This window comes from Euphorbia lathyris, chromosome 3 (genome assembly GCF_963576675.1).
Source record: "Euphorbia lathyris chromosome 3, ddEupLath1.1, whole genome shotgun sequence".
Lineage (NCBI taxonomy): Eukaryota > Viridiplantae > Streptophyta > Magnoliopsida > Malpighiales > Euphorbiaceae > Euphorbia > Euphorbia lathyris.
The window spans coordinates 49019650-49091738 of NC_088912.1; the positions used below are offsets into that span (position 1 = coordinate 49019650).

At 32.9% G+C, this 72089-nt stretch overlaps 3 protein-coding genes and 1 non-coding gene across 12 annotated transcripts; 2 read left to right on the top strand and 2 right to left on the bottom strand.

The window, feature by feature from the left end:
* Nucleotides 1–2992: 2992 nt before the first annotated feature.
* LOC136224211 (transcription factor ABORTED MICROSPORES) lies at nt 2993–5533 on the bottom strand. Of its 2 annotated transcripts, none has more exons than XM_066012483.1 (9): nt 5389–5533; nt 5155–5265; nt 4908–5081; nt 4695–4773; nt 4547–4615; nt 4130–4457; nt 3797–4038; nt 3425–3703; nt 2993–3352 (listed from the first exon to the last, which is right to left on the bottom strand). In XM_066012483.1, exons 2-9 carry the CDS (start codon nt 5250–5252, stop codon nt 3035–3037), a joined length of 1587 nt encoding a protein of 528 aa, XP_065868555.1. In that variant the 5' UTR covers nt 5253–5265; nt 5389–5533; the 3' UTR covers nt 2993–3034. The 2 variants fall into 2 exon arrangements, with proteins under 2 accessions (XP_065868555.1, XP_065868553.1); XM_066012481.1 differs by having other exon boundaries at nt 3797–4041.
* An 18553-nt stretch (nt 5534–24086) lies between these two features.
* On the top strand, nt 24087–28251 carry LOC136222154 (uncharacterized). Of its 4 annotated transcripts, none has more exons than XM_066009656.1 (5): nt 24087–24304; nt 24844–24993; nt 26155–26316; nt 26774–27129; nt 27217–28251. In XM_066009656.1, the coding sequence occupies exons 2-5, from the start codon at nt 24867–24869 to the stop codon at nt 28024–28026; spliced, it is 1455 nt and encodes a 484-aa protein (XP_065865728.1). In that variant the 5' UTR covers nt 24087–24304; nt 24844–24866; the 3' UTR covers nt 28027–28251. The 4 variants fall into 4 exon arrangements, with proteins under 4 accessions (XP_065865728.1, XP_065865730.1, XP_065865731.1 ...); XM_066009658.1 differs by having other exon boundaries at nt 24087–24300; XM_066009657.1 differs by lacking the exon at nt 24087–24304 and adding an exon at nt 24317–24442.
* Nucleotides 28252–29040: 789 nt separating this feature from the next.
* On the top strand, nt 29041–29113 carry TRNAE-CUC (transfer RNA glutamic acid (anticodon CUC)). Its single transcript has one exon. It is a non-coding gene; the product is annotated as a tRNA-Glu (tRNA).
* Nucleotides 29114–51627: 22514 nt separating this feature from the next.
* On the bottom strand, nt 51628–60017 carry LOC136224033 (probable ubiquitin-conjugating enzyme E2 23). 5 transcript variants are annotated; one of them, XM_066012250.1, is made up of 9 exons: nt 59779–60017; nt 56824–58881; nt 56245–56388; nt 55356–55853; nt 54943–55012; nt 54718–54857; nt 54172–54483; nt 52372–52672; nt 51628–51895 (listed from the first exon to the last, which is right to left on the bottom strand). In XM_066012250.1, exons 2-8 carry the CDS (start codon nt 58879–58881, stop codon nt 52421–52423), a joined length of 3474 nt encoding a protein of 1157 aa, XP_065868322.1. In that variant the 5' UTR covers nt 59779–60017; the 3' UTR covers nt 51628–51895; nt 52372–52420. The 5 variants fall into 5 exon arrangements, with proteins under 5 accessions (XP_065868322.1, XP_065868321.1, XP_065868320.1 ...); XM_066012249.1 differs by having other exon boundaries at nt 51628–51908; XM_066012248.1 differs by having other exon boundaries at nt 51628–52044.
* Nucleotides 60018–72089: the final 12072 nt, after the last annotated feature.

A 72089-nucleotide genomic window follows, 5' to 3' on the forward strand; every position in this document is an offset into this window, starting at 1 on the left:
AGATGAAGTCAAACTTAGTCAACAAAAGAAGTATTGGTTCCTATGCAATATTGCCTCGCTGGAATGAGGTTTGTTGTTGATGTTCAAACTTCTATTAATTCTACTTCCATTTCCATTATCATCTGAAACTTTTCATTTCTTTCACGGATGCCCTTTTTCTGTTTTTGCTTATGGATTCTTTTTCATATTTTTTTTTTTTTTTTTTAAAGAAGGGAAGAAAAAAAAAACAAACAAACAAAAACCTAATCCGGGATCAGTCTAGGAAGACTGACCCCAATCCTATCCTCAAGAAGAGAAGGTAACAGAAAAGAAGGAGGAACGGAAAGGGTAGAAACACCTAACATCCCCCATGCCCAGCAGCTGCCAAGCGATCCGCCACGCGGTTTTGCTCCCTATAAATATTGGAGAAGGTAAGAGAATCGAAGACAGGACGAAGCCTCAAGATGACTTTAATGAGATTCTGACTCTTAAGACAAACAGCCTGTCTATCCGAAATCCTGTTGATAGCCTCCAAATTGTCAGACTCCATCGAAAGTCTTTTAACACCCATGCGAATGGCGAGTTTAATGCCAGACAAGATCCCCCAGAGCTCCGCAGTAAAGGAAGAGCTCATACCTAAGTTATGGGTAAACCCAGCCAGCCAGGCGCCACCAGCATCCCGAAGAACTCCACCAGCAGCAATTCTGCCATTACTAAGGCAGGAGCCATCCGTATTCAACTTGACAACCCCTTCCCTGGGCTTCCTCCAACCAACTAACTGGACCTCTTTAACCGGGGAGGGGTGAACCAGGGGCTCTCCTTCAAAACTCTTTGTAATAACAGAGAGTTTTTTTGAGAAGTAAAACCGGAGGTCAGGAATAAAGACAGTCTTCTCAGCAAATAACTCTTCATTCCTCCATTTCCACATTTGGTGACAAATAATAGCGAAGAGAATAGCCCCGTGCTCCATACTGGCCAACAAATTCCCATTAACGCCTTCAGAGAACCAGTCAATATCAGAGAACCCCATAAAGGAAGGAAGGATGTGGTGAGGAAGGACCCCTTCCCAAACCTTTCTACTATTCGGGCAATCCCTCAAAGCATGGCACAAGGTTTCCACATGGCCGCTACATCTGCTACAGGCACCAGATACAGCCAAGTGCCTTCTGTGTCTATCTGCATTCGTGAGGAGCCTGTCTTTGACTCCCAGCCATAGGAAACTCCTAATGCGGTAGGGGACTTTGAGGGCCCAAATGGACTTCCAAATTTCTAAGGGAGGATCAGCCCTATTAGGGGTAAAAGCTTCATAGGCCGATTTGCAAGAATAAGAACCATTATTAGTCAAGGCCCAGCAGTGTCTGTCCTTATCCTCCTCCTGATTACTAATCTTCACACCTCTAATATTAAGGAGGGTCTCCAGGCTAAGAAATGAGTCGAACTTAGACCAGATCCAGTCTCCCTCCGAGTCCACCACATCAGCAATTCTCCAGGAGAGGAGATCATTCGGCGGAGGGGCGATGCACACCTCAATCAACGGTTTGTCACCAATCCAGGTGTCATACCAGAAACTAATGGATCTCCCATTACCCACCTCCAAGCCAATCCCCGTACAGAACTCAGAAAATGCCCATCATTTTGTGCTTTTTTACTAAATGGTACCTGTAGTGTTTCTGCTTTTCTTTTTTTTAAATAAACCAAATTTTCGAGCATGTTAGAGATTGTTATATCAATATATCTAAATCGGTGATGAGAATAACTATTGAGTAGTATGTAAAATTAGGTGAGTGGTAGGAATGAATGAACGAATTTTTGGTACTGTTTGTAACGACCGGTCCGGAGTGGGTGGCGCTGGGGTAGAAGGCCTGAGCAAGGAGCGGCCCTAAGGGATGACGATGGGGGCAGGAATGAACTGAATCCGAATCCCACATCAGAAATGGAGAGGGAGTGATTGGGGCTTATTAGTAAGATGTGAATCCAATACATGTAGACGCGTTTTAAAACCGTGAGGTCCAATGTGTTGGAATTGGGCCGGAGCGGACAATATCTACATGGTATTGGAACAAGGTGTTACACTGTTTATCTTGAATTTATAGAAAATCTAAGTTGTACCTCTTCAATGTGAGTTAATGGTTATGTGACATTCATTTAATGGTGAGGTCAATAACTATCGCAATAGCTACACTTGCAATTTTGCCGTTAGATGAGGGTTAAAATGTGTGTGACATTAAAACCTTTTTTTATTAGTCCATGTGGTTCCGAAAATTACTATTGAGAGAGGAGATATTTTATTGGTCCACGTGTATATTTATGATGAATAACGTGATATCATCATCTAAGGATCCTCATGTTTATTTTAAATTCGTACAAATACATCTAATTTAACTCAAAACAAACCGCATTAATTCTTAATCTTTTGCTATAGTGTTATTTATTTTTATTTTATTTTTTTACAAATAGATCTCTACAATCAATATTAGTGATCTCTACAATAAATATTTATAATTTCTAAAGTTCTCTGATCCAACCTATAACCCGAGCATTTCTCAATATGATTAACAAAAGTGGAAGATTATGAATTCGAATTGATCCTATTACAAAAATGATCATTTTTCAAAGTCTAACATTAGATCACTCTCATTTAGATCGAACCTAGTAGCTATAGTTGAGATGCTAACTAGCCCGAACTTTGCAAAATTATTGCTAGATATATAATAGAGACGCATGTACACACCAAGACAAAACGCACCGAATAATTTTGAGATTAAAGATGTAAGCATCTGCATCTCAGTCAGAATTATAAAATTGATGTACGAAATAATGAGTTGTTTTCATTTTTCAAAGCAAAAATAGGAAAATATATTTTGAAATTCTTTTTATTCTTTGCCTCCTAACTATCCACAATTAATACGTCTCTAACCGGAGTTGAAGCTCATTTGTATACCAAAATTAAAGTTGAAAAGGGCTCAATGAAAAACAGAAAAGCATTTATATAATTAAGATTAAGATAGAGTAAATGTAGCAACAACACCAATTATATAATGAAACAGAAACTTGTTTAGATATGGTCCATTGTGAAGGTTGATTTGGGATCTGAAGGTGGTTTTCCCATTTCATGCCATCCTTTTGGAGGGTCTCTTGTTAGCTCAAGCAGAAACTCTCTCACGTAATCTGCTTGTACCATTTCGTTGTCCTTTTTCTCTACTTTGAATATATTGGATACAAGTCCTAAACAACTTGTTACATTTACATTTTTCACTTCTAAACCAAGTGAATCCAATGCTTCCATTAATCTCACAAATCCTCCTGCCTTGTGCTCACTAAATACATTTACATAGAACTCATTTCCATTTATTTGTGCCACTTCCACTTGGACCTACATTCATCCATATATATTCATCAAATACTTCAAATAAGAAATACTCCTAATTCATTTATTAATTTATACCTCCATTTGTTGTCCCTTGTTGTGATCATGATGATGAGTCGTAGCTTCTGTTTTGTGATTTAGTTTAGAGTAGCTAGCCACTTCTGATGAACCTACATGGAACCCATTACCTCCATGATCTTGATTCAGAATAATGTCTTGTGGGATCTTGTTCATGTTTCCATTTTCACAATCTTCACCATCTGAGTTCTCTTGAAGCTCAGCTTCTAGTTCTTTAAATGTCTGCTTCAACTCATTCACAAAATCAATTGCATCTCCAAGTATGGCTGCCTTGTTTAGCTGTTCATCAACAAATTTATCTATATTATTTATTATTCAATTCACTAATATAATAACCATATATACATTGAAAATTGGTAAGCATAAAATTACACTTGTAATTTTGGGAACCAATGCTCTAAGATCATACAGCCTTCCATTAAGCCTTTTTCTTCTATTCCTCTCAGCAACAAGATTTTTAGCTCCATGTACTTTTCCATTATTCCTTCTTCTATTATTCCCATTTCCATCATTCTCATCATCAATCTGATCACTACAATCAGAAATATAATCTGATTTTCCATTCTCCTGCTTGATTGAATCTAAACAATCATTTTCTTGCTTTTCCTTGTTTCCTGCTGAAAATTCCATAGTATTAATTATTCATTGACTTATGTTAGGGATAAATAAAGGCTAATTAATTTATGATTAAAATAACAGAAGTACCTTCAAAGAAGATATGATCATGATCATGGTTTTTAGCTAAGTGTTCCTCACTGTAATTGAATTGGTGGAGGAAGTTCATTGAAGAAGCTGAGATATCATGTGAAAGGTTCAGGCTCTCTAATGCTGCTACTGCTGGAGAAATTGGTGGCTGCTGAAATTCATTGCTTTTGTTATTATTAATCATCATCTGATTATCCTTATCTTCATTCTCATGATCATTTACAGAGAAATTAGCATCCATGTTGTTTGAGTTTATGATTGCTTCTTGCTCCATCAAAATACTGCATTGAGATGTTACATAATCTATAATGTTTTGATCCTCAGATACCTGCACAAATAAATCATAAAATCATAATGATAAATATTTGCAGACTAAAATTTATCCTGAAAAAGCCAATAATTAAGGTAAGTTCATACTTGTTTAGCAACAAATAGCTCAATTAGTCCTCCTGGTACTGGTATTAAAGCCCTAGTTCCAACCGTGCCCTGAGAATTAAAGTAATTAAGATATAAATCAAACTTAATTATAAAGATGATCATACGAAATTAAATCAAATCAACTCACTTCATTAACACTTAAATCTGGGGCATTAGAAAAATTGAACCATCTGGGTTGGTTTGACAGCAATGTCTGTGCATGAATTCTGTTCATAATTAAACTCAAATTAGTAATGATAAAAGAAAATACGTCTCAAAATGGAAACGGAAACAAACACTAATCACAGAACCGGTAGTTAAGAGAGTTTCAGTGCAACATATAGGTGAATTAAATTTATACCCAGAATCAAGAGGCATTGAAGAAGGCAAATGAGCAAGAAGTTCACAAGATTTAGTTCTTTGGTGCTGAAACATGACATCTCTGCAAGGAGAAACCTGAAACTGAATTTGATCTCCACCATTCATTTCTGAAGTATCAGTTCCACCACAGCAACAATCCATCCACTCAATGTATCTGCAAAAACTTTTTAGCTATAAAGATGGTAACATAAAATGAAGTAAATTTCACTGATTAATTAATTAAGTACCTTTGATCGTCACTTAATATCCAAAGAACACAATAATCCCATCCTTTTACACCCACAAGAGTCCTGAGTCTCTCCATGAGTTTCTGAATCAAGTTCATCCTTTGATTATACCTACAATTAGTGAATTAATGATGCAATTAAACCCATATATAATTAGGAAGTTATAGAATCAGAAACAACAAAGAGATATATATATATATATATATACCAATACCAAAAGAACCAAGGAAAGACCTGAAATGGGTTTTTTCACTAGACAAAAGAAGAAAGGAAAAGGAAAACTTCAAATGATAGCAATGGATAACTGCACCATCTCAAAAGCCATATCTCAGCAAATGAAGATTTTTATTTAAAGAAAAAAGGTTTGTGTTCCTAAAATAATATAACAATAAAAAGGAAGGCCTTTATATATTTATTATCCTAAAATGTTTCTCTTTTATATCTGAAGATTTAGGTAGGTGAAGTGCAGAGTTTGCATGAGGAGGAAATATACATTGTTATCATTAACTTCATTTCTTTAATTAAACAAACAAGGAGGAATGCTAATGGAACAGTAAGTAGATGTAACAAGAGATTTGAGGCCATTAGATGAAGATTAATCAAGGATTAGAAAAAATGAGTTTAAAAAAAAGGGCATATATGACGGGAGGAGCAGAATGCATGAGCTAAGATGGCGTACAAATCCCTAACTAACTATATAAAGTCTTTGAATCGTTTTGGTTAAGTATACTTTCATGTCTCAACTACTCTACAACATTGAACCAAAAATGAATATTATGCATCATCAAACTTAAGTTTACATATTTTTAATTATTTGATTTGATTTCTTTGTCTCCTATTTTGATGATATTCTAACTATTCATTCTTTTTTCTTTCTAATGCATACGTAATTTAGATTCTATGTCACTCCTATTTTAGGATATATACCATCTTCTAATTATTATCAATTAATTCTCAAACACCTTATATCTAACTTTCAAATAGGTAACTTCCTATGCCTTCACCTCAAAATTTTCTCTATTTGAACTTCCCCTTCTAACTTGTATATAATTCATATTTCGTCTTATGTTTTATCAAATCTCGAAAATGAAATTGAGATTTCACCAAGAAAGCGAGAAGCGTTTACACGGAAAAATAGAGAGAGTAAAGGAATAATAGAAAAGTTAATTAACTAACATCTTCTCTCTCTTCTTTATTTATACCCAAAACTAACTAATCCTCAAACTAGCTGTTATACAAAACTTTTCGCTTTGTGGCTTTCTCCTAAATAGCAAAACTATGTATTTTGTTTAGCTTATATCCTAATACCCCTCAAACTGGAGTATATATATATTTAGAAAGCTTGCTTAAAACTGATTCAAAAAGCTTTGGCGGTAATGTCTTGGTGAAGATATTTGCAGATTGATGAGCTGAAAGATAATGGGAATGGTCTAATTAACCTAGCCTGTAATTTTTCTCGAACAAAGTGATAATTGAGTTTGATGTGTTTTGTTCTTTCATGAAATATTGAATTGGTGATGAGATACAATGCTGATTTATTATCACATAATAATGAAATTTGTTTCTTGTGATATATCTTTAATGCTTCTAGTAGGTATGTCAGTCATTGAACTTCTGTTGTGACTATGGACATAGCTCGATACTCTGGTTACATTTGGCATTTATGTCACATGTTCAGCTATAAGAATGTTCATTATTTCCTGCATGGATCTCATATTATAAATGAGCTTCTTGTTAATCTCATTCATAAACTTCCTCTGTTCGGGCTCCAACAAGCCAAACATTCTTACATTCAATGATCTAAGTCCATGCAAAAATTTGATTGGATTTCCACTCGTGTCACCAAGAGTTCTGGACCTTTGCGGAGGGTTTGATGGTGAAGGGATCAAGACATTGTTTATCTAAGTCATGATTACGTTTCTTCATCCAAACTCATCACACCAATTTGATGTGTGATAATTTAAGATGAGCTTTCTAAAGTCCTTAATTATAGTGTCTTGAGATATGATAGAAAAATAATCAAGGACGATTTATGGACCAGGAGACCCCACTCTCATGCTTAAATCAGCAAAGTTAAAGGAGAAAGATACTGAAGAGTTTGTAATCTAAGTATGCACTAAGAATGTTCCATTTTCCTACACTATGTACATTTCTATTTGTAGAGTAAAAAGATGTACGCCCTAGAGGAGCATGTATCCACATGTCAGAGGTATGTTGTCAACTGAAACGTTGTGCCAATCATAACTGCTATAGTTATTCTAGATATAAAATCGAGATTGAATTTGTACGCCCCGATAGTCCTCTTTTACTGGTCCACATGGCATTACAGTTAGTTCTTTAAGAGTCATAGGAGGAGTCATTCTTATTGGGCCACATGGTCGAGTTGATTGCTAGGGATTCGAATGCCATGTTCTCTTTTTTTCATACATTCATATCAATACTTGTTTATTAGTTGAAGGTGCGAAAGTTCAAGCTATCTTCAATGCATTAATATGCCAAGGAAATGTTGTTTTACTATTATTTATATTCAATGAGATGCAAAAGCCATATGCCTTTGTCCCCATTGCATTATCATTATATGGATATAGTTAATCTACGCTCTCTCTAAGGTCGGTCATGAGATCAGGGATAAAAACAGGATATAGTCATGGGGGCCAATATTTTAATACTTTTTTTTATCACATCTAATCAAGAAAAAAAATATATTATATTATTAATTAATAATGTATCAAAACAAAGACGGTCATTTTTTCAAGTCGCAAAAATCATCAATAATTGAATTTATATTAAAACTATCAGCGATCTCTCTCTCAATATACAACATCAAACAATCTGAGAGATAATCATTTTCATTCACTTCGATTCTTGGAGATTTTCCAGCATGACTTTCAGAATTCAAATGATTGGAATCAATATTAAGAAGATTGGAGTCTCGACTAAATAACAATTTGAAAATAAGAGGTAGAATCTCAACTTCACTTGTTCAAAAATCGTTTGCCTGTTGATTTTGGGAGGAGTTGAGAGAAAGGGTTGTTAATTTCAAAATAAGAGGTAAAATATAATGTAAGGGTGGCAAGGTGCAAGGATTCCCGAAAACCGCGGGGATTCGCATCGACTAGGTGAGGAATCACAGAATTATTTAGGGGCGGGAGTAAAAACGGAGGAAATTTTACCTCCGAATGCTAAATTTGAGTGGGGCTGGAGGTTAATATCCCAAACCATAGAGATCCTCGAAAAATCCCCGCGAAATCCCCAAAATTATATAATTAAAATTATATATGTTTATAAATATTATGAAACTATAATTAAATATAAAAATTATATATATTATATTATAAAAGTATAATATTAAAAGTATACATCACCCTTGACTGCAATTGTTTCAGTTTCGTCTGTTGGCCTATCCAACATCGTCTAAATAATAAATAATGACCATAACCTCCAGTTTTCCAATATCAAATTTTGGAGCTTTCAAAATCTTCATCTTTCTATTTCTACGAAGACATTTTGTAAATGGTAAATGCATATGATTGCCTTCTCAATTTGTTTGCCAATTATCTCAAGCTGATATTGTTGTGTCTTTACTCATGTCAAATGTTGTTTTGTCAAGTTCAATATATAAAAGGTACCTCTGTCTTTACTCATGTCTTAATTCTTCACTCGCAATACTTAATTACACACTAAACAATCATTTCTATCCAAATTAATATATTGTAATGGAAATGCCAGACCTTTTGGGATGAGAAGAGCATGTGCTTTCAAATTTTTAGACTTTGTTTTGACTTCGGTTGTTACCCCTTGTTCGCGTGCTTATGTGGGAGTCCGCTTCTGCGCAGGAGGTATCCAATGTCCTATTTCATCAAAATACCTTGAAGATTGCCTTAAGTTCGCCTTACAGCTCCTTACCTTGGTAGGTCGCACCCTTTCTCAAAAAATAGGGAGGGCGGTGAATTCGTTACATCAATTCCCAATATGGATTTGCTCTACAAGTCAGACTGGTATTCCAATAGGGCAGTTTTTTGGGGGGGTAAGAAGGTAAGGCATCTTCAGATAGTCATTCTTTTTCCCCTGCACCTACTTCGAGAGCTTGCTTTACCGAGAACTAGGCTTTTGCTTCGCTTCATCAGATGGGCGAGACCACGTATGTAATTGTCTGCCTTAGAAGATAGACCTTCTGTCTCTGCCGCATAATATGATTTAGTTGAGTAGTTTCATCTAAAGTGGACGATTGAGCAAGAGAAAGCAGTTCGGCGGCGGAATAGGTTTTTGCATCTCCTGCAGACTCCGCGGCACCTAATGTTCAAGCTTTAAAAAGGTACTCTGGGAAAGATCTGTATTACTTGCCTACAGTTACTCTGTAGTTTTGTATGGGCGTTACCTCGACCAAAAAAGGTGACAACCAGTTCCGGGATAGCGGACTCTCTTTTTCTATCCAAAGATCCAACTTCAAAGAAGGCAGACTTTTTTTCATTGGAGATTTAGGAGATAGAAGTCCAGACCTTTTGGGATGGACGTGTCCCACGGTGCACACCAAGATTACTCATCCGCTTCAAAATTGGTACCAGATTATTGGCACAATATCTCCTAACTAACCATTTCAGGAGTGAATGTGTCAATCTTGAGAGAAGTTCATCCCTATACAAGAAGGAAAGTTATCTCCCATGCAGCCCAGTACGCCGCCTTTCAGAAAGGGATGTTACGTATTCAACCACCTTCAGAAAAAATTAATCGTGTTAGGCAGCGAAAAAGACGATTTTGGCTTCGCGAAATGAAGATTAGCGAAGCATGCGAATGTAAATGTGCAGGGAAAGAGGTGATTTTACTTCGCTAATCAATTTTTTCGCGAGGTATGCGAGGTCTGAAACGTGATGATCTACGTCGCATATCGATGCTTTCGCGAAGTCTGTGAGGTCTGAAACGTGACGATCTATTCGCAGACTTCGCGAGGTAGATCCACACGTTTCAGACTCTTTCTCTTCGCAGATCTTCGCGAAATCATCGATTCACGAAGTAGATTGTCACTTTCCAGGCTCTTTCTCTTCGCAAACCTTCGCGAAACCATCGATTCACGAAGTGTATTCATGAAAAAACGCAGAAAAAACAACAGATACTTACATTTTTCGCCCATTTCACCCCCAAAAGCGACAATAACAATATGATAACATGGGAAAAACGAAGGAAATAACGTAGAATAACCATTTCTAACATGGTAACAAGAAGAAAGAAACCAAGTAACGAACAGGAAGATGAAGAACCATGGCTTCGTTTTCTAGGGTTATGAAGTTGCAGAATCAATAGATGAAGAGAGGAAAAAGAGAAATTCATTGTGATTTGGCGAAATTGTGCAGATTTCGTACAATTTAAAGGAAGAAAGGAAGATCAAAAGTCTTGAAATCATTAATGTAGGAGCCAACTTTTCGCGTAACCAATAAGATAGGGGGAAGCGACCGTTCGCGAGTGGTGGGAAGTGGGAAGGTTGGGGGTATTATGGAAAAGTCACACAAAATCAGTCTAGATATGTAGTATGTTGAGTAAATGAGTTAAATATGTAAATGGGCCTCCAATTTGACCCAGTTTTGTAAATTTCCCTACTTTTATTGATACCAAAGTCTTCTATTACTATTTTCAACTATCACTACCAACTCACCTTTTATCTTGAAACTTTTTGAAATTTTTGTTTTTTTTAAAGCTAACTATCCCACAAACTCATTTAAAAAAAAACTTTTATCACATTCATATATTTTTTATTTTAATTTTTAAATTATAATTTTTCATGTAGAATTTGAAATTATTTTTGTTTTAATGACTTGATTGCAAAGTTTGCCTCTAAAAAAATTAGCACATTATTTATGTTTTTTTTAAATGAGTTTATATATATATATATATATATATATATATATAAAATCATCTCATTCAACCAATCCAAGTTAATTGGTTGAATTCATTGATTTCTAACCAAGTTATTTATATGGTTCGACTTCCGATCCGATTTTTAAAACATTGATAATCACCATAAGTATGTTAAAATAAAAATATTATGAGAAGATACTATTAGATTTGAAAAATTAAAAAAAAAAACTGTTGGACTAAACTGTGGGACCAATTGAGAATTTTTAGAGGGCTTAAAAATATATATCTATCATACTAATATGAACTTTTGAACGGACTGATAGGACCCATGCCCTTAACCATAGTGTGGATCAGTCCATTTGCCAAAACCGATTATCGTTCATTGGTGTCCGCCGCCGTCGGGATGGATGAAGGTTAATACCGATGGTGCGGCGGATGGTGCCCCTGGAAACACTGGAGCTGGCGGTATTTTCAGAAATACCTGAGGCTTTGTTCATGGTTGTTTTGCATTTAACATAACTAGCTCCTACGCTCATATTGCCGAGTTGACGGCTATCATTTTCGCGGTCGAATCGGCTTGGGAAAGGGGGTGGCACAATCTTTGGATTGAATCTGATTCATCCTATGCGGTTACGATGTTATACGGCAAGTCTGCAGCGGTCCCTTGGAAAATTAGACAAGATTGACTACAGTGTCTATCTCGATGTTCGGAAATGAACTGCATAATCACTCATATCTACGGGGAGGGTAACCAGGCGGCGGACCGGGTAGCCTATTTTGGAAAGTCTGCTTCCGCTCTTACTTGGTGGCAAACGGCTCCACACTTTTGTCAGTCGCTTATTTTTGATGATTTTTGTAACGTTGCACATGTTCGCTTTCTTTAATTTTTCTTTCCTTTGTCTTTATTTTATTTTTCTTTTCTCCTTCCTTTGTAATTTTCCTTTTTTTATCAGTAATACTTCGGATTGATTTTGTGTGTTAGAGGTGTCAACCTAGTTGGAATGTCTTGCCATTTAATCGCATCATAATCTTTCATTCAAAAAGTAAAGTGCTTGTCTAGTGAAATAAAATATACAATATTTTAGAATTTAATTATAGAAAATAAAGTAAGAATAGTTCTTGAAATCGTTCAATAAATTTTTAACTGTTGAAACAAATATTTAGTATAATATCATGAAAATCTATAAGTTTTGAAGGCTACACTCTGTGGGCCGGGCTAGTTCTCTCTTAATGGGCCAAGGATTTTAATACTCCAATCATTGGTATGGGGAACTGTCAAATGTTTCTGTTTCTGGCTTTTCTACGCATACTTACTTGGAATTTATTTATTCAAAAGAGTACTAATTTAAGGATCACCTTCATTTTAAATGAATAATAATAATTCAATCCAATGTATGTATGGCGGTTTGTAGAAGTTTCGGGCGCTGGAATTTATGATTACGTCTGTACATACAAAGATGTAGGACTGCAGCAGCTTCTAGAATCTCCCCTTTCAATATTCTATTTACTTTGACTTTTCTAAATTAATACTATTATATTCATTATCTATCTATATTTTCCATATTTCAATTCTATTCATAAATTCGCATAACCACCTACTTTAATAGGAGGTAACTAAGACCCGTTTCGTTTATGTTTGGGCTAAATTACACCTATGGCCACTGAACTTTATCCATTTTAATATAATAAACACTAAACTTCAATTATTAACGGTATCATCACTAAACTTTACACTTTTTAACATTGATAGTCATTCAATTTTAACTAACTCCTCAAAATGATCGTTAACGATCTTAAAATGAAAATATTCAAAAAATAAAGTTGTTCAAAATGACATTTACCATGAAATTATATTTTTTAATTTCCAAAATCTTGTTTTTTTAGAGTTTTCTTTCTTTAAAAAATCATTTTCTCTCTCATAACCAAGCAACACTTAAATGATCTCAAAACGAAAATTTTCAAGAATTAAAGTTCTTTAGAATATAATTAACTTTTTCAATTTTTTATTTTGAGGTCATCAACGGCCGTTTTGACGCTTTGAATGGCCACCGGTGTTAAAAAGTGTAAAGTTCAGTGGTCATATCATTAAAAATTGAAGTTTAATGGCCACAATATTAAATGAGTGAAGTTCAGTGGCTATGAGTGTAATTTACCCTTTACGTTTATGGTTGTTCGTTTACTATTACAATTTATTATTGCTTGGTATTTGCAAAAACCTAAAAAACAGTGTTTATTTACCCTTTATGTTTATGGTTGTTCGTTATTCCTAACATTTAAACTGATGTAATTTTACTTTTAGGTGCCGTTTGGTAAGATGTAATGACCTTCGTAATGGAATGACCATTACATTGAATGTTCATTACTATGTTTGGTTGCATGTTACAATTTCATTGTAATGGAATGAGAAAACGTTGAATTAAATTTTGTTAAAGAAATCTTGTAATCCTCATTACATAGAAAAATGTCTTGAATTCTCATTACATTGTCATCTAACCTCTCATTTCTCAAATCTCATCTCTCAATCTTACCTCTCATTCTTGTAGAAAACGCAAAAAGTAGAAAAATATAAAAATTGAAAACGAGAAAAATGAAAAAAAAAACGAAAAACCGAAAAATGCGAAAAATGAAAAACCGGAAAAATGAAAAAATAGAAAAACGGTGAAAAATGTTGAAAATGGAAATCAAAAGAAACAAGAAAAATATAAAAAAATGATAAAGCGAAAAACTATATACTAATTTATTGATTTCGGTTAATCTAATTTTGTATTTGATTTCGATTCGATTTTTCACATTTTTCATGTTTTTCGTTGATTTTAATTATGTCAATAAAATTTTATGATTGCATTTAATTAGGAACATATAAGTATTGTAATGGTTATTACATTACATTATAATTGTCAACCAAACATGGTAATAGAATGACCATTCCATTCCATTACATTACAACTTTGATTACATTACGATATTGATTACATTACATTGCATTACGGTATACCAAACGGACCCTTAATGTTTGAAGCCAAAAATAATTTTATCTCTAAGGTTAGTAAGTTGGGTCAATTTTAGATATTATTATAAATACACATATAATGTTCCTTGTTCTGCACCAAATTGCGTATCAGTTTATTTTTAAAAAAAATCATATTTTCTATAATTTAATAATAATTGGAGTTTAATATTTATTAGTTCAGTGAATTATTTTGAATTTTTTTTGTCCAGCTCGTAAAAATAGACAGTATATTTCTTAATTTTTTTCACGTCTAATCATATGTTTATGACCTGTCACTAATGAGTGATAAAATGACTCACATGTTAAGTGTAGATGACAAGATTCATAACCGAGAAGACAATTTGATGAATTATTTTTAAAACTGACTCAACTTGATAACATTAGGGGTACAATTGCTTTTAGCTGCCAACATTAGGGGTAAAATTGCATTATTTTGGACATTATGAGTAAAATTGCTCATGACTATATTAGAATATTTTTGCACCTTATCCCAAAAACAAACTATTTTTCATATATAAAAGAGAAACAAATGAGTAAACAAATACCTCTAAAAAATTATTTATCAACTTATACAATGTCTTAACCGCTTCTTAAAGTGATATATTGATTTCTTAATTTATTAAATGTTATTTTTGGTCTGATGGTCTTAGTTAAAGTGATACGTCGCAATATGAATTTATTTTAATCAAATTAAAAAGGCTAACAAACAAAATTTATAAATTCGGAGAGATAAGCAATTTTCTAAACCATAAATTTATATGACAAAATATATATAAAAGTTCATATTATATAGTAAATATATGTATTAGATATCTTCCATTTAAGATGGAAATATAGTGTTTCTAATAATTTTTTCAAAGACTATATTGAGATAGGCTGTCAAGAACGTAAAGAATGTAATTAAGATAAGCAGTTAGACAGATCTAGTATGAATTGTACATGGATGATAGTTGAAATCAACGGTTCTCCCTCTTCTGGGATCCCTGTGGAAGAGAATCAAGTTGCCCCTTGGAAACAGCTTGATGCACTGTCTCTGCTTTCAACCTTTTAGCAAAAATGTGGCAAAATATGGAAAATCCATGGACCAAACCAGACAATTTTCTAAACCATGATAAATGAGGCTAATATGTTAAGCGGTACATATCCAATTCTTATTTTATTTTATTTTTATGGGCAAACGATTAAATTATTATATTTCCAAAATTGTGTAATAAGTTAGTATAAGAGACTGTCTGGAAGTATTTTGTTGTTGGGCATGGAAATGGATTAATTTGCTTTTCCATATTGAAGACTTCATTTTGTTGTCTTTATTTGGATTGGATTATTTTGATTTCCTTTCTTTCATTACTAAAACCGGCAGTCAATATCAAACTTATTCAAACACAAACTTTCCATAAAATATCTTATCATACATGATCATATCTTCAACTTGTAAACAAAAAAACACTTATTGGCACCTTAAACTTTGGATATTTCTTATTTATGCCCTTACTCCTAAATAAAGCGGCATATTGATCCTTTATACCATGTTTATGAAAAAAATTGTTCAAACAGAAGTATAACTTTTCAAAGTCAATATTCATTTATATGATTAACTTGAAATTAATTTACTTTTAAATTCAGATGCAATTTTAGGGGTCCTTTTAAGTTGACGAATTACTAATGATTCTTTATTTTGGATCCATTCTAAATGAGGAGAGTATTTGATGAAATCTAGATATAAAGTGGCTTGGAGTTGCGCATTTTCATTCTAATATGGCTTCTTCTTTGGGTCTTAATATTTTCTAGACTTCTCTGTGGAAGGTAAAAGTTCCCGCAAAATTTAGGGTTAAATGTGGCAGGTCATTGTTGTTTTTGTGAGTTTACTATTGAATTGTTAATTCATCTTTCTAAAAATTGTCCGAATACGAGACCATATTGGAGATAAGCAAATCTGTTATATTATGTTTATAAGCTACCAGGGTTGGATTGTTTTGAATGGTTTTTGTTGTGATGCGTATACTATCTAGGATGGAGTTCGCAATTTTTTGTGGTTTGATTAGTTTTATATAGTTCGAAAGAAATCAAATCATTCGTAGAAAAAGGCGAATTGGTGAGATTAATTCTGTCGCAACAGTTCGAGAATTGGTAGAAGGTTTTCCTTATAGTCCTTGGTCTCGGGGAACATTTGGAGTTCAAAATCGATAGGATGGGTTGGGAAGTGTGCTCAGTGTGATGAGGCGGTGGTGAATCAAGTTGATTTAGTGATGCAAAGTAGTTGGGGAAATGGATTGGCTGGTCCGGTATTTGATGGAATAAGTCTGAAGGTCAGGAGCAGCTGTTTTTTCTAATTGTTTTGTTGATACAGGTTTTTGAAATGTGGTTTCTAATTTGCAGCTTGTTGATGATGATGAAGTTTGGAGTTCAAGCAATGGACCTGCGAACTTTAATTTACAACATGATGAATCTGCTTCTAATTTTTAGAATGGTGCTGATGTATTTAGTTCTCAATTTGGTGATGCTAACTATATTCCACGAAGTATTGATGCTGCTCTAAATTTGCAATGTGAAGCTGATGCTTTAAATGATCAAAATGGACTTGTTGCTACTACGCCATGGTTAATTTGAATGAGCCTTTACGGGTTGCGGATGTTTCTCAATGTTATTTTTAGTTGCCTCCTCCAATTAACATTTATAAATTAAACTGCGATGCTTCATTCACAGTTAAATTATTTGAAGGTTCTTTTAGGATGTTAGTTAGAGATTTTAATGATTTAGTATCAATGTTCGGTGGCGGACCGATTGGAAAAGCTATGTCAGTTTTACATGCTGAGCTATTAGCGATTTTTAATTCGTTGTGTGTGGTACATGATTGTGGTTATCGGAAAATTTTGGTTGCACCAGATTCCGCTTCATCAATTCATTTGGTAAAAAGTGAACAACAATTGACAAATTGGCTCAGGATTATTGTTGGTCTTGACTGCCTAAAAGTGGATTATTATTGCTCTTGACCGTCTATGTTAGCGGTAAAATTGCACCATTTTAGACATTGGAGATAAAATTGCTCCTGATTGTAAACATTAAAGGTATGTTTGCACCTTATCCTATTTTTTATTATACATCGTTTTAAATTTTTAATTTTATTCATTATCAATCCACTTTTGGTAATATATTCTTAAATTTACAGTTATCTTTTTTTATCTTTTTATAAATTAAATATTTGATATTAATATAAATAATCTTAAACTAAAATTTTTTTTTAAAAAAGAGAATTTATCTGGAAAGTGGATGTTTAAGAAAAAAAGCAGTGAAGATAAATTAATTATTCTAATAGTCTATTATGTTGTTCCATTATATAAATCATTTTAGAAAGTAATTTTTTTCCAAAATATAGTTATTTTAGTTTTTAAAGATTTCTAGTTTGATTTTTCGGTACAATCATTGAATTTTTCGGTACAATCATTGAATTTTTTTTCTTAGTTTTTAATATATCTATATGTTTTTTAACATTCTAAGGTCCCAATCATTACATGAGAGCCCAGGTGACGACCCACAAAGAGAGCCTGTTAAGAACAGATTCTCGAGTGAAATCTTTAGCTCCCTTCATCAATTCCTAGAAATCCTTTGGTCGAGCAGTGATAATGCTTTGCTGAAGGGCCCGACTTCGGTAATTGCTTGCTAGGGCATCGATAGCTCTGAATGGCCATGGCTTGGAATTTCTCGATGAAACGAGCCAAAGATTTCCCTCGTGTTGGATTGCTCGATTGCGGTCCAGCATGGTCTTTTCCTCCGGTATTGAGGTGATAAAATGGTCTATGAAGGACTCTGCCATCTGATTGAAGTTACAAATGGACTCGAGCGGGAGTTGCTCATACCAAAAGGTTGCTGACTCATTCAAAGTTGTGGGGAAAATATGGCATAAGACATTGTCAGTAGCCATAGTTACTTCCATGATTCGTCAAAAGTTTTTGACATAGATAACAGGGTCACCTATTCCTCCATATTGTACAAAGGTTGGGACCGAAATCCCCAAGGCATAGGCTATCTTTGAATCTCTTTCGATATAGGTGTGTTGGCCTCTATTAAGTTCGAATATCCATATCGGGAACAGAACTTTTACGAAGAGTTCTTCTTTAGGAGGTCCAATATATCTTCCTTGTTGAGGGGTGCGCTCTTTTTATTTTTCGTCCGTTCCGATTCAGACCTTCGGTGATTGTGGTTTCATTGGGGAATGGTGTTTTCTTTGCTCATAGGGTTTTTCGTCACCCCTCAACTTCCTTCTCACTGTATGGTGCTTGCGATGGCCCATTGATCTGGAATACCTTCATCGATGGGCTTTGGAAAAAGGCCCTAGGGGATCTAGAGGATTCCCCACCTGATTCTACCTTCCGGGCAGGCTTTTCTTGCTCACCTTCTTTTGCTTTTCGCAATTATCGCCGCAGATCGTCCATCTCTAACTCATGAGTGGCTTTCATGTTATCTATCTTTTTTTGCATGACCGTTAAATTCTGGGCGAATACGCGGGATACTTCCCCCACCAAGAGCTGATATTGAAGGTCTAATCAAGATTGGGGCTCCGCACGCTGATCAACCTCTTCATCATTACTTCGGTGGATCTCTGAATGAACTCAAACAGATTGAGCCATCACTAAATATTCTGACAGATGGTGGATAATCTAGATCCATACTCACTGCACCAATGATAACTTGTTACCCAATTTTGGTCATGTGTCTTGACCGTGGTGATGATCTGACGTTGTACTCAAAGCTATGAAACAATAAACTAGTCAGGCAGGGTCGAAGTTCGGCAAACCTGCTCTGTTTCCTAAATCAGTTTATGATTTAGGACCGAATGGAATGGTATGGACTAGTTTAGAGATAGTAGTTAATATATCGAACCTTATGCCTATACCTGTGTATTTATAATGTATGATTAAATTTAAGGTTGTCACCTCCTTAGGAATCCTTATAAGCTTATAATTCTGTTTTCCTCACGGATTCTGAATCTTGGGACGAATCCTTTATCTAGTAGGATTCTAGAAGGTTCTTTAAGGTGTTAAAGCTTGGGCGTTCGGTGATGGGTCGTCGCTCGTTAGGCTTGGGCCGCATCAATCGTTTCCGTCCTGCTAGAGTCGTCTTGGATGCGTTTGGGCCTTTGTTATGCTTAGGCCTAGGCTGTAACGAGGGTAGTGATGGTGTCACACACATGATATCATTTAGCCTGATATCAAGACCAAATTTAACTTTAGTGAATCAATTGAGTTTTGAAATTTATAAGATTTAATAAATTAGTTGAATAGTTTTAATTTTTTATGTCCATAATTCAACCATATGCTTCCGTCGCTGCCAAACTTGAGCCCGCAGCTCCTATCATCGGCGCTGGTACCGCCGGACAATGAGCCTCTACATAACACTAGAAGGGATGGTCCCCCTTCAAAACCCACCTAGAGAGATTTGTTGGCTCCGAATACCGCACTTAGACAAAACCGTGTGTGGGAGAATTATCGAGAAGTAGGTAAAGTTCATATAGATTTTTCTGATGACAATTTTCTGGAACCAATCATAATGATTGACCTGAACTTAATACGAAACACGATGTGTCCCTGGTAATTTGCCTTGATCATCAAGTTATTGGGTAGGAAGTTAGGTTATATTGCACTTGAGAGAAGAATTTTGGAGTTATGGAAACCAATTGGAGAAGTCAAGATTATGGACCTTGGGCATGGGTTTCATATAGTGAATTTGACAATGACCTAGACAGGGATCACATCATCTGAGATGGCTCGTGGATGATTCAAGGACACTATCTTACAATCTGAACCTGGTGCGCTAACTTTTCTCCATCTGAGACCCTTTTTAATACTACAATGGTTTGGATACGACTTCCTGAGCTGCCACTATGGTATTATGACGAAGACTTATTAATGGATGTGGCTGAAGTAGTGGGTAAACTGGTCAGGGTGGATGAAAATATTGCGAAGGCCCTACGGGGAAAATTTGCTAAGGTATGTGTGGAGATTGATTTGCGAAAACCTTTGATCTCCAGATTATCTCTTGAAGGCTCTAAACAAAGGGTAGAATATGGAGGTTTATATACGGCTTGCACAAAATACGGGAGATATGGTCATCTGAAGCAGGTTTGTTTCCGGAGAGTATCTTCCATGTGAAACAACCAGCTGGGGATCATCCTATGAAGAATGTTTTCGGAGTATCTAGTTGAGCCCCCCAATCGGAAACAAGCCAGGAATATGGCCCCTGGATGATTGTCCTCCGATGAAAGTTTACTGCTCAATCTTGATTGCCTCAACAGGCCCCCAAGAGATCCATTCGACATCGCTCAATATGGTACCAAATCAGCCGTCACCCCGACTTTAGAAAGTACTGGGTTTGAATTTCAAGCTGCACAAACCGATAAGGTGGGTAGTGGGTCAGCAAACAGTAATGGCAGTGACTAGAATGGTAGTCTTATGGAATAGGGAGAAGACTGATTGTTTTAAGTCTTCAAGGGGTCTAAGGCAATGGGATCCACTCTTTCCGTATCTGTTTGTGCTATATATTGAACACTTAAGCCACCTCATTCTAGATGCAGTCAACACTTCCTCGTGGAAGCCTATATATATATCATGGGGGACCTAGTCTTTCTCACATCTTATTTTTCGATGGTATCATCCTACTTGGGGAAGCTTCTATCTGCTAAGCTCGGGTGATTAAGAGTACTCTGGATAGGTTTTATGAGAGTTCAGGACAATGAATTAGTTTTTTCCAAATCGTGCATCTTTTTCTCTACGAATTTTGATGGGGAGGGGGGTCAACCAGGCCATATGCTCTGAACTAGGCGCCCAATCCACAACTGAGATAGGGAATTACCTAGGTATCCATAATCATCGACGTATGGTGATGAAGAACCACTTTCAATTTATCCTGGATCGCGTGCATCAGTGGCTCATGGGCTGGAAGGCGAAGTGCCTGTCAATGGCGAGGAGGGTGACTCTTATAAAGGTTGTTCTTTCATCTCTCCCGACATACTTTATGCATACCTCTTTGCTTCCGGTTAGTGTTTGTTCTCGTTTACATATGCTTAACCGAAGGTTTGTGTGGGGCGGTTCAGACCAGAGTCGTAAATTTTATCTAGTTGATTGAAATACCCTCTGTTCATTAAAAGATAAAGGTGGGCTTTGTCTTCGCTCAATTCAGGAGTTCAATCAAGCCTTCCTAGTGAAACTGAGTTGGTGGGTCTTTTTGGAAACAAATACTTTATGGATTCAGATTATTAAGCACAACTAAGCGCGCAGGAAGTCGGGATTGGAGATCTTCACTTTTAAAGTTGGTCAAAGTAGCGTGTGGAAATGGATTGTTTTTGGTGCAGAGTTGCTATGGTTAGGCATTGGGAAACTTGTTTTAAATGAAAAGGATACGAAATTCTGGTTGGATACTTAGATAAGAGACTCTCCCTTGGCGGAATATGTGTCTAATGCACCTTTGACGGATCTATCAAGGTCTGTTGCTGATTTTTGGTCGGCGAGATCAGGCCGGCAATGAGAGCGGTTGTCTACTATTCTTCACATGCCTAAAACTCGAGGAGGAAGACACATGGTTCTGACGGGAGACCAGTTTTGGGAATTTTAGTGTTGCTTTGGCCTATCAGATGCGGGTGCGATTTGCGGTTACATTGGATCCATGCGATATCTGGACCTCCATTTGGCAACTTCCAGTCTCGGAGAAGATTCGCAATTTTATTTGGCTCATGATGCACGATGCAGTTCTCAATCATGGGAACCAAGTTATCCACCCTCTATCCATTACTGCTGCTTGCGGCTTGTGTTTTACGCACGAATCCACCCTTCATATAGTTCGGGACTGTAGATTCGCTTGTTCTATTTGGAGTCTTTTCCTTTGATAGATCGACCAGGTTCCGTTCTATGGAGGCAAAATAGCAAGCTGGAGCAAATACAATGTGCGAAGAACTGAGTAAGACCATGGCTTATCGTGGAACAACATGTTTATGATGATTTTCTGGTGGCTTTGGAGATGGCGCTGTCAGCAGGTATTCGATCCAAATAGGACCCTCCCCCTTGAGAAATATGGTTTCTTGCAGTCACAAGTAGTGGAATTCTTGAACGCTTTTTCGATGGTCCGACAACTTGATGCCAGCTCGGTCCAAAAGATCCTTGTCTGTTGGAAGCCGCCGGATTTGGGGTGGGTTAAGGTGAATTGTTGCGGTGCGTGTCAAGGGAATCCAGGGCCATCGGCAACAATAGGACTTCTACGGGATCACGCCAGAGGATGGCTACACGGATTTGCTTTGAATATTGGAACGTGCTTATCTACACTGGTAGAACTGTGGGGGATTGTACCATGACCTAAAACTTGCTTGGGCGAAAGGCTTCCGAAGGGTCGTTGTTGAGCTGGATTCTGAATTCATTGTTCAACTGGTCTCCAAGAGTTCAAAGCCACGAAATTAGATGCATGACCTTATGGAGATGAGTCGGGTGATACTCGCATAGGATTGGTAGGTTACGGTTTATCATACGTATAGAGAAAGGAACCGTGTAGCGGATTGGAAGGCAAACTTCGCAGGACAATAGTCTTTGGACTATCGCGAGTGTGATGTGCCTCTTACAGGCATTCATGATTTGTTAGTTGCTGACTCGGGAGGCCTGTCTATCTTGTACCGTTCGATCTTAGCCTCTGCTAAATTAGTTTAATTTTACTATTTCTTTCTCGACCGAGGTTTTCCTCTCCGTGTAATATTTAAAAATATATAATCATTTATTAAATATTTGTAGATTTTAAAACTAGTTTTTTTAAGAGAAAAAAAAAAACTAAAATTTTTAGAAGAAAAATAATTATTTTATTTATGGGAAAAATAGTATGTTTCTATATAAATGATAAAAATTTACAATTCAAAAGCACATTATCAAAAGTTTTGTTTGAATCTGTATTTTCAATAATATTTTAGATCGTGATAAACTAATAATAAACCGTGTTTCAAACTGCTTTTTTTAAGACAACAAAAGATTTGATTTTATAATCTTTTGCTTTAAAAATAAGTAATAATTTTGTAATGAACTAAAATCTGATAGTCTTTAAAACGGAGTTGATGATTAAATTTTGATATGGACTGTTCAAACTTCATGGGTCATTTTTTGACCCTTAATTCATTATACAAATTGACAGCAGGCCAGAAACAGAACTACTGTAGTTGAAGACTTGTATTGTAGATTAATAATAAAAATAATATAATATAAACCGCAAAAACAAGTAAACAACAGCTATAGATGACAAAATCAAATAATGAAAATAAATATAAAATAATCAAGGGAAGTAGATCTCACGTGTGAATTCACAAAGGGCACGTGGTGCTGTAGTTAATGTCCTGTCCACAATTTTAGGCGACTTTTATTAACCGTTTTAAGAGGGCAAACTACACTGTTAGTTCTTATATTTACTCAAATTTTCATTCTATGCTTTTAAGTTTTAATAGTAAAATTTAATCCTTTTTAATAGGTGGAACCGTTAATCAAAAGAGCTAAAATTAGTGGGAAGGTTTGATGGATTTGTAAAATCAGATCTGTGGTTTAAATTTTTTAGAAATTTAGATATACTGTATCATTTACAAATTCAATTCAGATATTTCTTCAAATATTGTTGTCTTAATTTATTTATCAATTAGGAGCAAGAATATTTCTATTTATCTTTTACAAAACTATATTCTATATTTTATTTTAAAAATTAACTAAACTGTAAATATTTCCTTGTAACACATTAGCTCATAAATACCAAATCACATATTTTAGTTTTTGAATTTTACCACAAATATATATGGTAGATGCTATATTTCATAATCCAATAGTAAAAAATAAAATAAACATATAAGCCACTATATATATTATATATATATTATTTCCTCCTTAGAATTATGTTCAAATTTTTTTTTTTGGGTTAAGTGTAAGCAAGGGATATATAATATATAAAAAAAAAAATTATGAAACTGAAATTAGGGTAATTGAAAGGACCAAAAGTACAATTTGACGATGCTCTCCGAATCTTATTTGATATTCACATAAACTCCATCCTCCTCAGCTCAGCTGTACTGCGTGTTGTGGTCAAAGAAAGGGCTTCCCATCTCATCCCATCCCTTTTAATTTTCCATATTTTCAAAGATGGTGACTTTCTGTTCCATTTAACCAAATTTATTATACTCGGAAACACAACGCGTATTTGTCAAATTATGTGCATACACAAAATTCAGCTTCTTTGAAGCAGACTCTTCTTTCTTCTTCTTCTTCAGGGTTCTGTCCTCCTGGGTGGGTATGTGCTCTTTTTCTTTACAATTTTATTTTTCTCTTTTCTGCTTCTTTCTTATTGCTTATTCTCTTTTCCTCTTTCGGTATTTTCTGTTTGATTCGCTGGAAAACGCACGAAAACTTACCAACTGTTGGGGGAAAAGTGAGGAATTTGTTTTCTGAAATCTTTTTTTTTTTTTTCATAAATGATAGTCTTGCGTATGCTGGTATTAATCATAATCAACTTAGAACCTTGTATTTATAATTACGCCAGAAGTGAAACTTTTATTGCTTCTTGCTGTGTGTTTTGTTTTAAGTGATGAGAAAAGAAAATTGTAACAGTTAGGTTGTTGATGGAAGACTTTGTTAATTGACTTTTCTTCGTTGAAGGAATTATTTTCATTTTACAAGAGTAGATCAATTTTTCTAGTTTAGTCAAATCTGAAAATTCTTTCGTTCCTTTTTGTACATACTTTTCTTCTGTAGAACTTGTTATTTAAACTTGTTTGTGAGTAATCACGATGAATCTCAACTGATTCTTCATTTTTTTGGGGGTTGTTGCAGTGCTATAATAAGTAAACAAGAAGATGGCTACTGATAACGGAAGAGTACATCCAGATTGCCGAAATGCTTCTAATCCGTATCATGAATGTGGTGTAGCTTGCCTGGAAAGGATTGCGCAGGGCCAGGGCAGGATCGACAAGAAAAAGTCAGGTAACTGATAACTGATACTATTATTTCTGAAATTATCCTCCTTTCCATTAATGGGATTTGAAGCAACAAAGTACTTTCAATTTTTATGTCCCTCGCTTAAGTGTCTACTGTGAAGCAATCTGTTTGTGAAAAGCCTTTGATTTGTTTATTGAAGAAGAAGGAAATAACCAAGATACTTTTCCTATCAAATTGTATAAAGAAACCTTGAAAGGAATAAAATTATTTCTGAAAGTTCATTACAATTGCCTTTATTTATTTATTTAATAATTCCCTGTCAGACTAAAATAAAAAAATTTCCTCCAACTTGGTCATTTTAATTGATAGTGGTTGAATTAGAGTTTGATTATTTGCACCAGAAAACATCTGAGCCAAACACTATCTTATTTTCCATTACAAGTGGCTAGATCTTCAATTTCTAGGACGTCATAGCTTCTGCAAGGAATACACTGAGCTATCAGCTATGTTTAAACTAAATTTAGTTTCCTTGCGCAGAAGTTTGTAATCTATTAAACTTTGCTCATCGAAGAAGAAGCTTACCATCTTCTATTTGTCGATATCCCTTTATTTATATAACTCTACTAAAGGGATCATTGTAGTTCTTTATCCCAAAGCAATTCAACTACACAGGCATCATCAAGATGAGGTTAAAATGTCAGGATTGAGGAAATATTATTTAGTGGGCTAGGTTTTGTCTAGTAAGTTTAAATTTGGCATAGGATTCCAAATATGCTAGCACTATATGTTCCTGTGGGGACAAAGTTTTGGGGGAAGCATTTACGTTGAAACTTTAGGTGCCGTTGTTGACTTCGCAAGATATGTATTCTTAGTCATTGAAACATTGTCTGCATGCTTTTTGTCCACTAACTAGGCCTGCAAGAAGGAGGGAGTCTTTTTGGACTTAGTAGACCAAGTTCTTTTGACTCTTTATTGCTTTCCCATTACTGATCATAATTAAAACAACATCAAAGAAACCCAAATTAATGAATTCTGGATCCTTGAATTAACTGTTATTGTCTCGCCCATGTTCATAGTTAAGGCTTGTAAAGAAAATGAAGGATGACTTGAACTTTTGTTGTAGTAGGAAGTGTTTAAACTACGTGGGAATTATAATCTGTGTAATATTTTCTACAAAGAGATGTAATTTCTGCTTTCTTTTTTTAGATTATCACAATGGTATAAATGGAGGGCTTAGCAAAAAGATGGATGGAGAAAGAAGAGCAGACCAAAATTGTCCTAAAGCAACTAATCCTTTCCATCAATGTGAAAAATTTTGCTCTTCTAGAACTTCTGAGGCCAATCCTCAGGGGGTTAGAAAAAAATCAGGTCTCACCCCCTTTTTCAAATGCCATGCTCAATTGGTCATTTGGAATGGCTTTAGAAACATTATATTCTTTTTAGGCTGGTAACTTTCAATTGGGAGTTTAAAATACTGTGTTTCGCAATACCTGTTGCGCGAATTAATATGAATGCACATGAATGCGTAAAATGAATTATGTTGACAATTACAAGAATCAGAACCAAACAGGAGAGGAAATTGAATGGGTTTAAAAGACATTTACACTAGTAAAAAGATTCATTTCATGTTGGTAATTCCATTAACTTGAGAGATTATGGAAACGACCTATGCTTATTGATGTTTTTCTTGTATTTAAGTGCTTCTATGTTGAGTTGTTAATTGATACAAGTGGAGTTTTCAATCGCTGGTAGGAAATTTGTTGGATTGACAGTAGACAGTTTTTGCAATTCAAACGTTTCTCATCACAGTTGTTTGTTATTGCAGGGTCCTTCCTTGAAACTTCTCTTAGCTTTGGAAGGAAAAAGAAGGGATCAGATACTCAGCCGAATTCCCCGCAAGTGGCCACCAATTTATATGCTGGAAGGAAAAAGAAGGGATCGGAATCTCAGCCGAATTCCCCACAAGTGATCACCAATCTTTCCGCTGCAAAAGCAGTATATCCTGCTGACACTTTCTCACCTCGATCACCTGTTCCAGCTATAAAGAAAGTGGAATCAGAAAATAGTCATTCTTCTTCTTCATCTCGGCAACATTCGGATGAAAGTTTTTCCCAAGATCATTCTTTTGATAAGGGAGAAATTAGATCCTCTGAAATTGTGCCTGCTTCTGGGAACTTAAAGGTGAAATCTCTCTCTTTTACACACACAAATACAAATACGAAATTTTTTATATACATTTGTGATCTTACCTTGTTCTTTCTCTAACAGCCTAATGGCTCCAAAAGCCTTCCACTTGGTAGTTTCACCTGTTTCGCCATTGTACCACCAGAAACAAAACCAGATGACAATGAAAAGCCTGATGCTTCACCTGAGGCAGTTGTTGTATCTCCTAAAGCTAAGAGCGTGGAAGCCACCAACGGTCCAAGTGTTGGGTCTTTGAACTTTACATTCTCAGGCATTTCGCGTGCTACCGAAGACAGTGATGATGAAGAGGTTCAGTCTGTTATTTCTGATTCCTGTGTTTCAGTAGGAAAATATCATGTCAGAGCAAATACAGCTTCTATTTTACAGTTAATCCTTGACAAGTACGGGGACATAGCGGCCAACTGTAAGTTGGAATCAACTTCCTTGCGTGCATATTATCTAGAATGTCTTTGCTCGGTGGTTCAGGAGTTGCAGTCGAGTTCATTTAATCAGTTAACGAAATCGAAAGTGAAGGAATTCTTGGCTGTTCTTAAAGATGTGGAGTCAGCCCAAATTGATGTTAGCTGGCTTCGGGATATACTGAACGGACTTACAGAAGCTGTGGAGATAAACAATCAACAACAAGCTGCTGAGGAAGCAAAAGCCAACTGCAATGATTTAATAGAAGCAACAAAGAAAGAGTTAGAATTCATGATGGAGGATATAGCTGAGAAAGAAAAGGCAGTTGCAGATGCTAAAGCACAAATCGAAGAAACAAAAGCTCGGTTGAGTGAGCTTGAGGTGGAGTCTACCCATTGGAGTGAGACAATATCGTCCCTTAGCTCAAAGGTAGAGAAATTCCAGTCCAAACCGTTGGCACAGCAGATATTGTAATTGAATGATGAATTGAAGTACCAAAGGCAAAGGCAAAGGCAAAGGCAAAAGCCATAGCTATGTTTGTATGCTTTGCATTAAGTAGTTGTATGATATAAAGATGATTCTTATACTGATATTGGTAGTATTTGAAAATAAGTTGTTTGACTCAACTGATTTGAGGGTCGTTTAGTTAAATATAACATGCAATTGTTGGCCTTTTTTTATTGGCTTTTTCTTGTATTACTTTTTTGTAAATATATTGTTTGTGAGAGAAATGTTTTACTCTCTTCCACCAAAATTTACCAATAATTTTAACTAAAAAACTTTGGTATTCTTATATTAATTGCATCTATTAATTATTTTGTATCTATTTCCAAAGTAAAAAGGCAACTTATTTGATAAAAATTAAGTAATATGCATGGATTGAATCAAATTGACATGTATTATGGAACAAAAAAAAATTTCTAAAAATACATGTATCGTGGAACGGAGAGAGTAATTTGTTTTGGCAAAAAGCATCTTGCTCATTTTTCATTTTAATATATTAATCCCTTTATCTTTTATATTTGGTCATGTTGTGCTACTACTTGCCAAAATCTAACATTAGATGTGAATATAAAACTTGGTTAATTAAGCACTATTTATTTCATTTATATCTGAAATTATATGTTTTGTTTTTACACAGTTTTTTTTGACAAACACATCATACATAAAAAAAAAAAAAGTACATTTGATTTATAAACTTCAAATACAAATGAAATGAAAAAGTTTTGCTAACGGATTTATATATCAAAAACTGATTTTTGTTGCTAACCGATTTATATATTAAAAACTGATTTTTTTGTTATCATGAAGGGTTTACTGTGGAAAAAAAAACAGAAACTTAATGTCAATAACTCAATTGGGCAAAGAATCAAGATGTTTTTTTTTTTGCATAAGCGTGGTACTCGGTACAGCAGTCTCACCTGGCTGTCATACGGAAATTTGTAGCTTTATACTTCTATAAAATACTTGTGCATCAGTTTACACAAATCCGTTGTAGTCTAGTCGGTTAGGATACTCGGTTCTCACCCGAGAGACCCGGGTTCGATTCCCTGCAACGGAATCGTTTTTTTAATACTTTTCGTTTTTTTTGGAGCCTTGGCAATGTTTTTTTGTTTGAGAAAAGATCTACTTCGTATAGTATAGTTATAAACCTGAGAAATATTTTAATAACTTTCATTAGAAGATGCTAAAATACATAGACTATTGAATAAAACCTATTTAATATGTGGGACCAAAATACATAGACTATTGAATTTATATACCAAAAGTCGCAACAGTTAATTTTTTTTGTATCCATTAAATTATTAAAATTTAATTTCAACCAAGGGTAGAATTGGAAATTCCAAGAGGCTATGAGTGAGATGACAAATTTGATCCGTCTTCATTATGGCCCTGTTTGGGAATTAGCTGTTAGCTGATTACATTAGCTGGTAGCTGTTAGTTGATTACATTAGCTGATTTGACTAGCTGTTTGTATAGACCTGTTTGGTAAAAATTAGCTGATTGATAATTAAAAGTATTTTCATGTCTTTATTAATGCATACACATTAAAATAATCAACTAATCTCCTTGATGAAGAGCTTCTTCAAAAAAAAATTTAATTTTTGACTGGAGGAGGTGTCATGACCGTGTCCAAAAATTTCAATTTTTGTACCTCGATATAGATTATAATATATTATCTTTTAGAGTGTTGACTGTTTATGAATTTAAGTATAATATTGGGTTTAATTTTAATGTTTTAGATGTAAATTAAAAATTTTGGATAAATTTATGAAAAGTTATAAATTAAAGGTATCAAAATAAATATTTCAAGTTCAAAATATATGAATTGTATCTTGCAATTTGAATACAACTTATTATAAATTACCAATTTTTACATAAATACTTAATTAAAATTAATTAATATCTCATTTGTTAATTATATTAATAATATTATATATATATAAATAAATAAATATTAATTTGTGGTATGTCAATGACACATGTTAGAATTTAATTTCATAATTAACCATGTAATGACACCTATATTATCTCAAAGAAATGTATGCTAAACTTTAATACTTAAAAATGAATAAACTATTGTGAATAGACGCTAAGTTACATGAATTTTTCTAATCAAAAGAAAAACGTGTCCTACATCAAGCAAACTTGCTTTTCATTATGATAGGAGGAGTCCATTTATTAGGGTTAAAAAAGTCAATTAATTTTAATATTGCAAAACGCTAATTGAAAAAGCTCTTAAAAAGAGCTTTTTCTAAATTAGCGTTTTCATTCCAAAACTCTCTCTCAAACCTCTCTCCACCAAACACTCCACGTTAAAATTGATCAAAACCGCTCTTTTTATTCCAAAACGCTCTTTACCAAACAGGGCTTATGTTAACCAATGGTAGAATTGGAAATTCCGAAAAGTGGGCAATGTTGGCAAGAAAAATAAAATAAAACAATGAAAAGAGAGATTTTAATTTAGAATGGAAATTTGTCAAATTTTAGCAACTCAGAGAAAGATTGTAAGCCTCCACACCAATTTCGGCTGCAAATAGGAATTAATGCCCACCAAACTCTCCTTTGCTGTCTTTACTCCCATTCAATATTAACATTATCCCGTATTATTTATTGTGTTTTTTTTTCTTTTTCTAGTGAGAGAAGCTCTAACTTCTCTCTAACTTCTACACCCTTCTCTTCTCGGATAAATTACACTTATGGCCATTGAACTATATCCATTTTCACATTGTAGCCATTGAACTTCAATTCTTCCTAGTATGACCATTCAACTTTACATTTTATTACATCGGTGGGTACTGTCACAGTTGACCAGCTTTTTTCCACCTTTGACTCCTTTTTGACCGGTTCTCTCTCATTTCACCATTCTAAACCCTAAAAGTTCCATTTTACCCTTCATCTTCAACCCCTCCACCATATCATCAAACCCATTTTACCCATTTTTACATACAAGTTTCTGAAATCAGAAATCTCAAACATCACGTCGTTTGGGTGGAAGACGATAAAAAAAAAACCAGAAAAACCAAATCACGAGATGATCAGAAACTTCATTCCTGTTGAAATTGAATCATCGGAGGCTAGAATCGGTAGCTTGGTACAAGTTCACGACTATCAATTTTCAATCGGTGAATATCCAGAGAAGAATAATACCTCCCTATTTATTTGATTTTGCTTTTTATGGGTATGTTTTCCTTTTTCCTATCTTGTTATTTACTGATCATTTTGATTTCTTTGATTATTAATGGTTGGTGAGCTTCTTTTATTGTTTTAGTTAGTGGGATTTTTTTTTCTGTTACTTTTTGCTGTTCATGGTTGTTTTTCTGATTGTCTTTTTCTAGGTTTTATCTCATCTAATTACAGTACTTCTTGTTCAAATTATTCTACTTACTTAATACCCATTAATTTTTATCTTCCCATTTTAATTTTCTAGCTTTTCTTTCTAGCTTGAGGAGGTGCTTTACAACTTTTTTTTCATCTCATTTCTCATCTTCTTCAAGGTTTTGCTTTTACCCCAATTTTTTATTTGTTTGTATTTGGTAACAGACAGCTGCAACCGGGATTGAAATGGTGGTATACGAAAGAGAGAGAAAGACCCAGAGAAAAGAGAGATGAAGAAGAGAAAGAAAGAAATTGAGGGTAAAATAAGAATATAAAATTTTAGAAAAAGAAGAGGAGAGAAAGAACCGGTCAGAAAGGTGAGTCAAAGGTAAAAAGTGTCGGTCAACGGTTAGACCCGGCAAAGCGACACACGACCCGATGACACGATACGAACACGACCCGATGACACGATACGAACACGACATGTTTTTTTAGTGTTAGTGTTTAGGGTTTTATGACACGACACGAAATGACACGATACGAAATGACACGTTAATTTTCGTATCATTTTCGTGTCAATCCGAAAACACGAAACTGACACGGATGTTGAAAATTATTGTTATATTCTCTCGTGTTTTTTTATATCACTTTATTAATACAGATAATAAAATTATAATTATTAATTGCAAATATTGATTTGAATTTCCTAAATTGTTATAAACACATTACATGACCCTCTAACATGATATTATCGAACTTTTCGATAGTTATTGTTAACATACTAATCTAAAAATGATATAAAATGGTAAAAGTAGTACCAGATCTTCTTATATTTTTAAGAGTTATTATTAATATATATGCATAACAAAATTACATGTAACCCGAAAACACGACACGAAATCGACACTAACCCCAACAGGTTAACACGACTTTGACACGAAAGTTTTTGGGTTGGGTTTGGGTTTACTCTTTTTTGACACGAATCCGAAATGACACGACACGAACACGACTCGAACACGATAATTGCCAGGTCTAGGTGACAGTGGCCACCGGTGTAACAAAGTGTAAAGTTCAATGGCCATACCGGGAAGAATTGAAATTCAGTGGCCACAATATGAAAATGGGTATAGTTCAGTGGCCATGGGTGTAATTTACCCTTCTCTTCTCTTTGCTATTCTCTGCAAAAATATCTTTATTTTTTCTAGCTTTTCACCATTCTCACTACCATTTAACGATTCGATCTTGCCTTTTAATTAGGTTTACTCTTAGAGGATGAAGAAGGAACTTTGTCTTCCTTCTTCCTCCTCCCATTTATATTTTAGTTTTCGTTTTTAGTTTTAGATTTACATTTTCTTGTTAATTTGAAGTCTATATATCTCCTTGAACTTCTTTTTCCGTCAGATCTACACTTGTGAGCTATATTTCTTTCTTTTATTCTTTTTTCGGTCTTAGCAAGAGCGGAAAAAGTTTATCTTGTCCGTAGATCTATAGATCTGCGTGGATGCACAAACAGAAAGGACTCAGATCTGAACGTCCGGAAGAGCCTAAAGGATGGAGTATGGATTACAACGGTTTTTCAACGGGATTCGAATTACGAGAAAGATATGACTTCTATGTTTGTTGTATTTGTATCTTTTTCTGGTTTTTAGTGCTTTTTGTAGTCTTTTATTGCTCTTTGTAGTCTATGTTTTGCTCTATGTAGTCTTTTCTTTCCTTTATGGGTCTTTGCATGTATGGGATGAAGGTTTTATTCCTCTTTCTTTTATGTTGTATTTGTATTATTAAGTTAATGGAATGATATGTGATATTTTATAAAAAAAAAAAAAAATATTAACATTATCCCTATTGCTTTTCGGTGAATCTTTTAGAATTTGACTATTAAATTTATCCCTCTTCAATCAATACTCCACTTTGAGACTCATATTCAATTTTTGTGGTTTCGCCACTGAAGACCGGTCTTAACTTTTTATAGGATTTGAGTGAGATAACAAATTTGGTATGTTTTCATTAAGACATTCTAACATTATAAACACATGATCCTTGACGAATTTTCTCATTACTGTGAATATTATTTTCAAAATATGAAAATTGGAAGAGACAATAATTTGATTAGATGCAGAAGCGACATTGAACTGAAAAAGGGTAAAAGATCTGTAATTGCGAGATTGAGAATTGAGATTGAATAGTTTTTTTTTGTTCTTTTTTAAAATTATTTTGAAATTTTGGACCTTTTAGTTTATGGTTCCTGGATGATTGTCCCACAAAACATAGCTCATACCCGACTTTACCATCACTCATGTAAATGATATCACTTCGACCAAATTTAAGGAAAAAATGAATTGGAAAGCTAATGTTACAAGTAAATGGAAAGTTTCACTTATCAGCTTATAGCATAAAATTGGTTTAAATGCAAGACTTTAGCCACCACCAAAATTCATTTGGCCATTGAGATGAATGGAAGGTTTTTAATATCTATACTATATATAATTACGGAAGCAAAGAGAAATGAGAAGAAGTGTTTTACAGGTCTTTTTGATGAGTTGTCATCGTAGTAAAAAATCAGATTAAAAATATTTCATTAATTAAAAATAACAAATTTATATTTATAATATATTAAATAATTACTAGCCTATTAATTAAAATAATAAAAGAAAGCAAGAGTTACAGGAAGATGAAAAAACACAAAGCAAAGGAAATCCAAAAGTCACAAATAAACTTCTATATAAAGCATGATAGATAGTATTCCACCATTATATTCATTGGTCACGATAGATAGTATTATATTTCTGAAAATAAATATTCGATTTTTTTCATATGTTGTAGTTATTTTGTTCTCAATTATGTTGTTGTTTTATTTTTATTAAACAATAGTTGTTATAGTTTTATCTTTCAGATTCATTTCTGTTGTTACTCAGGTTCTATACCTCTCGCCAGGGGCGGAGCTAGGGGGGTAGGGGAGGGTCTCCCGACCCTCCGGAACACCCTTGACGAACAGTGGTTTAGTTCCGAGCACCCCCCCCCCCCCCCCCCAAAATAGTTAAAATTAGTACTTATAATGTAGAATGTGATTATATGACATAAAACTAAGTTTGCATAGTTGGTTGTAGTGATAAATGAAGGAATCTTTACATCTAATTGGTCATATGTTTGAATCTCCCTCTCTTCACTTTTTATCTCATTTTAATTTTTTCCCTTAAACCTCATTCTCCTTTAAAAATATCAATATTAAGTATCATTTTTAATCATTGTTAACTCATTCTCCTTTATTATTTTTAATTGTATTTTTTTAGTTACAAAATTCATGACCGAAAAGACAATTTGACGAATAATTTCTCCAATTGACCAAACTTGTCAACATTAGGGATAAAATTGCTATTGGCTGCCAACGTTAAGGATAAAATTGTTCTTAGGTGTAAACATTAGAGTATTTTTGCACCTTATCCTTACTTTATATTGAATCTCAATTGTTTTGTACCTTAATGTTTCCAATTATGATCAAATATATCATTATATTATCAAAAATTTGAAAATTTTGATTTGACTACTATGAATCAAAGCCTTAAGTCGTTATTAAGAAAAAAAAATTCCATACAATGGAGCCCCTCCGGACTTTGAGCTCTGGCTCCGCCACTGCCTCTCGCTATCTTATCCATGTTTTCTTTTTTATTTGTCTTATTTTTTTCCAAACTGATAGTTTCAATTGAAGAAATCCGACAGAAATAGAAGATGCATGAATAACTAAAATCGGAAAACACAAAAGTGTCAAAAATTACAAGAAATTCTTATGTTTCTCAAGGTAATTATTCGATTTTTTCATATGTTGTAGTTATTTTTGTTCTCAATTGTGTTGTTGTTTTCTTTTTATTAAACAATAGTTGTTATAGTTTCATTTTTCAGAGATGAAATTCCATTTCTGTCGTTACCCAGGTTCCATACCTCTCGCTACCTTATCCATGTTTTCTTTTTTATTTGTCTTTTTTTTTTAAATGACTAAAATAAAGATTTTGTAAATTTGTATTCTTTTTTAGTATATGTTGCTAGGTGTTATCGTTTCGATTGCTAACTCTTAACTAAAATTTAGATTTTCGGCTTTATATGAACTCAATTTTTGGCTTTCTCAATTGTGCTGTTGTTTTATTTTTATTAACCAATTGTTGTTATAGTTTCATCTTTCAGAGATGAAATTCAATTTCTGTCGTTATCTAGATTCCATACCTCTCGCTACCTATCCATGTTTTCTTTTTTATTTATTTATTTTTCAAAATGACTAAAATAAAGATTTTGTATATTTGCATTCTTTTTTAGTATATGTAGGTGTTATCGTTTTGATTGTTAACTCTAACTAAAATTTAGATTTTCGGCTTTTTATGAACTCAATTTTTAGTTTTAATTGAAGTTAGATTGAATTTTCTAATTCGGAACATGTTGAAATCCACTCATTTTTTTAGTTTGAGTTTAGCTAATTGATATGGATTGTATTTTTTATTTTTATGCATTTTGGTACAAATAGATATAAAGTTTCACACGATAGTTGTTCATTGAAGTTTGAGACATATTAAATAAAATATTAAAGAGATATTGGTATATTATACTTACAATGAAGTTTATTTCAATATAAATTATGTTATATTATTATTATTATTATCAAGAAGTTATTTTTCCCAATTTTCTAGACAAGGAGATTGTAAGCGTCTAATACGCTTGATAAGATGTTTATTCTTGAAGAATGTGGATTATGCTAGATACGAATTCAAAATCAAGGTAAATAAAAATAAATTTTGATGCTCAAAATTCTAAAAATGTACATTAATTATGGATATTGAGATAATTGCTTTTGCAACATTGGCTTATATAATTTTTAACTATTATATTATGGTTCGTACAAAATTGTTAGTATTTCAAGAGTTTTTAACAGATAAAAATGAAATATGATCATAGGAAAAATTATTGAAAAATATTAATTAAGAAAATATTATTATTTGAATCTCTTCAAATTCTCAAATGTTGAGCATAATGATTCTAATTAATATAATTAATTTCACATATTAATTATAAAACGTTTTTTTTTGTACTAAGTGGTTACAATTGCGATTTAATTCTATTTAACTAAAATTAATTTATGGACTTAATACTTCATTAAGAAAAAATAAAATGTTTTTTTTTTGAGTAAAGGTTGGGACACGAAGGCAGGTCGAACATCCCAACTAGGTTGGCACCCCCGGCGCAGCCAACAACCCGAATATTATTAATACAAGAAAATTAGAAGGGATACAGAAAGGGAGAGGGGAGAAAACAAAGAATGAAAGAAAGACTAGAGAAAACGAATGTGACCTACATTACATAAGTCGTCAAAAAGAAAGAATTGACAAAACTGTGGGGCAGTATCCCACCAATGATTATTACTTGCCGATTGTCCAAAGCAAGCTAGCCGATCCGCTGCCTGGTTGCCTTCTCTGAATATGTGTGTGATTATCCAGTTCATATCGGATAATTTTGCCAAGCAGTTGCACCAATCCCTCTTTATTCTCCACGGGACCTCCGTCCGTTTATTACGAAGAAGGTGAACCGCATGACTGGAGTCAGATTCAATCCAAAGATTTTTCCAGTTTCTGTCCCATGCAACGTTAATTGCAAAAATTATCGCCTTGAGTTCAGCCACGAGAGCCGTTGCTTCCAGAATTGGAATCGCAAAGCTTCCAATCGCAAAAGATCTGCTATTTCGGAAGACACCTTTTGCACCTGCGTTCCCAGAAGCGTTAGCTGCACCATCCGTGTTTACCTTAATCCACCCCGCTAACGGTGCCATCCATCTGACAGTAATGCAATCCGGATCAGGCGGTTCCCTATCACGGGCAGCAGCAACCTTATTGTTATTGATATAGTGCAGCAGCTGATATCTAAGAATTTGGATTGAAGGGAGATCGTTGTCAAAAATGGCACGGTTTCGAATAAAATGTTTAATTAATGGACAAAAAATATTTTCACTCTCCTCTTTATACGCTTATGTCTCGATATTCTCTCTTATTTTCAAAAAAAAAAATCCGAGAGGAAGATGGTTCTCTCCTAATTATCTTTTTCGTCCCTTCATTTTTTTTCAATTCTTTTGTTTGTTTTTCTTACTTACAAAATTCAAGAATATATAATTATTAGAAAATATTAATGAAATCAAATAAGTGATATATGCGAGTATGACTGATATTCTGTATAGTGAAAGAATGAAGAACAAATTGATCGAATGTCTTGATAAGATATTACGAGATGAAAATAGGAGAAATTGTCACGTCCGTGACTAAATTTCTAGAATTTATATTTTGATATTAGTATATATGATAATTATTAGGTGTGTGATTTTTATTGGTGCTATAGAAAAAGTTTGGAGTTAATTTGAGGGTTTTATGTGTGAATTAAAAGTTATGATAATTTTTAAAAGATTATATAAAGATGGAGGATCAAATTGGATAATTGCCAGATTTGGTATATATAGATAGAAATGGCGGAAGAGGCAGAGATTATCCATATATATTCATTATATTCATTTTAAATTTATCAGTTTTCTCTGAACCGTTTCTCCACCGTTTCTTTGATTTACGGAAATTCGACTGTCTGAATCATTCGAAATTGAAAACATAGCATCTTTATATATAGATCTAAATCCTAGCCGAAGAGTTTTTGAGTTTCGGTAGTGTTTGGAGGGAAATGGCTTAGACAGAATTTAGAGGCGAATTGAACGGGTTTGTGGTTTTCAATTAATAGTCAAGGTAAGTACCTATCAACTATATTTTGAGTTTGATGTATATAAATATATATATAATCAAAGGATTTACAAAAATTGATATTTCAGGGTTTCTACGGATATTTTGTAAAATTGAGGTTTTTCCTGATTTTGCTTTTTATTGTGAAATTATGGTTCAAATGAAGCTATTTATTACGTTTCTATGTGAATTTCGGATTTTACTTGATTATGTTGATTTAAAGCTTCATTTGGTTGATTTACATATATACATATATGTTTTGGTGAATTTGATGATTTCTTACGAGTTGTGTTTGGATTGAGAAATCTGTTACAGTTATTATTGTTATTATTTTGGATTGAAGTCCAAATATGATTTTTATCATACAAAAGGGCTAATTGAAGCCAAATGATTTTTGGTTATGAAATAGTTTGGAATTTGATTGTGAACGGATATTTGAGCACGTTATGATTTTATGATTTTATATCCTTCGAGAGTTATCCGGATCGGTGGTTCCATATTTGAAGACCATGTTCAGTGAGGGACATGACATGTGTACACAGTTTGAAAGACCTATTGGGTATGGCAAAGAAGTGTCGGGTAAGACCATATGGGATAGGCAATGTTAAGAGACGTCTCGATTATATATGTGGTTATGGATTGATACTTAAGGGGAGAAACTCGAGGATGGATACAATGTTTTAAGTTCATTTGGATTATGTTTTCGGTTATGATTGATTTTGATATAAGGTTTTACGTTTGATTAAATATGAGTTGGTTTGATAAAACACTTATTTGATTACAATATTTTATAAGGTTTTGAACTCAAGAATTGATACAAGATTATATATTTTTGGTTTTTGGTTTACTACTTTGACTATATTATGAACTTTGGTTTTGAGTATATTTTATAAGGTTTTGATTAAATCCCTTTATAAACGTATATATGTAGCTATGTTAAATAAAGTTGGTTTTTATGGCTGATAGTTTCTTACTGAGATTTTTGTCTCACGTTTTTATATGTTTTAATGTTTTTAGGTGAAACAGTACAGGATATAGAGAAGGTTCCCGACCGATTAGGCGAGGTTTGGAAGTTGACTGCTTATTGTTAGCATTATGGTTAGAACTTTGGTATTGCAATTGTAATATAATGATATGTGGATAAATTGGAGACTCCTAAGTATTGATTATTATCTTTCCATTTCACGCCCGATGCCGCTTGAGGTCATTTAGGGTCGGGTGTGACAGAAATCATCATCTTAAACTGATTCAATTAGATATATTGGATTATTGTAGCATAATGAATAATTGAATTCGAATACTTGGTTATCATGAAATTCTATCAACCAAAATAATTATCATTAAGATGAATTTGTGACTAATTCTTACGAATTTTATTTTTTTATATGTAACATATTGAATTGATAAAATTTCTTCATATGCAACATTAGAAAAGTATTGATTGTAATAGTTTATAGAATAATATATTGAAGTTGCTTCCATTTTAACATAGATTGTAATTCTTTTGTATCGTAGATATAATATTTAATTTTAATTATAGTTTAATTCAATTTTTGTTTAACCTATATTGTAATTCTTTTGTATCGTAAATATAATATTTAATTTTAATTATAGTTTAATTCAATTTTTGGTTTTTTATTATATTCTAATATATTTCTTAATTAATCTGCTATTTTATTATTATTGTTTCACAGAATATTTGGAATATGAAAATGTATTAAAATTCTTGAAAAGTAGAAATCATTGAATTTTGTAAAAATAAATAAATCATTCATCTTTAGTTAAAATTCTATAAAAAAGTAGTCAATTATTTTTAAAATTAATTTAATTTGAATTATCATTAAAAAATATATATTAATTTCAAATATACATCATATAAAGTTTTTTCATAGCATGATATAAAATTATTTAAAAGTAAATATGTCAATTTATTTATTTATTTAAATTATATAAAAGTTTCATACCCCGTGCATCGCACGGGTTTTCGACTAGTGTGAGTTGAAACTCCGGACTATAGTATGAAATCCCCATTCTACGGGACATTTTGTGATATTTTGCTAAATGATATTTCTCGCATTAATTTAACTACAGTTTCTGTTTTGTTTGTTAATTTATTTTAGGAGAACAAAGCTTGTGGTTTGAGCCATTTTTAAACATAAACTACGTGGTTTAAAAGTCTACAAACCAGTACCTTGTGATTCATTCCGCTAGTAAAAGCAGTCCAAACTAACTAACAGTGTTAAAAAAAACCAAAAGTCAAATGATAAAGAGCTATTTTGATCTTTATATTTATTTATTTTATACATTAACCCCTTTATTATCTAATTATCACAAACAAACCTCAAAACAAAAACAAAATATCAAATTTACCATCTTCTCCTTCTCTCACATCTCTCTTTAGTTTATTTTTATTCTCTCTCTAAACACACTCACTCTCCCTCTCTATTTTCTCTCTCTAGCAATACTTGTAAAAAAACCACAACCCATGGAGTCGGTTGTTCCTGTCAAAACAAATCAACCAAAGTGTTACTGCGAACAGACACATCTCATCTCGGGATAACAATTGAAAAACGTTCCCCAGTCCTATCTCAACCAAAGTGTTACTGCAAACCCACACATCTCTTTTCGTTTCTTCTCTTTCGTTTCTTTGTATTCTTTTGCAATCATCAACTACCAATTCCCAAGTAATTTCTCTTTCTTTCGATTTATTTCTTCTCCTGAAACCATTCGTTTTCTTTTCATATAATATACCATCTCATCTTTAGATTCTATTTCTCTATCCAGTCTTGATCACATGCACCTTAATGATCATGTAGAATTTGCTCATTCATCGTTAGATCTAGGCTTATTAGAATCCTAAGGCTATCTCCATCCCGTCTGACTTCGTAAATTCTAGCATATGCGAAGCCTACGGAGCTAATGTTTGGTTTAGTAGATGATTTTAATTATCATATGTGAAGTTTGGTTGTGTTTTTAACAAAATTCGCTTAGTGGTATATAACAAAAAATGCCAAACAACAACGGATTCTAACATTAAAATCATAACATTATCAAAATTTACAACAAGATTGCCACAATAAACTCCTAACAAATCACTTCAAAGTGAACCTAACTAATCTGGATGGAAATTTCTCCCTCTACAGGAAGTCCAGACTTTTTGGGATGAGAAATGGAAGTCCAAACCTTTTGGGATTGACGTGTCCCATGGTGCACACCAAGATTGGCACAATCTCTCCTAACCAATCATTTCAAAGTGAATGTGCCAATCTTGAGGGAAATTTCTCTCTATACAGGAAGGAAAGTCATTTCTTCTGCATCCGAGGACACCGTCTTCCAGAAAGGGATGTTATGTATTCAATCACCTTCAAAAAAAATTAATCGTGTTAGGCAGGAAAAATGACGATTTGGCTTCACGAAATGAGGCTTAGCGAAGCATGCGAATGTAAATGTGTATGGAAGAGGATGATTTTACTTAGCGAATCGATGCTTTCGCAAAGTCTGCGAGGTTTGAAACGTGACGATCTACTTACTGAATCGATGCTTTCGCGAAGTCTGCGAGTGAAATTATGAACTTTTCTACTCACAGACTTCGTGAAATAATCGATTCGCTAAGCAGATCGTCACATTTCAGGCTCTTTCTCATCGCAGGTCTTCGCGAAATCATCGACTACGCGAAGCGATTTCATGGAAAACGCAGAGAAAACAGTAGATACTTACATTTTTCGTGCCTTTCACCCTTAAAAGCGACAATAACAATATGATAAACTGGAAAAAACGATGGAAACAACGTAGAATAACCATTTCTTTGATGGTAACAAGAAGAAAGAAACCAAGTAACGAGGATGAACAGGAAGATGAAGAATCATGACTTCGTTTTCTAACAGTAGGAAGATGAAGAATCAAGAGATGAAGAGAGGAAGAAGATAAATACATTGTGATTTGGAGAAATGGTGCAGATTTCGTGCAATTTAAAGGAAAATAGGAATCAAAAGTATGAGAATCATTAATGGAGGAGCCAACCGTTTTGCGTAACCAATGAGAAGGGGGGAGAGACCGTTCGCATAAAGGGGGAAGTGGAAAGGTTAGCAGTATTATTGGAAAGTCACATAAAAACAGTTTAAATATGTAATAGGTTGAGTAAATGAGTTAAATATCTAAATGGATCTCCCATTTTACCCAATTTTATAATTTACCCTCTTCATAATCATTATACGCACTTATCATGATTTTTTTTTAAAAAGAAAGCATTCATTTTGATTAGAATATCTATTTATCTATCTATCTATCTCAATTGGAAATATTTGTTAAGAATTCATATTTTGGTTGTTAGATTGTTGATCATTAATTTCATTTTCCTTGTGCATGCGCAGATAGATATTAGAAAGAATTGATAAGTGGAAGTTGAATAAAGCCATGTTCTTTATTACTTAATTTCAGTAATAATCAGTTCAGTTCAGTATTCAGTTTCAGCATTCAGTAATTTATCATTATTTATTATAATTATTATTATTTATATATACTTTTTTTATTATTGTTTATAATATATATATATGTATAATTTTTTTATTATTATTTATTATAATTATAATTATTTATATATAATTTTTTAATTTTTTTTGGTCCAAATCGTACCATAGATAATAATTTTTTCTTTTATTTTTTTCACATCCCAACATATGTTTGTGATTTATTATTGATAAAATGACGCTCATGTGAAGTGTAGATGACAAGATTCATGATCGGAAAGACAGTTTGATGAATTATTTCTCAAATTTACTCATTTTAGACGTTATGGGTAAAATTGTACAATTTTAGACGTTAGGGGTAAAATTGCTCCTGACCCAAAACGTTAGGAGTATTTTTGCACCTTAACCCTTAATTGTAATAAAAGGTTAAGAGTTTGTATTCATATAAAAATTTATATCTAATTTCATAGACTTTCAATTGTATGTAAATTTGTGTTTGTATGTAATTTGTATTTTTAATTTAAATTAGACTCATTTTTATTTAATTTCATAGGCTTTTATCGAGCCGAGATTTTATCGGTATTCAATTTAGTTTTATCTTTAATAATATATTTAATAATATATTTATTTATTATTGTTGTTATTATTATTAGAACCATTATTATTATTATTATTATTATTATTATTATTATAAGCTTATTAATGTCCAATATTATCATTAAAATTATTTTAAAGTCTAATATCATCATTATTATTAAGTTTGCTTAAGTTCGGTAGCATTCAGTTAATGCCTTGACGAAAGTCCGATTGTTGGGAATAACGTATGAAAGTAACTTGGTCTATGTATATTGACTTTTTTTATAGCATAAACTCTTTATTCATCTAGAAAGGCTATATATCTAGATGCTTGCATCCTCTGTATTACTGCGGTTGCTGGCATAGAGTTAGCTGATGCTTATTCCCCAGATACCGTCATTGTTTCTTCTCTGGAAAAAGAAGTTCACGAACCATAGGCCTTCTACTCGCTCCTCCGTTCCTTGATCCAACTCCCGGTGAGTGACTTCATCATGCCCTTGACCGACCCTATCTTCGTGTTTCAAGGAAAAACAGCTCTCTGTTTTGGCCCTGTTTTTGCTAAATTCATTTCTTACCTGCGTTTCGCGCTTCTGCTCGTCCACTCGGGTCTGCCCCCGCTACACTTGTTTTATTTCTTGGGAGGTAATCTTCTCTATCCATCTACTGCTGGTTTAGCTGGTAGAAAGCGAGCCAGAGCCTTTAGTAGCGGACGCAGCTGCAGATTTAGTAGCCACGGCAGGCGCTGGAGCAATTCCCTTATTATCGCAGACCACCTGTTCAGAAGCGATCTTCCTTTACCTGGTCAAGAAGAATCATCAGGATTACCAGGGCCAATCTCCGGACCTCACCTCTGCTTTTGCGAAGCAGCTGTTGAAGGGGTTGAAGCTTTGTGCCGCGTCCAACCAGGTGTACTTCCACGCGGCATTGCTCCGTCAGGCTTTCGTCCATTGCGGAAAATTCCCCACTCAGTTAAATTGGGTCGCATTCAGTTAAATTCAGTAGCATTCAGTTCAGTTTTTTTTCGACGGTAAAGAATAAAGCCTAATTGATTTCATACAAGTTTATACTACTTGATTGATTGTCCAAGTAAGTTACTCTTTTTCTTCTTATATGTTTATTTCTAACATCCATTTTTGGAGTTTAAGATGTTTTTTTTATTAGGTTGAGATAATAAATTGACAGAGAGGAGAGAGAGTGATTGTATTTAGAAAGATAATAAAAATAAGGGTTAATTACAAAAAACTACCCTGTTGTTTGACCGATTTGCGATGTGGTACCTGTGGTATTTTTTTTTACAAACGCCTCCCTGTGGTTGTCGCCGTTATACAAATCAAGGAGACGGCAAAAAATCTGTTAAATCAGAGGGACAATTTGGGAAAGAAAAATTTTGACTTTTTTTTCTTAATTTTTAGGTTGACTTCATCTTCTTCTTCTCTTCTCTTCTTCGTTCTTCGATCCTCTTCTTCTTCTTCCTCCATTTCCTCTTCCATTTTCTCCTCTTCTTCCTTTCTTTTCTTCTTCTTTTTCTTCTCTTCATCTTTCCCTTTTTTCTTTTTTTCTTTGTTTAATTCTCGAAATTCCAGATTTCTGGAAATTCCAGAAATCTGGAAATTCCAGACGTGAAGAACGTCCGGAGACGTTCTTTACGTCTGGAATTTCTAGATTTCTGGAAATTCCAGACGTGAAGAACGTTCTTCACGTCTGGAAATTCCAGAAATCTGGAAATTCCAGATTCTGGAATTTCCAGATTTCCGTGAATTTTCGGATTTCTGGAAATTTCAAATCCGGAAATTCACGAAAATCTGGAAATTCCAGAATCTGAAATTTCCAGAAATCTAGAATTTCCAGATTTCTGGAAATTCCAGAATTAAAAAAAATTAGAAAAAAAGAAAAAAATAGGAAGAAGAAGAGAAGAGAGGAGGAAGAAGAAGAAGAAAAGAGAGGAGGAGGAGGAGGAGGAGGAAGAGAAAGAAGAAGAAGAAAAGATTCTAGGTGAAGAAGAAGAAAAGAAAGAACAATCGATACAAAGAGAGAAGGAGAGAGAAGAAAAAAATTAAAAAAAAAAATTAAAAATTCTAATTTCCTAAAATACCCCTATGCCACATCAGCAATTTGACAGAATTTTGGCCGTTTTCTTGATTTTGCTAACGGTGACAACCACAGGGAGGCGTTTGTAAAAAAAAACCACAGGTACCACATCGCAAATCGGCCAAACCACAGGGTAGTTTTTCGTAATTAACCCTAAAAATAAATTAAACGAAGATGTGAGAGAAGAAAGATACGATGAATTTGATATTTTATTTTTATTTTGAAGTTTGTTTGTGATAGTTAAATCATAAAGAGGTTAATTTATAAAATAGTTTCAACTGCATTTGCTAACGGAATGAACCACAATGTATTAGTTTGCAAACTTTTAAACCACGTAGTTTATGTTTAAAAATGGTTCAAACCACATGATTTATTTTGGTACTTTCCTCTTCCTCTGTATTTTATTTCTATGATTTTCCATCATTAGAAAAAAAAACAAATTTTATTCTAAACTGTCTATCATTTTCTAAAATTTGGTATTTTGTTCTATTTTTTTTATAGATTGTTCTATTTAATTTTGTAATAAACTTAAGGCTCATATCTGAAGCAACTATTTATATTATTATTTTAACAATATTATAATTAAATTACTTAAATTTTTTTTATCTTATACATAGATGAGATATATTATCTTTAATACAATTTCATATTCTATTAAAATAACAAAAGGTCGTAAATAACGATTCTGGAGATTTTAGTTATATAATTTATTGGAAAAAGTATAAAAATAAACCTTGTAGTTACACCCATTTTCGCACAACACCTATGTGGTTTAAATGTTTGCAAAGTGGTGCCATGTACTTCATTCCGTTAGCAAACACATACCAAATTGACTAACGGTGTTAAAAGTCAAAGGAAAAAGAGTTAATTTGGTACTTATATTTATTTATTTTTATAAATTGACCCCCTTATTATCTAATTATCACAAACAAACCCAAAAATAAAAAATAAAAATCAAATATACCATCTTCTCCAACTCTCTTTAATTTTTTTTTTTCTTCTATCTTTCTCTTCTCTTTCAATTTCTCTCTCTAAAATAAAGCTATCCCCAACACTTTCAAAATTTATATATATATAGAAAGAAAAATGGAAGAAAAAGCTTGAATTGAATCTTGTATACTTCTCAACGTTTAATTTATGAATATTCTTGACACACCTTGAAGCTGACCTGCTATTCATAACAACTAATTGCCTTACAGCTTTTCAAGAACATACAACTAGCGATTATATCAATAACGATCAAATTCGAATACATATAAGCAATCAAAACCCCTTCAATAATCGTCAAACAAGACCGCGTTTCCTCAATACGATATGAACTCACAATCCGGTATTGGAACAGAGCTTCAATTCCGGCCATGGCCATGTTTACCGGCAAGGCAATTGATAGTCAGGGCCGGTCCTGATAATTTATGGGCCCTAGGCGGAATAATAAAAAAGGGTCTCTTTAGTAAAAACATTTTACGTAAAAAATATTTTAGTACATGATAAACAAAAAAATATTTCATTAATTCCTTATTTGTCTACATATTTAAATCTATTTGATAAAAAAATTAAATCAATTGCCACATGTACATATCACGTGTAAAAAATTGTATCATTTGGTAAAAAACAAAACAAAACAATTAATTTTTCATCCAAAATGGATTAAATGTCACTTATGGAAATACTCTACGGAGAAATACTCTACCAGTTCATAATTTTTTTTGAACCGACCCCAATTCATAATTTTAAATCTTAGTAAATATATTAAAGACTCTTAATTTATAAACTTTAATTTTTAAAATATATTAAAAATAATGATTTTTATATGTATCACAATTGATTATAAAATTATAATTAAATCATATATCAAAATTATTTTTCAATATGTTATTATTAATTTTAAACCTTAATAAATAAGTTTTAAAGAAGTAAATTTTTATATAAATTTCTTCACATTAATATATATATATATATATATTTTTTTTTTTTTTTTAAGGTTTGTGTATATATATTTCTTTTGAGAATTCCAAATATTTAAATATATTTTTTTTGTAAAAAACAAATTGTAGTGAAACAGGGGATCGGGACCTAGGAATATTTGAATATATTTTTTTTGTAAAAACAAATTGCAGTGAAACTGGGGATCAAACCCAAGCCCCTTACAATGGAATGAGTGGTCTTAACCACTGAGATATGTACTAGTCTATGTGTAAAATCTTTTTACGGCCTATATATACACATATATAAAAAAACAATTGGGCCCTCTTATAGCCATGGGCCCTAGGCCTGTGCACTCCTGGCCTAGGTCCAGGGCCGGCCCTGTTGATAGTGATGTCGAAGTTCTTCCCCGAATCATCACACACGCCTTAAGAAATGGCAGAAACCCGCCGGATCGTTCTTTGCCGGACAAAACCAATGCCAAATTAGATATTATGATTGCATTCGCGAGAATGACGGAGTAAACTACGACTCCGGCCGCGGAAAGGAGGACGGAGGAGGTAGGGGAAGAGAAGCCGAAATCTTGAAGAAAGTTGAAGGAGAGGAATAAGAAAGTGAAGGCGGTTGCATTGGCGGAGACGATTAAGAATGAGTTGCAGATATAGGTGAGGACAAGGGGATTGAAAATGGAGAGAGACAATTAAGAATGAGTTGCAGATACAGGTGAGGAAAATGGGATTGAAAATGGAGAAAAGAGAAGAGAAAGAAGGAGACGATGATGAAATTGGGGGAAATTGGTTGAAAGATTGAATATATATACATATAGATAGATGAGAGATCAGGTGTGACACATCTCTTATGATGTGACAAACCTTATTATGTGACAAATACCAATTTTGTAATTAACCAAAAGGATGTGGCAAATTTGTAAATAAAAGGAAAAAGAAATTTGTTTTATTTTTTTTCTTTAAAATGCATTTTCCCAACTTTTCCAACCTCGTTTTTCAAAGAATTTTATACCGTTGGACTCGTCTTAATTAAACGGTCATTTTAAGATCCATGAAGCTCAAGTAAAAAAAAACCCGGTGAACGGAATCCGGGTGGGCGTTTTCCGGCTAGCAAAAAGTGTCCAGAAAATTCTCAAAAAATGTAAAACATTATTCTAAGAAACTTTAATTCTTGGGTCGAAGCGAGATTTCTTACGGTTTAGTCCTAATAAAACTTTTTTCTTAATTTTATCCATTTTACACGCTTCAACAATTTGTTGGGTAAAAAATATAAGGAATCTCGCTGTAAACCAAGAATTAAAGTTTCTTAAAATAATGTTTTACATGTTTTAGAATTTTTTGATAATTTTCTAGACACGTTTTTTGTCATACTTACGTTATTCCAAATCAGTGTACCATTTGTTCCACCATAATACTTATATTGTTCCAACAGAAAATTGTTTTATTTCTTTTCTTTAAAATACATTTTTCTGACATTTCGAACCTCGTTTTTCGAAATTTTTTATACTATTAGACTCATCTAAATTAGACAGTCATTTTAAGATTCTTGAAGTTCAAGTAAAAAAAAAATCCGGTGAACGGAATCCGGGTGGGCGTTTTCTCGTGAGAAAAAAAGAGCCCAGAAAATTCTTAAAAAATTCTAAAAAATGTAAAAAATTATTCTAAGAAACTTTAATTCTTGGGTTGAAGCGGGATTTCTTACGGTTTAGTCCCAATAAAACTTGTTCCTTAATTTTATCCATTTTACATGCTTCAACAATTTATTGGGTCAAAACTGTAAGGAATTTCGCTTTGAGCCAAGAATTAAAGTTTCTTAAAATGATGTTTTACATGTTTTTAAATTTTTTGATAATTTTCTGGACACATTTTTTTATCCTACTTACATTGTTCCAAATCAGTGTACCATTTGTTCCAACATAATACTTGTATTGTTCAAACAGAAAAATGTTTTATTTCTTTTCTTTAAAATACATTTTTCCGATATTTTTAACCTTGGTTTTCAGAAAATTTTATACTATTAGACGGTCATTTTAAGATCCCTGAAGCTCAAGTAAAAAAAATTCCGGTGAACGGAATCCGGGTGAGCGTTTTTTGGCGAGAAATAAAGTGCCCAGAAAATTCTCAAAAAATTTCAAAAAATGTAAAACATTATTCTAAGAAACCTTAATTCTTGGGTCGGAGTGAGATTTCTTACGGTATAGTCCCAACAAATTGTTGAAGCATGTAAAATGGATAAATTAAGGAAAAAGTTTTATTGGGATTAAACCGTAAGAAATCCTGTTTCGATCCAAGAATTAAAGTTTCTTAGAATAATGTTTTACATTGTCTGGAATGTTTTGAGAATTTTCTGGGTACTTTTTTTCTCGCCGGAAAATACCCATCCGGATTCCGTTCACCGGAATTTTTTTTACTTGAGCTTCATGGATCTTAAAATGAACATTTAATTAAGACGAGTCCAACGGTATAAAATTTTTTGAAAAACGAGATTGGAAAAGTTGGGAAAATGCATTTAAAAAAAAAAAATAAATCAATTTTCTCTATCATCTCTTTCATTTTATTTACCAATTTGCCACATTGCCTTTTTAATTATCATCAAAACTACGTAGTTTTGTTATGCCACACAATAAGCTCATTGTCACAACTTAAGCCATTGTCACACTGGATCTCACCCCTACATATATATATATATATATATATATATATATATATATATATATATATATATATATATATATATATATATTGAAAGGGTTGATGGGGATAGCTTTATTTTAGAGAGAGAAATTAAGAGAGATGAGAGAGAAAGAAGAAAAAAAATAAAAAATTAAAGAGAGTTGGAGAAGATGGTATATTTGATTTTTATTTTTTATTTTGAGGTTTGTTTGTGATAATTAGATAATAAGGGGGTCAATTTATAAAAATAAATAAATATAATGATCAAATTAACTCTTTTTTCTTTGACTTTTAACACCGTTAGTCAATTTGGTATGTGTTTGCTAACGGAATGAAATACATGACACCACTTTGCAAATGTGGGTGTTATTCGAAAATGGGTGTAACCACAAAATTTATTTTTATACTTTTCACTAATTTATTTGATTATTTAGTTCAAGCGTCAGCTATTTTTTGGGTAAATCTTCTCTATTAACGGGGCGTTTGATATTCTATTGGGATGGGAATAAGGATAAAGGTTGTAACATGGATAGAATAAATGTTTGAGATAAAGATAAAAATATGATAGTCCAAAATTATTATTCAATGTTTGGTACGTGGAATATGGATAAGGATAAAATAATACATTTTATTATTTTAACCTTATTTAAACTACATAAGGATAAGATAAATTTTTCCATCCTATTAAAATCGCAGGAACTTATTTCACCTCCTTATACCACCCCCCTCTTTGGTATAGGATTTGAGGGATAAAAGGTTTATCTTTCATCTGTCTCACTCTTCTATCTCCCAAACAAACACGGGATAACCTATCTCGTATTTTTTGTCCCTATCCCACATCCCGTAAAGTTCTATATATGTACTAAACTCGAACTTGAGATCTCTAACTTAAATAATTCAAAACCATTAACTACTCAAACCAACCTTCATTTATACAATAGTATAAATAACATAAATTGAACCTGTAAAAAATCAGAATTAGAAAAAATAGAATAAAGATCCATCAAACTTGTAAGTTATTTGAAAAGATAAATTTGTATCCTTATCATACAAAATAAAGATAATTTTTGACGTTGCTCTAATTAAAAGAACCCTTCCTCCTCATGTATCATGCTATTATATATCATTACAAAATTCACAAAATTAGACTTTCACAGTGAAAATAATAATTATTATTAACCATCATTTTTTTTTCATACGTACCAGTCCAAATCCGACGTTTCGTTTACGTGAGTCAAGACACATGCAACACACATTTTGCATGTAGTTTACTTCTTTGCAATCAATGTACTAATTGACTACATTTTAAGTGAGTTGAGAGAGCTACCGGCACACTTTAAAACCCAGGAGGCAAGTCAAGATTTTTAGACAAATTCAAAGACGGATGATGTATTTAAGCCTTGAAGTTATTTCCATAATATGAGACCTACTCATTTTTGGCAATCTAATTGCCTCATTTGTTGTCTCTCCATCTGAAAATTATATAAATAGTGATGCTATTTCTTCATCCAAATGTTAACAAAAGAAAACTCGCTTTGCCAAAAATAAAAATAACCATAAAAATTCCGAACTTGGTAGTAAACATATAATTGTATAATTTTTTTTAACCAATAGCAGTTGTATATTTTTCACCAAAAGCAATTGACATATTATTCAACCTTTACATTTAAAAAAAAAAGAGTAAATAAAGACTGTAAAATAAGATCACAAAGAGAAATCAAATGATACAATAAATGTCTTCCTACGTATCTTGTATTTCATTGCATTGAATTGATATATAATCACGAAAAGAAAATGCATTTTGATTTCAGAGTTAGAGCCAAATGGACACCAGAATTCTGAAACAACTTCAAAGAATGAATATCTTTTACATTTGGAATCATCGGTTTTGTGGTATTCTAAAGTAAATTTAGAGCAAACATCAGATTCCATTCTTCAACAAAAGTCGTATCAACTTGAAGCATTTTGAGGTGAGTTTATTCAACAAGATTCCTGACTTGTTGATTCATTCATGGTGCCCTTTTTGCACCTTTCTTTTCTGCAAAACCACCCTACACCAATCCATCATTAACAATTCTACTTCAACTTGCTTACAAGCCAGTCACATCAAAACTGACCTTGGAGCACAATTTCCCCAATTCATTAAAAAGTTCAGAAATCTGAAGAAAGAAAGCTCTTCAACTATTCCTAGAAAAAGGAAAGCGAAAGTCAACCCCAGACCCTGTTTGAAATCCCGAGTGAGTACTAAAAGTTGTCAAGACTAGTTAGATGCAAAGAGAAAGGAATCCTTTTGTCATAGATGACAAAATTGATCTTACGACAAAGGAGAACTAAGTAATTTAGCCAAGAAACACAGATTCTGAAAATCAATTGATGGGGCTATAATCAATCAAGTACAAAGAATGTTACTAGTACCAAGCAATAAAAGGGAGACAATCAGAAAAAGAAAGGGCCTTCATGTTTACAAGCACACGAGAGATGAAGGTAAAAGGCAATGACCAAAAAATGACTGACCTTGATGGATTGACTATGGTTAAATTTATCAGAATTTAGCTTCAATTCTTTATGCCTGTAGAAGATGCTCAAAACCATGACAATCGGCTCCAACTTCATTCAATGCTGAGTATAGCTTTGGCACGATCTTATATAACATCAGCTTGAACCCAACTGAAGTTAAATTGGAATCATCATTATTGATTACAGAAGCATCTTTTGCAAGAGAACCAATCAAACTTCCCTTCTTGTATGCATCACAGGCCTTAAGAATGTAATGCCCTCGCTTTCTGAAATGCTCTTTCACAAGTTCATGAAAATCCTGACACACATCAAATCCAGTAATTATACATGCAAATAAAGAGTAGATTTCTGAATGCTTTAGTGCAATGACATTCCAAACAAAATTGTTATATGATAATCTCCTTGATGCATAATATATCCAACCATAGTTACCAAGATTCCAGTGGGCTGCATTATGTGGTACAGGTTCAGGAAAATGGTCTAGTATTTTTTATCAGGATCGGCAAAACAAAAAAGGAAAGCTTAGTTTGAATTGTTATTCCAGATCATGGTACACTTGAAGGAATTCATTATAAATTAGAAAAAAAAAAAAAAAAAAACAAATATATAGTAGAAATTTTAGTTCTCACAATAAGCTAAGGCAGGTCTTTCAAAATTCCTAGTTAGAAAATCCCTCAGTAGAAAAAAAAAAACTACAAAAAAAAATAAAATAATAATAATAATAAAATGAAATCTATCCTTAATCCACAGGCCTTGCATTATTTACCACTTGATAATATAATTGATTTATCTTAGGGCTTGATTGGATGAAGGGAAGAGAAGGGTAAATAAAGGAAGGGTAGAAAAGGGTAGGGAAAGGTAAGGAAGGGGAAAGAAGGGTAATTTCTAACCCTTCCAAACCCATCAAAATGGGGGGTTGAAAATTGGATGAAATTTCTTAAAAAAAACCCTTCAAAACCCCTCCAAACCCTTACCCTTCTAATTTTTTTTTGTGTTCCAAACATGGGTTTGTAAAAACCCTTACTAACCCTTCCCCCTCCCAAACAAGGGCTTCTATCAACCCTTACTAGCCCTTCCCTTATTAACCCCTCTAAACCCCCCATCCAATCAAGCCCTTAAGGAGGAGCCTCTTATCGCCATTACTATATCTATGATATGAAAGAGACCAAGTCAAATTGCAACGCAATTTTATCCTCTCAAGCATATATACTACCCAATCTCTACTCAAATGCATGTCTCTCTTTTAATTTTCTTTTCTGCCTCTCACCAAGCCACTTTCTTACTCTCGTGTGTATATATATATATATTTGTCAAGAACTCCTAGAGCATCAGCATACCAAGAAAAACAGTATTAAACAATTGCATAAAAAGGTTTCTTTAATTCATATATAAGAATCTCCACATACGTAGACCAATCATTAACACCAATCGAGTAACATTATATTAGAGGAAATGAAGAGATGGCACAAGGCACATTAAAGGAGGGAGGGACTGGAGTTGATGAGATTGGATAAAAACAAAGCACATGTTTTTAGAGGTTGGCCATAAAGATTCATTATACCACTAAAATAGAATTAATAGCATATTTCATTTGGCTAAACACAGAAAAATAAAACATAAAGTTCGAGCAGAAGAAAGCTGCCAGGTTACAGAAACTAACGAACAAGACCATGTATCCCTATGCTCCCACTGGAGTGAGAAAGCAATCACCAAGAAGCTCAAATTCTGGTGTCCCAGATGAAATAAAGAAGATATATGAAGCTAATAATGATACAGAAATGGAATTTAATGTATTACCTTGGGGGGCTTTCTCATAAGATACATCATTGTCTTGCAATTTAGTAAAAAAGTATTTTCATTATATGATAGTGAATTCTTCTCCCCTTCAGCTGTTCCAATCTGCTTATTATAACCAGCTTCATTAAAATATGGCTTTGAATTCAGAACTAATCCCTGAAGTGAAACTAGAATTTGAAGAATGCTAGAAGACATTGGATCCCAAACTTCATTGCCTTTGCCAGTCCAGGTATTTAAAAGGCTAAGGCACACCTTGCCCTCCTCGTACAAATTTGGATTTATTCGCCAACCACCAGAATGGTAGTATGCTGACTGTATCATATTAATGAAGGCAGAGAAGAAACATAATAATTAGCAATTCTTTTAATGTAACAAAGTTATTCACTACCCTTCAAAAGGGTTGAGTCAAATAAAATCAATACGAACTCCTTTGATGCCAAAGTCAAGGGTTGTATCAGGAATTATTCAAAATCAGAATTATGGCTTACACACACACACACATAAAGAATAAAAATAAAAATTACGGTTAAGGAGAGTAGGTCTCACCGGTGGAACATCAGGATATTCAGGCGGAAGGTGAAAATCGAAAAAAAACAGTCCATCTTGATAGGGTGTTCCATAAGCCCCAACAATAACTGCCCTTAATAGATCCATTCTATCTTCATAAATTCGCACATAGATTCCCTCTGTACAATAAACTTTAAGATGTTGATTCCAACAAAATGAAACATAAGAAGCTCACCGCACAAAATATGCTGAAACATCTCTTACCAGGCAAGTTATTTTGAAGAATGCTCCAGTCTTGCTGAACCTTTTTGAGCCACTTCCTTCCATTGTTAATCTGCTTGCCAATCGATGTAAAATGTTCAAAAACTCCAAAGTTAGTTGAATATTCAATTCCCATTTGATTTAAGGTGTGAAAAGAAAAGAAATATTAAAAAATGAATAATAAGAAATCGGCCAAAAGAATAACATGAGAAAGAGGAAGTGAGGGAGATTTGATTGTTATTTCAATATGAAATTCTCTATGCATTTGAGAGTTATTCAAAATAAATTAAATGATCGTGTGACGGCAATAACATTCTGCCCATTAAAGTCATGTGTATTTAGTAGAGCAAATAACATTGAATATTAGCAGGAGCACGAAGCTTAGAAAATATTTTTATACAAGAGATGATTCATACCTGTCCATTGGAACCGAGAAAGTGATGGTCCAAAGGATCTTTAGCAATATCAAAACGTTTGAAACTGCTAGTATCATCCTCAGAACAAGGTGGAGAATCTGATTTCTCTGTCCTCAAATTGCACAAAGTTTCTGCTGCATTTGATGATATAGGCACCTCCATGTCCATGACAGCATGTTCATCTCCTTTCTCTTCAGCAATTTGCAAACCACCATTTACAAAGACATGAGACTTCTGAGAGCTAGATTCATCACTAGAATCCCTTTCCTCAGAAATGTTTATCATTCCCTTAGTCTTGCATTCATTTTCACTTCTGTCGTCAGAAGAATCAGAATCTAAATTTTTTCGTCCCCGTGAGAATATCCCAGTGGCCAGTCTTGTAACAAAGTCAAGTGCAGCCAGAGGAAGAGAAAGTGCTGGACTCCTTCCAGAATTATTGTTGTCCATATTCTCGTTTGCCTCTAAATTCACACTGGTTGCATTTCTCAGCCCAACTTCCTGAAGCACAAAACCCATCATTCACTTGGGAAAGAAATGTGTCATTGTCACTGTTACATTTATATCAAATGTATAACCTATTGATGCAAAATAAATTGATAAAAAATAGCATATTTATCATAATGTGGTTTCATCTATATAAACAACTAATTGTTGGATAGTCTCTTATCCCATTAAGAGGATATAATATGTACACTCCACATTAGTTACGTGCACAATGTCAAAGTCAATTATTTAAAATCTGCATAACGGCATGTATCAGTTGATAAAATGCTGACAGTCTCATTTTTACAGGCCCCTTCTTTTTTCCTTTTCAATCTTGTAGTGCCAATTACATACTAACAGTTCTATACCATAAATCATGAAAGCGCACATTATCATAGAAACAAACCTCTTGAACATTCTCCAGTGAATCCATCTCATCATCATTCACTGTTTCCCAACTAGCAGCATCATCACTTACTTCACTCCCAGCACCACCAGAGTCCATTTCATCATCATCTCGCCCAACAACGAAGATTGCTTGAGGTCCAACCTTCATACAAACCAAATGTCTATCAACCAGAACATTGAACATATATCACTGTACCATTAATGCAAGTTTAAGACTGTAACATCATTCTTTTCGTGTTACATCATATGCCATGCACCTAAAACAAAAGTACTGCATTCCAATATCCCATAGTAATCCTTTCAGAGCTAGAAATTATTAGATGCGCTAAAATCCCAATAAATAATAATTTCCTCTTTCTCTATCTGATTTTAGGTCAGTTATTTTATCTATTACTTAATTATTTTTGTGAAGAAGGTACAGTGACAAAACTGTTTAGTGGCTATCAATGACATCCAACAAGATACTGCCCTACCATTTTATGCTGAATTTTTTTAGAGATGCAGGTAGAAAAAGTAAAGTAATTGCATTGTCAATGAACCGAATCAGACTATTAGGAAAACCAAATGATAAGCATACCGTTGAAATCATCCCATCAGCCCATGTGACTTCGATATCACCATTTCTTAGATCTGTTATATTTCCGACCCAAGAGAGATCTGAGAAGTTTGTAGAAGCTTCATCACCAGATACATCCTCTTCTTTCTTGTGTCCTGGGCGTTTTCTTGCCTTTATAGAGTCGTTCCGTGCAGTTTCCCCGTTCCGTTCCACAGACTCGCCATCAGTGGTTGACTGTGCCGAAATAGTAACTGGGGATAATCGGACAACTACATCTCCATAGGCGTAATCATAATCAGGATGTTCCTCCAGCTCATACACACTCACAATTTCTTCTCTGTCAAATTGACGAGGATCTTCTGCCCTGGAAACTGGCTTTAACCACCGCACACAAGCTGTCCGCTCTTTTGCATTTACACTTTTCACAACCCCAACACGTCTAGTTTCAAAAGCATTATCAACATCATCAGATGCCTTCTCCACCACATACTGTTCAGCAACAAATTCATGATCACCAGGACTATCTATTGGAATCAACATTGTTGATTCCAGTCCACGTTCTACAGTTCCATCTTGCCATTGCACATCAACCCTTGTCCTAGTATTGACAATCAGATGAGCTCTTTCAAAGTTTTCCTCTCTCTTTCTAGTCTTCTTGTCTCTCCTGATTACAACTTTACGTATCTTTTTGCGATGGAGTGGCCACATCTCATGGACAGGATCCTTTGAAGCTGATATTGAACTACCGCAAGAGCTAGATTCTGGTGAAGCATTATTCCCAATGTTTCCACTATTTCCATCTGGAACCATGCCAAGATCGACATCCATAGATTCATTATTCTCATCTGGTTCCTCTGGTATAAACTCTTCTGAATCACAGCCATTTCCTAATTGTCTAGAATCTAATTCACTTTTGATTGAATCACGAAGTTCTAACTTTGACAAACCTTTGTACAAAGTGATATATGATGACTGTGTTAAAGAAGGTGGCAGAAGACACCAATCACCCACTTGCCAGTTTGCATGTGAAAAACAAGACAATAGTTTCAAGTTGTTAGGACTCTGCTCCTCAGCAGGGGAAGTTGAAGAATCAGGCCCATAACCAGCAGATGCTAACCAATAGATGAATACTGATCCAGCTCTAACTTTAATAACAGTTCCTTCTAACCTATTTGCTTTCCACAAACCTGATAGCCACCGAGAATTCTTAAAGACCGATGATGAGCTTGCCCTAACACGCTGCCCTGGATAATAAGGAGTATTATCGTCTTCATCAAAGATACTCTTAGATATTGGTTTGAGACGTAGTGGTTCAGCCCCTACCACTTTGCACACAGAACCATCATCAATCAATACAGTCACATTATCCAAAACATCATCAACTCTACCCAACCAGGGACCATTGACCACGTAATCACCAATAGCGAACTCCCTCACACGCTTCAAATCTCTGGATGATATATCCTTTTTGATAGATCCATCAGGAGCTAACAAATCAACTGAAATGTTGACATCTAGCACTACACCCACTTGCCCGGTCGGATCTGAAGCAGAAGCAACATAATCCCCATGTAAGAATCCTCTATCAACAACTGTAATATCATTAGCATGTTGGACTGGTTCTGTGTCATCCATCCAAAGTACTCGGACCTGGTCAGCCTGAAGGATCTCGTTCTTATTGTTACCACTTCCATTGTTCCTATCACCACTCCTGCTATCATCAGCATTTCCTTCACCATCACCTCCTTCATCTTCATCATCCTCATCTCCCTCATCTTCATCATCTTCATCATCAGTAATGCTGCTATCTGAATCTGAGTCACCAGCAACTTCATTTACTATTCCAATGACCCCATTATTTCTATGTCTCACAATATCTTGTCTATAAACATAAGGTACATTATGCGAGTTCTTAAGAACTTCATCTGCTATGTTTATGTCATTGCTTTCAACATCTACATTCAAGTCATAAGCTGACCTACTTGTCACATCATTACTTTGGTCGAAAGCATTTAGATCATCAATTCTAGCCGTAAGCTCGTTAACTTTGGGATTAGTCTCGTTTTGTTCACCTCCCATCTGAAAGCACATAACAAAAAAATTTGAAACTTAGTATCAACAACAAGAATTCCATTGAACCTGGATTTCACAATATGGCATTAATGTTCTTCATATCAACATCAAATGGTTTTAATGCTAAGGTCATATTTGAAATAAATAAAAAATATCACAACTGTTCGTAAAACAAAACAAAAAAAACGAATAAACGCACAAACTACAATCCAACATACCATTGGTTGATTAGCATATATATGCATATACTAGTACAATACAATACTATATCATTTATATCATGGACCATTTATGTATGTTAGTTGGTTCCCAAGAAAATTAAATTTGCTCAACTTAATTTAAATCAAGAACTTTCAACAGTACAAGGAAAGAATAGTTCTCAATCATCTAGACTTTAATTAAAAGGGAAAAAAGGAATATCCAAACTCAAACCAAAACCAAAACCAAAACAAAAACCAAAGCAATGCAATCCGACTCCCAAAAGTTAAGTCAAGCGCATTTAACAAGAAAGCATATAAATTGGAGTAACATTAACCCACAATCTGAAACACGTCCAAATTTCATCAAGCTCGTAAAACATTTTAAAATATCTTAACAACGTCGCAATCCTAAATATATGAAAAACAAAACAAAATAATGTTTAAATTTTTTTTTTTTAAAAAAACCCAAAAGTTTATGAAACCAAATCAGGCAATTAACGAAACAAAAAAAAAATCACAAGGAAATGATAGAAGAAAAAAAAAATTAAAGATGGAGAAATTGACGACAGAAATCAGCTCAAATAAAAGCATCGATTAAAACCTTGCAGAAAAAAGGAGTACGAAATCACAATTTTGCTACATAAATGATCAGATTGAATATAAAAACACGATTACGAATAGAGAGGATCTGCAAGAAACGTACCAATTATTTACGGGAATCGAAAGAGAGACCTAAGAGAGAGTTTTGCGTAAATAAGAATACTAAGGTATTTGATTTTTGGAAGAAATGAAAAGAAAAGAAGAGAAAAAGAAGAAGGGTGATCGCTGTTGCTGAGGTCTTATAGTGATCGGAAAGGAAGAAAGTTGCCAATTTGAAGAGAGGGATTGAAAGAGAGACAAAGGAGCTGGAATCTGCAACCAGTGTTCAAGGACATGTTTGTAATTACAGGGAGAGGGTTCTATTTCTATAACTATTGAGGCCTTACCTTCAAAATATAGGCCCATTCATTTTCTTACTTTTTATCCAATAAAATAAAACCAATAAAATAAAGGGTAAATTTCAAAAAAAACCCATGTGGTTTCATGTTATTCCAAAAAAACTCTTATGGTTTGTTAATACAAAAAAAAGGACTGTGGTTTGCGCCGTTACCCGAAAAACGAAAAATGGCTTAACACCGTTAAAGTGCTGACGTGGCACGGGGGTAAGGTTGGAAATTCGAATTTTTTTTATTTTTTTCCCCCTCTCTCCTCCTTCTTCTCTATTCCTTCTTCTTCTTCTTCCTTCTTCTTCTTCTTCTTCTTTTTCTTTTTCCTTTTTCTTCTTCTTCCTCCTTCTTCTTCCTTCTTTTTTTTCTTTTTTTTTTAAGTTTCCGGAAATCTGGAAATTTCCAGATTTCCGGAAATTTTCCAGATTTCTTTTCCAGAAATCCAGATTTCTAATTTCCAGATTTCTGGATTTTCCAAATTAAAATAAAGAACAAATGAAAAACCATGACCTCGAAAGAGAATCTGAAATAAAATAAGCCATTTTTTGAAAAATCTAACACCAATAACATTGTTCTTTAATAATAATACAATGTACATCTAAAGACTAAACTAGTATTACCTAAAAACTTTTAAAAAATAAGAAACGAAGAAACATCATCTTATCCTATCCCAAATCTCAAAAACCTCCACTCTCACCCCTTCCAACAATTTCTTTTCTAAATCTATACTATATATAACTACGGAAGCAGAGAGAAATGAGAAGAAGTGTTTTAGAAGTTTTTTTATTAAACAATAGTTGTTATAGTTTCATCTTTCAGATTCATTTCTGTTGTTACCCAGGTTTTATACCTCTCGCTATCTTATCCATGTTTTCTTTTTTATTTGTCTTTTTTTTTCCAAATTGATATCTTCAATTGAAGAAATCCGACAGAAATAGAAGATGCATGAACAACTAAAACCGGAAAACACAAAAGTGTCCAAAATTACAAGAAATTCTTATGTTTCTCAAGGTAATTATTCGATTTTTTTCATATGTTGTAGTTATTTTTGTTCTCAATTGTGTTGTTGTTTTCTTTTTATTAAACAATAGTTGTTATAGTTTCATTTTTCAGAGATGAAATTCCATTTCTATCGTTACCCAGGTTCCATACCTCTCGCTACCTTATCCATGTTTTCTTTGTTATTTGTCTTTTTTTTCAAAATGACTAAAATAAAGATTTTGTAAATTTGTATTCTTTTTTAGTATATGTTGCTAGGTGTTATCGTTTCGATTGCTAACTCTTAACTAAAATTTAGATTTTCGGCTTTATATGAACTCAATTTTTGGCTTTCTCAATTGTGTTGTTGTTTTATTTTTATTAAACAATTGTTGTTATAGTTTCATCTTTCATAGATGAAATTCCATTTCTGTCGTTATCCAGATTCCATACCTCTCGCTACCTTATCCATGTTTTTATTTATTTATTTATTTTTCAAAATGACTAAAATAAAGATTTTGTATATTTGCATTCTTTTTTAGTATATGTTCATATGTGTTATCGTTTTGATTGTTAACTCTAACTAAAATTTAGATTTTCGGCTTTTTATGCACTCAATTTTTAGTTTTAATTGAAGTTAGATTAATTTTTCTAATTCGGAACATGTTGAAATCCACTCATTTTTTTAGTTTGAGTTTAGCTAATTGATATGGATTGTATTTTTTATTTTTATGCATTTTGGTACAAATAGATATAAAGTTTCACACGATAGTTGTTCATTGAAGTTTGAGACATATTGAATAAAATATTAAAGAGATATTGGAATATTATACTTACAATGAAGTTTATTTCAATATAAATTATGTTATATTATTATTATTATTATCAAGAAGTTATTTTTTCCCAATTTTCTAAACAATGAGATTGTAAGCGTCTAATACGCTAGATAAGATGTTTATTCTTGAAGAATATGGATTATGCTAGATACGAATTCAAAATCAAGGTAAATAAAAATAAATTTTGATGCTCTAAATCCTAAAAATGTACATTAATTATGGATATTGAGATAATTGCTTTTGCAACATTGGCTTATATAATTTTTAACTATTATATTATGGTTCGTACAAAATTGTTAGTATTTCAAGAGTTTTTAATAGATGAAAATGAAATATGATCATAGGACAAATTATTGAAAAATATTAATTAAGAAAATATTATTATTTGAATCTCTTCAAATTCTCAAATGTTGAGCATAATGATTCTAATTAATATAATTAATTTCACATATTAATTATAAAACGTTTTTTTTTTGTACTGAGTGGTTACAATTGCGATTTAACTCTATTTAACTAAAATTAATTTATGGACTTAATAATTCATTAAGAAAAATTAAAATGTTTAATTAATGGGCAAAAAATATTTTCACTCTCCTCTTTATACGCTTATGTCTCGACATTCTCTCTTATTTTCAAAAAAAAAAATTGTTTTTCTTACTTACAAAATTCAAGAATATATAATTATTAGAAAATATTAATGAAGTCAAATAAGTGATATCTGCGAGTATGGCTGATATTCTATATAGTGAAAGAATAAAGAACAAATTCATCGAATGTCTTGATGAGATATTACGAGATGAAAATAGGAGAAATCATCATCTTAAACTGATTCAATTAGATATATTGGGTTATTGTAGCAGAATGAATAATTGAATTCGAATACTTGGTGATCATGAAATTCCATCAACCAAAATAATTATCATCAAGATGAATTTGTGACTAATTCTTACGAATTTTATTTTTTTTATATGTAACATATTGAATTGATAAAGTTTCTTCATATGCAACATTAGAAAAGTATTGATTGTAATAGTTTATAGAATAATATATTGATGTTGCTTCCATTTTAACATAGATTGTAATTCTTTTGTATCGTAGATATAATATTTAATTTTGATTGTAGTTTAATTCAATTTTTGTTTAACCTATATTGTAATTCTTTTATATCGTAAATATAATATTTAATTTTAATTATATTTTAATTCAATTTTTGGTTTTTTATTATATTCTAATATATTTCGTAATTAATCTGCTATTTTATTATTATTGTTTCACAGAATATTTGGAATATGAAAATGTATTAAAATTCCTAAAAAGTAAAAATCATTGAATTTTGTAAAAATAAATAAATCATTCATCTTTAGTTAAAATTCTATAAAAATGTAGTCAATTATTTTTAAAATTAATTTAATTTGAATTATCATTAAAAAATATATATTAATTTCAAATATACATAATATAAATTTTTTTCATAGCATGATATAAAATTATTTAAAAGTAAATATGTCAATTTATTTATTTATCTAAATTATATAAAAGTTTCATACCTCGTGCATCGCACGGGTTTTCGACTAGTATATATATATATAATAGAAAAAATTAAAGATTCAAAAGCTTTGAACCCAATTTTTAAAAAAAATTATAAAAGCCCCCCACAAGATTAAAAAATTCTAATCCATAGCATTGGGGCCGGCACATGCTTTCAATTCGGGGCTCCAAATCCACTGTACCAAAAATCTCCTTCCTCTCTTCCCATTCATGTTGAAAGTTCTTCCTAGCCTGTCTCTAATTACTCGCCCAATATATCCACCGCCTCCGCCTCTTCCGTACAATCCTTCACATAAATCCAGAAATCTGGAAAATCCAGAAATCTGGAAATTTTCCAGATTTTTGGAAAATTTTCGGAAGTCTGGAAATTTCCAGATTTCCAGAAACTTAAAAAAAAAAGAAAAAAAGAGGAAGAATAAGGAGTAAGAGGAAGAAAAAGGAAAAAGAAGAAGAAGAAGAAGGAGGAGGAGGAGAAGAGAAGAAGAAAGAAGAAGAAGAAGGAGAAGAAGAAGAAGAAGAAGGAGAAGGAGGAAGAAGCAGTAGAAGGGAGAAGAAGAAGGAGGAGAGAGAGAGGGAAAAGAAATAAAAAAAAAATCGAATTTTCAACCTTACCCCTGTGTCACGTCAGCACTTTAACGGTGTTAAGTCATTTTTCGTTTTTCGGGTAACGGTGCAAACCACAGTCCTTTTTTTTGTATTAACAAACCACAAGGGTTTTTTTGGAATAACATGAAACCACAGAGGTTTTTTTTGGAATTTACCCTAAAATAAAACTATCTTCTTATTATCGTCTTCTAGTTTTACTCGAGTTAAAAACCAACTCCAATAGCCTTTTAGTAGCTCATCAAATCACTATGAGTCTTTTCATCTTCTATATTAATGAAAAGCATCTCTCCACTATTAATGTCTCTTTATTTAATTTTTTATTAATAATTTATTATTTGTAAATATAATAATAATTAATAATAAATAAATAATGAATATAAAGAGCATTGTTAGAGATGATATGTATTAGTTACTCTTAAATCACTAAGAGTCAATTATTTATATTATTTATAAAAAGTCGATTAAAAGTCGCATGTTATTGTGCTTGGGCGAGAGTAGTACTAAAATGGGTGACCTCTTGGGAAGTCCTCGTGTTGCACCCCAAAACTTTCCTTTCAAAAAAAGGTGTCTCATGTTATTAACTTATATTATATCTTACTGTATTATATCTTACTTTGTTTATGGTTGCATAACTTTTTTTAAGATATGGTTGCATAACTTTGTTTATTATTTTTCAAAAAAAGAAAATTGTTTATTATTTACATAAAAGTTACCTGCATTAGTTTCGTTGGTACCGCAAATTGAATTTTTGTGAAAACTATTAAGGGCCAGCTTGAAATTGCAAACCCACTTTATCCACTTGAAGAGATGATATGTATTAGTTACTCTTAAATCACTAACAGTCAATTATTTATATTATTTATAAAAAGTGGATTAAAAATCTCTTGAAGAGATGTTGTTAACTTGTATTATATCATACTTTGTTTATGGTTGCACAACCTATTTTTTATGATATGGTTGCATAACTTTGCTTATTATTTTTTTAAAAAAAAAATTGTTTCTTGTTAACATAAAAGCTATCTACTGGCATGTAGTTTCGTTGGTACCGCAAATTGAATTTTTGTGAAAACTATTAAGAGGCAGTTTGAAATTGCTATAACTAACAAAACCTATTGTAGAGGAAAGTGATGAGTGTTTGGTCAATACATGATAAAAGTTATAAAAATCAATAAAAAAAAATACATATTATGTTATATTAACAATTAGAGATTCCTTACCAAAAACAATTAGAGATAATTTTGTTCAAAAATAATTAATATCAACTTTCCTAATACGTTGTGAAAGCTAGTTCCTAAAAGTTACAAAAAACAGTTGTCCTACCCTTTTCAACTTCTAAGGAAAACAATTTTGTATTTACCAAACACTTTTTATTTGAAAAATTTGTGAACACTACTTTTAATATTTGGAAATCAATATCAAACGTACCCTAAATATATCTATATGGAGGGGTGGGGAGCATTGAGTGTGACTAAACCCCAAAGAGAATTATCTCAATGAAAATATTTGTGATTTTGACAAAAAAAAATTAACATAACAATGTCTTATAAAATTAATTGATTTTTTTTTTAAAAAAATCGTTGTGGTTATATCCCGAAATATATATCTATAATTTTCTTAAAAGTATCTATCATATGGCTAAGATGATTGTCGCACAAAAGCAGCTTATTCCACTTTTTTGTCCTTTCAATGTTCATGTCAAACGGCTAGCCAAATGAGAAAAGCGGTGATCGTACCTTAGTCTAATAAGGCGAACATATTTCTGACGTATGATATATTCATTTTATCGTACAATGGTTCCTTTTGGATTGAATTTCTGAGCCATGAAGTTAAACTTGTCCCATAACTGAACCTAGGGGCAAATATGCAATAGACAATGGTCCAAACTCAATTTCTCAAAAGTCTCACTTTGAATTTTAGAGTGAAAACCTTCTTTCTTACTATAAATCCTTAGTTTATCACTTCCTATACCTTGTTCCAAGTTCTTAGAACATCCAAACTCATAAATACTAAACCAAAAGGCATCACAAACGTATTTTACATCGGTTTAGGAGTCTTTAGTCTTTCTTCTAGCTCAAGTTTCTTGGTTTTACACATCATATTGCTAAAAACTCAACTAGCAAGCGACAAGGTTAAGCTTCTAAGGGATTATACCAGGTTATCACACTAGTTGGTACATATTATAGTTCAAAAATGTTCATATGGACTCTAATGACCAAATTGAATTTGGTCATTCATTATTAGATCTAGGCTGATTAAATCTAAGCCTTATGATGCTTTGAATCTCCACCCTGGGATTTTAATTAGCCTAGATGTAACTGTGAATGACCACTTCATTTGGTCATTAGGGTCCATGTGAATATTATTGTATTATAGTTTTATTTTCTTGGTTTTAAAAGCATAACAAGTGTTTTAAAGGGATTTCCACCACATAAAAAGTATTTGGTTTGGTTTAGAAAGCTTATACAGTCTGTCTAATAAGTTTTGGAGTTTCTATCCTAGCTCAGATCTGAGATACATCAGTTTTCTTGCTTGAGGAAATGATGTACGACTGAGACCTTGAACCATACGACTATAGAATCTAAGGAGATAGCCAAACTTGGAAATTTTGGGGTCTTTTGGGGGGTTTTATTTGTGTATACATATACATTCATGCATTTTTTGGGCCATTGGAGCCTGATCAGTATGGATCTAAAGTTTTTATAAAGATTTTCAACAAAACATGGCTAATGGTGATGATTCTAGGTTTTTTAGTTGTAAGTCACTTTTTGAGAGATATATGACAATGATATGCGATGTTTTTTCCTCATTTTCTCTTTTCTAACAGAGAATGAGCACACCTCCATAGAGAACAACATGACCTTTGCTAAAATCAGTCTACAAATTAAAGGCAATTAATAAGAATTGTGGCTTATAAAAGCAATAATTTAGCTCCAAATCACCTCTAAACATCTTGAATAATTAAGTGTAAATTACACATATCAGTTATGGTTGGTCTAAATTAAAAGATTTCGTTCCAAAATAAAGAAAAACCCATATCTAAACGCAAACTACCTAAATGAGGCTACGAGAGAATGAAAAACTTGGGATGATCTGGTTAATCACCCCAGGTCACTAACAACCTCCCAACACGTAGTAAATTACCATTGAAGTTGTAGGCATGTTCTTATACTTTAGTTGTTCATTGAGTATGTGTATAAAGTATGTAGTAAATGGTTGTGAACTTGCTTCGTGTTCTTTTGGTTGATGTTCTGTTTATGATTAAATAGGTATGAACTAATTGGCCATGCTCTTATACTTTATATGTTCACTGGGTATGTGTATGAAGCATGTAGCAAAGAGCCAGTGAAGTTGTAACTATTACTCTTTTACAAATTGGTTGATGTTCATTAAGTATGTGTATGAAGCATGTAGTAAAGGGTCAATGAAGTTGTTACATATGCTTCATGTTACAAATTGGTTAATGTTCATTATGAACTGAATAAGATTGTATGTTTGCTTGACATATATGCACAAATAAATATGAATGAACTGATTAAGCTTATTTGTTTGTTTGGGGGTTGCATATCTACCATTAAGCTTGGTGTGAACTGATTAAGCTTGTATATCTTAATCAGACAAACAAGTCAGGCATGGATATATAAGAACTGATTAACATGTATAAAGCATGTAGTAAATGGTTAAGTATGAAGCATGAATGTGTATAAAGCATGAAGTTGTAACCATTACTCTTTTACAAATTTGTTGATGTTTATTATAAACTTATTAAGCTTTCATGTTTCTTGACATATATGCACAAATAAATAGGAATGAACTGATTAAGCTTATTTGTTTATTTGTAAGGTGGCATATCTACCATTAAGCTTGGTGTGAACTGATTAAGCTTGTATACCTTAATCATACAAACAAGTCAGACATGAATATGTAAGAATTGATTAGCATGTAGTAAAGGGTTTTGTATGAAGCATGAAGTTGTATGAAGCATGCAGTTGTAACCATTACTCTTTTACAAATTGGTTGATGTTCATTATGAACTGATTAAGCTTTCATGTTTGCTTGACATATATGCACAAATAAATAGGAATGAACTAATTAAGCTTATTTGTTTGTTTGTAAGGTAGCATATCTACTATTAATCTTGGTGTGAACTTGCTTTATGTTCTTTTGGTTGATGTTATGTTTATATGTTCATTGAGTATGTGTATGAAGTATGTATTTAAAGGGCCAGTGAAGTTATATCCATACTTTTATACTTTAGATTTTCATTTAGCATGTAGTAAAGGGTCACTGTTCATATGTGATTGATTGTTTTCTTATTTGAGAAAAAGTGCAATAAGGGTTGTGAGTATGTGTATGAATATAAATGCGTATGAAGTCATATATGTCCAAGTTAGACAAACAATTTAGCTGATTATCATGATCTGGTTTCACTTGCATTAGACAAGCAAGTATGCTGCAACATGTGAGTTATATTGGTATGAAATGACTAAGCTTACATATATGCACAAGCTAAACAAACATGTTCTTCATTTTCACTTGTTCAACCTCCAACTCTAATGTTTGTTCAGCATAAAGTTTCTTCTCTAGTTAGACACAAAAAGTTAAGCAACACACACTTGAAAACCAAAGGGAACTTAATCTTCGAGTTGTGGAACTGCTTAGTGTTTTTCCTCTTTCATATTATGCCCCCTGCATGCACTTCAGTCCATCTCCTGACAGTTGAATCATAATATGCCCTGTTGCTGAGGTATTGCTCAGCAACTTGTTCTTGCCCAGGAAATGGATCCTCAATGAGGGGCTCTATCAGCAGTGCATAAATATGCCATAACAACTAGAAAATGCATAGATAAATTAGATCCAAACATGGATAATTGTGCATCAAAGAAATAAATAAATTATGGCAAATCTAACCGTGGCAATGGGATAGGCAAGACGAGAAAGGAGGTGGGGAAGAGAAATCATCCCCTGAGGAGCCACATTAGGATGATAAATCCTAGTCCTGAAATAAAACTGAGAATATGAAGATAATTTGATCAGTGTGTATGCAATATCATGTAGTATATACTATCTTAATGAGATATAAGTTATTACTATTGGAGGTCTGGCTGGGAACTCCAAAGGGTAGCGAATGCGGATTTCAAATATACTCATTCATAGAGGGTGTATTGGGGGGCCTCTTATCCTGAATCCCCATAGTAATAGGCTTGCGTCTAGAGGACCTGCTAGCATCAAAGAGAAGAAGAATCATTATAGGAAGAAAGATGAAATTAGGAAGAAAGAAGAAAATATGAATGACAGTGATACTTTGGATGGTGATAAGCCACCTCGGTACCTCTTGGAAGAGTTTGCAGAGATCCAACAAGATCGTTCTTTGTACAAGGGAAGCCATTTTAGTGTAAGTTTTCTTGGTCTGAACTTTTTACAGAATATGGTTAAACTTGAAGAGTGAAAAGCGCTATATTTATACTGGTTGAGGTGGCTAAGTGAAAGATCGTGGAAGGAGAAAGGGTAAATGTATTTAGGGCTATTGAAATGATGTTATGTACTTAATGACCTGCTTTTGGTTATGTAGATATGAAGACTTGAGGATTACTCAATGACTTGCTTTTCGATATGCAGAGATATCAAGATCGACCTTTTGTTGTTCGCATTGGATATGTATTTGCTTTTATTTTTGATAATACATTCAGAAATTTATTTGAACTCATGTAAACAGATTATGAGCATTAGTCTCCAATTAATTTAAAATGAGTTAAGGTGCAGAAATACCCCTAACGTTTTAGGTCATGAGCAATTTTACCCCTAACGTCTAAAATGATGTAATTTTACTCCTAACGTTGGAAGCCAAGAGCAATTTTACCCCTAACATGGATAAATTGGGTTAATTTGAGAAATAATTCATCAAATTGTCTTCTCGATCATGAATCTTGTCATCTACACTTCACACATGCGTCGTTTTATTAATAACAAATCACAAACATATGTTGGGATGTGAAAAAAATATATACTATGTTTTTGTACGAATTGGACAAAAAAAATTCAAAAAAATCACCGAATTTATAAACATTAATCTTCAATTCTATTATTAAATTATAAAGAACATGAAATCCTTTTTTGAGAGCGAATTGATATACAATTGGTGTAAAATAATGAACAAAAATATTTGTGTTTTATAATAGTGTCTGAAATTGACCCAAATTATCAACGTTAGAGATAAATTTGCTCTTGGCTATCAACGTTAGGGGTAAAATTGCACCATTTTAGACGTTAGGGGTAAAATTGCTCCTGACCCAAAACGTTAGGGGTATTTTTGCACCTTAATCCATTTAAAATCATTGATATACAAAATTCCATGTTCATTGAGTATGATAAGTTCGTTATTCAGGTAAAAATCAGAAACTCATTCGAAGATGAAAGCAAAAAGCCACATTTTTAATTAAAAAAAATGTCATATAAACAACAACATGAAGAAACAAAAAAGAAACGAATCTATCATTTGAAAACAAATCTATTAACATAATTGATTAAGACTCATGTCATCTGAAACAAGCTACAACAACAGAAATTATTATTCAGCTGTCATCACAGTTACCAATATGCCAATTTCTCAAATATATCTTGAAGTTTTTAGTTAGTAGGATGTCATTCAATGTCCATATAGGCGACGTTAATAATAAATAAGTTGTCATCGTAACACGAGTAATATGATAGCGTACCAATAGGCTTATGTCATGTGAGGTTCCTTCACATGACAGAATCCAACTGTCGTTTGAAGGTTCATTAGATGACAGCAAGCCCGTGATAGTTTTATTTTTTGCGGGACGACGGTTTTGAACTATCGTCTGAAGGGTTTATCGACGTAGTGAAGAATTAGTATTTATTTTTTTTTTTTTGAAAATAGTATTTATCTCTTTAATCTTGAATAAATCTCCTATGTGAATTAATATTTTATTATGTAGTCGTCAAAACTATTTCTTGAGTCAACATAATATCAATTAAAAAACTTAAATATTACATCAATTTATATACCACCTAAAATTAAATAGTACATAAAAAAAAATTGTTGACTATAAATTTTATAAAAATAGAAAAACTTAAAATTAAATGAGAAATTTAATATATATATATATATATATATATATATATATATAAAAGAGAGAGGGTAAAAAGAGAAATTGAAAAATAATCTCTAACAAAAGAGCTCAACAACCTTACCGTTGGATTTGCTTTTATACCTCTATTTATATGATAATTTTAATAATTACTTATATTATGTTGTTTTGTAGTGTAAGTAAATAACTGTAGTGATGTGGAAAAGTATATACATATGATGAAGCTACGTAATGATCTAAACCAGTTAGAAAAAAACTATGGAAGCTTTTTAAGCAGCAATTCAGAACCTAGCCATTCATGGATACAATGCAAATTAGACAACATTTCAATTTGGGTCTCTTTGAGTAGAGAATTAGGAGGTTGATGTTGTAATAATTTTATGGCAAAATTATCTATCCAGTCGTCTGATTCTGCACCACCATCTTCTTCCTTGCCTGGATTGTTACACTTAGCAAGTACTGAAGTTGTGGATTTGGCCGGCAGTGCAAGCACAATACTAGTATTCTGTTCAAACTTTGGGAATTCATCGTCCATGATGGTTACTTGCTTGTTTTATAAGGAAATCTGCTTCTTTATTTTTGATCTTTTCATTCTTTTTACAAAAATAACGTTAATTAGGATATGAAAATATTCTCAAAAACCACTAAATGAATAATAAATTTATGTCAAAAGTTTAATTATGTTAGAAAAACTATATAGAAGAGTGGATGAATTAAAAGTTATAAAAAAAAACTATAAATGTTTTACTTTCCAATAGTACATATGTTATGTATAGGAAAAATATTAGCAAATTCTCTCTTAATTAGGCTACAGATTCATGATTAAAAGTAGTTACTTCCCCAATAAAATAAAATTAAATTAAATTAAATGAACTAAATTATTGAAAGTAAAAAAATAAATGTTGTTCCATAAATAAAACAGTAAATGCCGTTGAGTATTGTCACAAAATA

Excerpts from the sequence above, each read along its gene's own strand:
- LOC136224211 (XM_066012481.1), bottom strand. The coding sequence starts at position 5,252 with ATGAACTTGATTCAGAAACTCATGGAGAGACTCAGGACTCTTGTGGGT. Across the intron at positions 3,704-3,796 it reads TGGTTCCCAAAATTACAAGT|CTAAACAAGGCAGCCATACT; the intron begins GTAATTTTATGC and ends GTTGATGAACAG. Across the intron at positions 3,353-3,424 it reads ACAAGGGACAACAAATGGAG|GTCCAAGTGGAAGTGGCACA; the intron begins GTATAAATTAAT and ends GGATGAATGTAG.
- LOC136222154 (XM_066009656.1), top strand. The coding sequence starts at position 24,867 with ATGGCTACTGATAACGGAAGAGTACATCCAGATTGCCGAAATGCTTCT. Across the intron at positions 24,994-26,154 it reads GATCGACAAGAAAAAGTCAG|ATTATCACAATGGTATAAAT; the intron begins GTAACTGATAAC and ends TTCTTTTTTTAG. Across the intron at positions 26,317-26,773 it reads GGGGGTTAGAAAAAAATCAG|GGTCCTTCCTTGAAACTTCT; the intron begins GTCTCACCCCCT and ends TTGTTATTGCAG.
- LOC136224033 (XM_066012250.1), bottom strand. The coding sequence starts at position 58,881 with ATGGGAGGTGAACAAAACGAGACTAATCCCAAAGTTAACGAGCTTACG. Across the intron at positions 54,858-54,942 it reads TCTTCAAAATAACTTGCCTG|AGGGAATCTATGTGCGAATT; the intron begins GTAAGAGATGTT and ends TTTATTGTACAG. Across the intron at positions 54,484-54,717 it reads AATATCCTGATGTTCCACCG|TCAGCATACTACCATTCTGG; the intron begins GTGAGACCTACT and ends AATATGATACAG.